General features: G+C 48.1%; 1 protein-coding gene across 1 annotated transcript; it reads left to right on the plus strand.

The window, feature by feature from the left end:
* The first annotated feature begins 9,747 nt into the window (after positions 1 to 9,747).
* On the plus strand, positions 9,748 to 54,901 carry LOC133353675 (tudor domain-containing protein 1-like). Its single transcript, XM_061570105.1, has 8 exons — positions 9,748 to 9,842; positions 20,219 to 20,375; positions 24,288 to 24,403; positions 30,235 to 30,349; positions 31,919 to 32,024; positions 42,504 to 42,725; positions 44,644 to 44,830; positions 54,657 to 54,901. Exons 1-8 carry the CDS (start codon positions 9,798 to 9,800, stop codon positions 54,777 to 54,779), a joined length of 1,071 nt encoding a protein of 356 aa, XP_061426089.1. The 5' UTR covers positions 9,748 to 9,797; the 3' UTR covers positions 54,780 to 54,901.
* Positions 54,902 to 72,089: the final 17,188 nt, after the last annotated feature.

The raw sequence follows: 72,089 nt of genomic DNA on the forward strand, positions 1-72,089 counted from the left end.
TGGTATACAGTAGGGTGGGTAGAATAATACATAGTGTAATATTGCAATGTATAGTCTAAGGCATATGGTGGTGTATAGTAATGCAGTATATAATTTAATGTTGGGTTTGTATATGGCAGTATATAGTACGGGGTAGACCCGTGTGATGTAAGAGAAAAAAGTTTAGCTGGAGGCATATTATATTTTTTGCAACATAGAATTGTAATGTATGACTTACTGTTAGTAGCTCAGCTTATTGGAGAGTATATTTAGTATATTGATGTTATTGATGTAGTTTATATTTTAGTTTTTTACGTGGTGGTTTGGCTGCTGCTTCTCCTTACTATTAAAATTCCTTCCCTTTATTACTTCTAACCCTACCTCCTCCCTTTGTTGCTGCTAATCCTACATAATGCACGGGCATAATATGACTTTGAGACCCCCCCCCCCCACCACGTCCTACGCATTCCACAAGTCGTGACTAATCCCATATCTGCATTTTCCATAAATATTCTAAATTCCTGTTGATATCCAAATTCCCTTGTCAAGGCGCCCTTCCCCTTCCAACCCAGCTTCAATATATGCTGCCAAGAATGGTGGTGCTCATTCAGACGCTGTCTTTCCGACAAACCTGTTCTTCACCTGACAGCTGCTTGCGTTGTGGCCGAAACGTCGTGAGAATTGTATTTTATTATGTTAAATTTGTATTATTTTATTATTTCCCTTCTACGTGACTTTACCGAAAGAACCAAGAAGATGAATCCCTGCAGTCACGAAAGCTTTAAATCGAAATCGAACAAAAGCTGTTTAGGCATACGGTGGCTGAGCATGCAGGCGACCTGACCAAGCCAACGCAGCCTTGCCTGCCGGAGGAGCTCACCGATGGGACTTTGCCCAGATCTTTCAAGGATTTGTGAGCTCCTCACAATCCAGCCTGGTTAAACCCAGGATGGATCGTAGGCAGGCCAGCCTAAATGTTTCCAACCGGCGAAGATGCTCCATTAGGGGGTTCACGTTTCGCAAACGTAGAGAAGGGAGGGAATGACCGTGGCCGAAAAGACCTGAAGCTTCGTGCGGAGCGACAGACCAGGTAGCTTCCACACAGCGTTACGCAACCGATGAAAAGATATTGCCGCTCGACTGATTCGGAGCGAGACCTCTGCTTTTAAACTGGAGCCGGTCATGAGCACACTGCCTCGGTATGGGAAACTCTCCACTCTCTCTACAACTGCCCCATCACCAATTGGGAGTTGTGGGGGTGGAGTGTCCGATGGTACAAAATACCCAGGTAAGTGCTTAGTTTTGGTGCGGCTGATGGTAAGGCCCCACCTCTTAGTGGTACGCTCCAGTTTCAGCAGTAGCACCAGCGTCTCCAACTCCTCCTCTGAATGAGCAGAAATTACCAAATCATCAGCATACATAACATGGTTGACCAATAGGGAGCCATCCCTTGACCGCACCCGGGCATCGATCAGCCTCCCATTATATCTGTACCAAATGGAAATTCCCCCGGTACAGCTATTGAAGGCTTCATGAACTACGTGGTAAAAATAGATGTTAAATAATGTGGGAGCCAGAGGACATCCCTGTCGCACCCCCAAGGTGTACAGGGAATGGCTCTGACTCCCGGCCACGTAGTTTTTCCCGGGCCCGCTCACCATCCTGAAGGCCCTTAATGATCGTGAGCAGACGGTCAGGGACTCCGAAAGCACGAAGAACAACCCAGAGCCCAGGCCTACTGATGGTATCATAGGCCTTCACCAGGTCAATAAAGCAGAAATGTAGGTCTTGTTGGAATTCCCTACACCGCTGCTGTAGCAGACGGACAGAAAATATGGCATCCGTGCAGGACCGCCCTTTCCTATAACCGAATTGGGGCTCCGCAAGCCTCTCCTCAGTGTGCCTAGCAAGGCGATGTTGAATAATCCTTGCCAGGACCTTTCCTGACACACTGATGAGTGAGATACCCCTGTAGTTGTTACAGTCTGTGTGATCCCCCTTCTTAAAGCGGGGGACCACCAGGGTATCCTTCCAGTCCTGCGGAACCCGTCCAGTGGTCCAGACTGTTATGATGTTATGTAGGGCAGTCTGTGCACAAATGCCACCCTCCCTCAGCATTTCGCTTGGGAGATCATCTCTGCCCGGTGCCTTTCCTGGTCTCGGACTCTGGATCGCCTTCAGTACTTCCTCAACAGATGGCACCTCAGCCTCTTCACTCACAGGGGGTGATTTCTTCCTCCAATATTTGAGGCACCGCAACCTCAGCAGGGTCATCCCCACTTTGTGCCATGATGTTTTCCTGGCTGAGGGATTTCCCCTCCCCCAGGACCTCACAGAAATGCTCAGCAAATCTGCAAACGGTGGTTTTTCCCCCTAATGATGGTAATAGGTGTGGCGCTGCAGGTTACTTTTTTGATGGAGTTAAATAGGGATTTGTGATCGCGGGCCACTGAGGCAGACTCCATCTCCTCAGCAACCCTCGACCACCACCCATCCTTGCAGCGCCTCACGGCTCTCCAACCCTCCGCGCGAAGGCTGCGGTAAGCCTCCTCATTCTCTGACGTGGGATGCTGTAGTCTGAGAGTGGACCTGTCACTTTTTTTCTCAACCAGCCTGAACACCACCTCTGTCAGCCAGGGTCTCTGGGGAGGTCTGGACCGCGTACCCAAAGCATCCATTGCAGCTGCATGAGTCACAGTGCTAAACCTTGCCCATTTACCCTCAACATCAGGAGGAGTGGGGGACGATGCCAACCCCAGCTGCAAACGATGATGAAATTCTTGCTTGCAACTTCCATCAGCTAGCTGAGACCAGGCCACCTTAGGTTGGAATGGAGTCCTGGGTGTACACCAGGGGTGGGTAAACTTTTTGACTCGCGGGCCACAATGGGTTCTAAAATTTGACTGAGGGGCCGGGCCAGGAACAGGTGGATGGAGTTTACACTGAGACATCTTCTTTACCAGTGGCAAAATATAGTACAGTAGTAGGTTTTTACCCTTTCAACTGGTACAAAAACTGACACCTTTATACAAGGCATCATGTTTGCAATAACCACAACACAAGCAGTCAAAATCTCTCAATACTCTGATAGTGCACTGTCTTTGAGTTGTACGGCTTTTGGAGTCATCTGGTCCAACACCAATGGAGACTAGGCTCTAAGAAAAGCTGTCTCGGTCGGGTGTGGACCAATCAACTTCAAGGACCGTGCATATCATTATCATCATCAGAGTTGTTTCTTTTTGTTTGCATTTTGACTGCTTGTGTTGTGGTTATTGCAAACAGGATGCCTTGTATAAAGGTGTCAGTTTTTGTACCAGTTGAAAGGGTAAAAACCTACTACTAGGTGGATGGAGTGTTTGTGTGAACTAATATAAATGACATGTAAAAATCATTACATGAAAGGATTTGGCCTTTAACAGGTAGCAAAGCATTTATTTGCAAGACAATTTAACAAATTGCACGAACATGAACAATACCAAAACATGTCGTAATGTGACTGATCAAACATCATGAAAACATCTGAGGCCTGCGCCCAAACCAATTACCTCACTTGAACTTCTTTATTATCCACATTAACAGGTTAGAGCAGCCACGCAGGCTGTGTTGCGGAGATTTGGCTCCAACCTCGCTGCAGCAACACATCATCACTTACAGTTTCAGTGGGAGCAGTGTTGTTGATCTCCCATTTTTGCCAGTGCATCCAAGTCTGGAGTTATTTTGGTTGTGGCAATTCTCAGGATAGATCTGAGGTGCTGATCCGTTAACTTTGATCTGTGACGGGCTTTGTTGGCGTTCATGACGCTGAATGTCTGCTCACACACATAAGTCGAGCCAAGCAAAGTCAGTGTCTTCTGTGCAGTCCTCCGGGGGTTTGGAAACGTGGCTCTGTTAAGTAAAGCATAAAAGTCATTCAGTTTAACTTCTCCTTTAGGATGGAGTCAGACTGAAGATCTATCAGTTCCAACTGCCAGCTCCTGTGGTGCTGTTTCAGGGTCTTGTGACAGGGGACAGGACACCAGCTGAAGTGACTGTTCAATGTTTTCTAAATCGGAGAACCTACGGCAGAATTCTCCGTGCAGGTCCTCAAGTGATTTGCTGTATTTTTTTGCGTTTCGCGGTGCCTCTTCCTGCATGGCAAATGTAGGGAAATGAGTGAAAGATTTGTTCGCAATTTGTCCGGAGAACAAGCTGAGCTTGGATTTTAAGGCTTTCACATGTTTGTACATGTCGTGAACAAACTGATCTTTCCCCTGCAGTTTCACATTCAGCTCATTCATGTGTGAAAATATGTCCACAGCAAACACAAAGTCACTAAGCCAGTTCTTGTCGCTTAGCTCAGGGAATTCGTCAGATTTCCCCATCAACTCCAAAAATGCGATGATGTCCTGTTTCAGCTCCCACACTCTTTGTAACACTTTCCCCAAACTTAACCAGCGGACACGAGAGTGGTACAGCAAGTCCTGATGATCCGCATCAGTTTCCTCCAGGAACGTAATAAACTGACGGTGCTGAAGTCCCCTTACTCGTATATAAAGTTCACAAGTTTTATGACTGGATTCACGACACGATTAAGCTGCAATACAGACTTACACAGGGATTCCTGATGGATGATGCAGTGAAGTAAAATAAGATCCTGGACAGGGTTTTCTTCTTTCACTTTATCCTGGATTCTTTTCAGCAGCCCAACATTTTTTCCAGTTAAATTTGGCGATCCATCCGTTGTGACATTGACAAGTTTACTCCAAGGTAGCGTCATTCTTTCGATGACAGCAGATACCTGGTTATACAAGTCCTTTCCCCGCATTGTTCGTTTCAGGGACTCCATGGTCAAACACTCCTCTGTTTTCGCAAAACTGTCGTCAGTGCCTCAGATAAAAATGAGGAGCTGAGCAGTGTATTTTACGTCCGTACTTTCATCCAGTGCTAGTGAATATAATTCAAAGGAATCAGACTTTTTGTTTAATTGGCTATATTTTTATCAATCAGTTCCACACGGCGAGTCACAGTCCTGCGTGATAAACTGACTTTTTCAAATTTGCTTTTGATCTCTGGACACGAGATGTCTGCTGTCTGTACCATGCATTATTTTACAAACATGCCTTCGGAGAAAGTGGTAATGAGCGGTAATGTTGGTGAAAAGAAGGTTTTGAAGAAAATTTTAATCGAAGTGAAGAAGTAAATTATTGAAAAGTTTGTATAATTAATGATTTTTCAAACTTTAATTATGTATTCTGTGCTTAAAACTCTTTAAAAAACTGTGGGGTCTAGAACGGACTCGTGAAATTCGGAGAGAACTCGGAGTTATGTTTTGTTTGTTTTGTTGAATTACACAAAGTACGCCATCTAATGGGGAAATGGGGGCATTACAGGAGAAAAGTAAAATTTAATTTAATAATAATATTTGGACAAGTTCGGCGGGCTGGATTAAAAAGCCCAATGGGCCATATACGGCCCACGGGCCGTACTTTGCCCATGTCTGGTGTACACCCACCACCGGAGTGGAAGAATGGCAGGCACATCTTACAGATGACAAGTCGATGGTCAGAGGGCAGATCAGCTCCACGGTAGGTCCTGGTGTCAAGGACATGGACTCGCATCCGTTGGTCTGTCACTACGGAGTCCTTCAGATGTTCTTGCTTGGACCCGGCATGTATCCATGATGTTGGTAATTACAAGCCCATGGGCTGCACAAAAATCTAGCAGCCTCCTACCGTTGTTATTGAGCTGATCTGGCCCATGCCTTCCAATCACTCCAGACCAGGTGCCAGCATCATGACCAACTAGGGCATTGAAATCACCCAACAGGATGACTCTATCCTGAGGGGCCACTTTAGCCAGCACCTGTGACAGGAGGTCATAGTAGGCATCTGACTCATCGGCCTTGCCTGCATCCCTCCACGGATGTTCATCTTCGGTGGGGGCATAAGTAATCACGACCACCACTCCTCACCTCCGGTTGATGGGAAGGCGAGCTCAAAGTAGCCTGGGGCTTACAGCTTCCCACACCTCACCACCACACTCCCACGCCCCCTTCATTATTTTGTTCAGAAGAAAAGCCACGCTCTGTTGTTTGGCAGTCTCCTGGCCCGAGTAGAGGACTGTCCATCCCTCATGCTGGCAAGAGCCAGAGCCGGTCCACCGGACCTCCTGAATGCCACAGAGATCCAGGCAGTACCGATAGAGCGTTCGAACATTCCACGTGGCCATTCGAAGTGGCTTTTTGTTGTTTCCGGAGGAGCCCCGAGGCTAAAGATTAAATCTCCTGGCTCCGCCAGATGGGTTTTGGCCAGGAGACGTCATAGACACTTGTCCCCCCGGGACCTCCGGCACAAGCTTAATAGTTGAATATTTAATTCGTGGTTTAGTGGTAATTTATTGAAGGTAGAGGGGTTACCAGCCCCTCGAACCAGTCCAGAGCCACCATTTAGCCACTGTGGTGGTCAGAGACGCCATGAGGGGAGAGGCCAATCGGAATTGGCCCTCCCCCCACGGCACTGCCCATTACAGTGTTGTCCGTCCGGCACCGTGAGGAGGTAGGGGGTTGCTTTGCCGGACACACACACGCACACACACACATATGGACTCACACAGACATCGACTTTAGACACACACATAAGTAGTTATACACAAATGGACACACACAGACTTACACACATATCGACTCGCACATACATACATAGACTCAACAACAACCGCCATTCGCCACTAAGTGGCGGTGACGTAACCACAACGCTTGTGGCAGGCTATGTCCACCTTGAGGCCACGTGAAGTGTCGAACGCCCGCTGGCAGGAGGTCACGGGGCAGAGCCAGATGCCACAGGTCGACTGACTGAGACGACTGGCTGATGCAGCACCTGTGCCAACTTGCTGTGCTTTAGCCACCCAGCTGTTGTTGTGAGCGTCGCGTGGAGTGTCCGATGGTACATACACTCACACACACATTGACCTACACAAACACACATATGGACTTACAAAGACACATATCGACTAATTCACACGAAGATAAAGATCCCCCATATAGCCTTAACAGACTGTAGGGGCAAGTGCTGTTAGCGAGCACCTATGAAGGCCGGCACGGTACACGAGGGGGTGGGTGACAGCACCACGCCCGGCCGCCTTTGTTTCCCCAGTGGCGATGTTCACACACCACAGCAGTTACTCGTTTTGAGGCTGAGTCGACCTCAGGGAGGCCCAGGAGCGGTTAAAATAGTCATCACCGGTGGTGTCCGTGAGCGGGAATCGAACTCGGGTCGCCGGGTTCGTAGTTCGGCGCGCTAACGACTACACTACAATGCGTTACGCTTCCACATGCGTGGGTCACATGACAGATATGACGTCACAGCTCACTTGCCGTGCAAAAAAGATATACATTTTTAAGCTCCCCCCAAAAAAAATAAACAAGTGTATTTTTATCATTTTTGCAGGGTGTACAGTCTGGAAAGTACCCACATGGCAAATTTCAAGTTTGTTGCATGTCGGGAAGTACGCTAAACATTTTGAACGGACACCCCCCCCCCCCCCCCCCCGGTCTTTGCACCTGATTAGCAGGAGGAAGATTTTTCCACAACTTTGGCTGTCGCCTGATGAGGCTGGTTGTTGTAATTACCGGCGAAACATCACGGTACCCGAATTGTAAATGTTGTGGGTTTACTCTTCAACACACAACCGGTTAGTGCTGAACTAGTAACTAATTGGTGCGTTTTATTTGCGTGACAAACCTTACTAATTGTGGCTGAGTGTCGTGTCGTGGTGGCGGGTTTAACGACATAGTCAAATTTATGCCATCTCATCCAAAACCAAAAAACCTCATCCATAATATTTGTCGCGAATGCCTACTACGTGTTAAAGAAGATTGAATGTGAGTTTTGTTATTTCTGGATTTCAAGTTTTCGTGACTGCAAGGATCCATTCTCTTTGGTTTTTTCGGTAAAGTCACGTTGTGCCGGATGGTGGCACAAAATAATTCCCTCATCAAAACACTGCCCCATAAGGGCCCACTGCATCTCTGACCAACACCACCTGGCCAGTGAATTGGAACATGTACACCTAGCCCTTAAGATGAATGGATATTCAGGCAGCACTATCCGCAAAGCTGTTTCTCCTACTGTAGAGAAACAACCGGAGACTCCGATCAAAACCATCATGTTGCCATACATAGCAGGCGTTACCAAAAATATTTCCTAAATTCTAAACAAACACAAGATCCAGGTCCGATTCACTACAGTACACAACATCCGTGATTTGATCCCATCCGTAAAGAATGTCATTCCTGACTTACAGCACCCTGGTGTCTACAAACTGAGTTGCATTTGTGGTGACTGTTATATCGGGGAAACGAAACGACATGTATCTGACCGCATTCGCGAACACAAGTCAGATTTTAAACACGGTAGGACCAATTCTTCTGCCGTAGCTGATCATTGTTACAACACGGCGGGTTCTCATGATATTGTCTTCTCCGATACCAAAGTACTCTGCAAGCCTTCTGGATACTACCAAAGATTTGTCCATGAAGCCATCCAGATATACAAACATAGACATAACTTCAACCGAGAGGATGGTTTCAAATTGAGCAATCATTGGAAGGATGTCATTAACCAAGTTAAACTTTAGCTGCTTTATAGTTTACATGTATTATCCATATTTCCAGTCTTTTACTCCCAGCTTTATACACTACCATCACTTAAAAAAAATTACGTACAGTGTTTCAATAGTGCCCCAATATTCCCCCCTCCCTCCCATAGTATTGTAATGCGAGTGTAAACCGGGTTCGCTGCTGGGCTCTGGCCCAATCATACGGCCCGGGGTATTGAGGGGCAGAGCCCAGTATGGGGGACGTGTGGGAGGGCCCGCCGTTCACCTCGGGTCCAATCGGAAGCGAGGTGAATGGGGGTGGAGCCAGCAGGGCGCTATGGGAAGGCCGGATCTGACGGTCCGGAAGGGGAGGAGACAGGATCACGTGGTAAAGGGGTTATAGGTGGGAGCCTGGAAGGGCTCCGGGTCAGTTGTTGGAATGAAGAAGCTGGACCACGTTGGGTGGCCGGAGGGGATCCGCGCCATCAGCCACGTGGCTGGAGGAGCTTCGGCACACCGTCGGCCAGCGGTGTGCCGAGTGGGGGAGCGGAAGGACTGCCGAGGAAGCGCGTGTGGGGCGCGCGTGAGGAGACGCTGGTCCGCTGTCAGGACCAGCGGAGTGCGAGCAAGAAGCTAAATAAAAGAGCAACGGAGACCAGCAGTGTGTGACAGTCTTTTATTACAGTATGCCCTGGCTACTTCACTTCTCTTACACTTACCCTTATCTGACCTATTAATCAGCTAATCCCCCCCCCCCCCCATGCCCTGGCTACTTCACTTCTCTTATACTTACCCTTATCTTAACTATGAATCAGATAACCTCCCACCCTGGCTACTTCACTTCTCTTCTCTTACACTTACCCTTATCTGAACTATTAATCGGCTAATCCCTCCCCCCACTCCTTGGCTCCCCCCCCCCCCCCCCCCTTATCCTATATAATCACGGTTCTCTAAATAGCTCTCTTTATTCACTACAGTAATTTCGCTGTGGCGGTTCCACCTTGAAGACAGGCTTGTGTTGCTTCCGAAACGTCGTGATTTAATCGAGTTGTTCTCATTTGTTTATTTAATTTATTTAATTAGCGATTTAATTTATTTCCCATTTTATTTATTAATTATTTGTTATTGTTGTGAGCAGGTTCCAGTGTGAATCCGCGCCACTCTGCGTGCCAGACCACAGGCCCGGTCGTAATCCAGCCTTCATTCCACCCAGCAATCTCCAGCCCCTCAGGTGGATCTGCCTCATGCTGAGCCACATCAACAGTCCCAGCGACTTCTACGTGCAGCAGGTAAAGCGCTCGCCGGGCCCCAGCAAGCGATTTGCGTCTCTTGCACATGTTTTGGCCCTGGGGTCGGACCGTGCTCCGTGCATGATTGTTGTACGGTGTGTGGCGATGCGTGTAACAACAAAAATAGCTTTTTGCAACAAATGCAAAATAATGCTAGAAGCATATCTTTCAATGGGCAGTGCCTTTCTCGTCGTTGCTGCGGACATGGATTTTGTTTTCAGGTAATGCCTGAAGTGGGCGTCTCTGTGGCGAGATGTTAACTACAGGAAGTCGTGGGTTCAATCCTGACCCTGACGCCTGTAGATATGTAGTTTGTATGTCTCTGTCTCAGTCGTGTCGATTTTTCTCCGGGTACTCCAGGTTTTTTTCTTCATTTAGAATAAAAATCATGCATTTAAATTATTTGGGGTGCTATACATTTCCACGTGCTAAGATACTTCGTTATCATTTGTGATAGCCTGGTCACTTATAAAAAAGAGCTAAATCGCTCATTGGGCCTTACGTGGTAAAATCCAAAATAGTGAATAGTTTAAACTAGTGACTCGAGGAGCAGTCCCAGTCACCCAACTGCGTTGCCACTCACCGCCGTCACGGAGACTGCATCGATGTGTAGCTCGACGCTGATGTACATTTTCTCATGAAAAAAACCATGGAATTTGACTAAAGGTTTTAAGCTGCTTTTGAGTTGCCAGGAGAATGAAGGTTTAAAGCTATGTGGGTAACTCTTCTGTTAGTATACATATTTAAAAATAAATCGGCGATCGTGGTGTGCTCAGTGGGCTTTACCTGGTAAAATAAAAATTTAGTCCGGCTGTTTGAACGCGATATGTTTATTGTTATTCGACCTATTGAGCATGTCCCAAGGTTACAGGTGAGAGGACACGGGGGCCAGGTCTTTATTCTTCAGTTTGTCCGCAAGCGGGCCCACAGTTGTCCTGGCAATGCAGTCTCACCATGCTTGTGCTGGCAGTGCAGTCTCACCGTGCCTGTTCTGGCAGTGCAGTCTCATCGTGCTTGTCCTGGCAGTGCAGTCTCACCGTGCTTGTCCTGGCAGTGCAGTCTCATCGTGCTTGTGCTGGCAGTGCAGTCTCACCGTGCTTGTGCTGGCAGTGCAGTCTCACCATGCTTGTCCTGGCAGTGCAGTCTCACCATGCTTGTCCTGGCAGTGCAGTCTCACCGTGCTTGTGCTGGCAGTGCAGTCTCACCATGCTTGTCCTGGCAGTGCAGTCTCATCGTGCTTGTGCTGGCAGTGCAGTCTCACCGTGCTTGTGCTGGCAGTGCAGTCTCACCGTGCCTGTCCTGGCAGTGCAGTCTCACCATGCTTGTCCTGGCAGTGCAGTCTCATCGTGCTTGTGCTGGCAGTGCAGTCTCACCATGCTTGTCCTGGCAGTGCAGTCTCATCGTGCTTGTGCTGGCAGTGCAGTCTCACCGTGCTTGTGCTGGCAGTGCAGTCTCACCGTGCCTGTTCTGGCAGTGCAGTCTCACCGTGCTTGTCCTGGCAGTGCAGTCTCATCGTGCTTGTGCTGGCAGTGCAGTCTCACCGTGCTTGTGCTGGCAGTGCAGTCTCACCATGCTTGTCCTGGCAGTGCAGTCTCACCGTGCTTGTGCTGGCAGTGCAGTCTCACCATGCTTGTCCTGGCAGTGCAGTCTCATCATGCTTGTGCTGGCAGTGCAGTCTCACCGTGCTTGTGCTGGCAGTGCAGTCTCACCGTGCCTGTTCTGGCAGTGCAGTCTCACCGTGCTTGTCCTGGCAGTGCAGTCTCATCGTGCTTGTGCTGGCAGTGCAGTCTCACCGTGCTTGTGCTGGCAGTGCAGTCTCACCATGCTTGTCCTGGCAGTGCAGTCTCACCGTGCTTGTGCTGGCAGTGCAGTCTCACCGTGCTTGTCCTGGCAGTGCAGTCTCACCGTGCTTGTCCTGGCAGTGCAGTCTCACCGTGCTTGTCCTGGCAGTGCAGTCTCACCGTGCTTGTGCTGGCAGTGCAGTCTCACCGTGCTTGTCCTGGCAGTGCAGTCTCACCGTGCTTGTCCTGGCAGTGCAGTCTCATCGTGCTTGTCCTGGCAGTGCAGTCTCACCGTGCTTGTCCTGGCAGTGCAGTCTCACCGTGCTTGTGCTGGCAGTGCAGTCTCACCGTGCTTGTCCTGGCAGTGCAGTCTCACCGTGCTTGTCCTGGCAGTGCAGTCTCACTGTGCTTGCCCTGGCAGTGCAGTCTCACCATGCTTGTGCTGGCAGTGCAGTCTCACCGTGCTTGTCCTGGCAGTGCAGTCTCACCATGCTTGTGCTGGCAGTGCAGTTTCACTGTGGTTGTCCTGGCAGTGCAGTCTCACCGTGCCTGTCCTGGCAGTGCAGTCTCACCGTGCTTGTCCTGGCAGTGCAGTCTCACCGTGCTTGTCCTGGCAGTGCAGTCTCATCGTGCTTGTCCTGGCAGTGCAGTCTCACCGTGCTTGTCCTGGCAGTGCAGTCTCATCGTGCTTGTCCTGGCAGTGCAGTCTCACCGTGCTTGTCCTGGCAGTGCAGTCTCACTGTGGTTGTCCTGGCAGTGCAGTCTCACCGTGCTTGTGCTGGCAGTGCAGTCTCACCGTGCTTGTCCTGGCAGTGCAGTCTCACCGTGCTTGTCCTGGCAGTGCAGTCTCACCGTGCTTGTCCTGGCAGTGCAGTCTCACCGTGCTTGTCCTGGCAGTGCAGTCTCACCGTGCTTGTCCTGGCAGTGCAGTCTCACCGTGCTTGTGCTGGCAGTGCAGTCTCACCGTGCTTGTCCTGGCAGTGCAGTCTCATCGTGCTTGTCCTGGCAGTGCAGTCTCATCGTGCTTGTGCTGGCTGTGCAGTCTCATCGTGCTTGTGCTGGCTGTGCAGTCTCATCGTGCTTGTGCTGGCTGTGCAGTCTCACCGTGCTTGTCCTGGCAGTGCAGTCTCACCGTGCTTGTGCTGGCAGTGCAGTCTCACCGTGCTTGTGCTGGCAGTGCAGTCTCACCGTGCTTGTGCTGGCAGTGCAGTCTCACCGTGCTTGTGCTGGCAGTGCAGTCTCACCGTGCTTGTCCTGGCAGTGCAGTCTCATCGTGCTTGTGCTGGCAGTGCAGTCTCACCGTGCTTGTGCTGGCAGTGCAGTTTCACCGTGCTTGTGCTGGCAGTGCAGTCTCACCGTGCTTGTGCTGGCAGTGCAGTCTTACCGTGCTTGTCCTGGCAGTGCAGTCTCACCGTGCTTATGCTGGCAGTGCAGTCTCACCGTGCTTGTCCTGGCAGTGCAGTCTCACCGTGCTTGTGCTGGCAGTGCAGTCTCACCGTGCTTGTGCTGGCAGTGCAGTCTCACCGTGCTTGTGCTGGCAGTGCAGTCTCACCGTGCTTGTCCTGGCAGTGCAGTCTCACCGTGCTTGTGCTGGCAGTGCAGTCTCACCGTGCTTGTCCTGGCAGTGCAGTCTCATCGTGCTTGTCCTGGCAGTGCAGTCTCACCGTGCTTGTCCTGGCAGTGCAGTCTCACCGTGCTTGTGCTGGCAGTGCAGTCTCACCGTGCTTGTGCTGGCAGTGCAGTCTCACCGTGCTTGTGCTGGCAGTGCAGTCTCACCGTGCTTGTCCTGGCAGTGCAGTCTCACCGTGCTTGTGCTGGCAGTGCAGTCTCACCGTGCTTGTGCTGGCAGTGCAGTCTCACGGTGCTTGTGCTGGCAGTGCAGTCTCATCGTGCTTGTGCTGGCAGTGCAGTCTCATCGTGCTTGTCCTGGCAGTGCAGTCTCATCGTGCTTGTGCTGGCAGTGCAGTCTCACCGTGCTTGTCCTGGCAGTGCAGTCTCACCGTGCTTGTGCTGGCAGTGCAGTCTCACCGTGCTTGTCCTGGCAGTGCAGTCTCACCGTGCTTGTGCTGGCAGTGCAGTCTCAACGTGCTTGTGCTGGCAGTGCAGTCTCATCGTGCTTGTCCTGGCAGTGCAGTCTCACCGTGCTTGTGCTGGCAGTGCAGTCTCACCGTGCTTGTCCTGGCAGTGCAGTCTCATCGTGCTTGTCCTGGCAGTGCAGTCTCATCGTGCTTGGGCTGGCAGTGCAGTTTCACCGTGCTTGTGCTGGCAGTGCAGTCTCACCGTGCTTGTCATGGCAGTGCAGTCTCATCGTGCTTGTGCTGGCAGTGCAGTCTCATCGTGCTTGTCCTGGCAGTGCAGTCTCATCCTGCTTGTGCTGGCAGTGCAGTCTCATCGTGCTTGTCCTGGCAGTGCAGTCTCATCGTGCTTGTCCTGGCAGTGCAGTTTCATCGTGCTTGTCCTGGCAATGCAGTCTCACCGTGCTTGTCCTGGCAGTGCAGTCTCATCGTGCTTGTCCTGGCAGTGCAGTCTCACTGTGCTTGTCCTGGCAGTGCAGTCTCATCGTGCTTGTGCTGGCAGTGCAGTCTCATCGTGCTTGTCCTGGCAGTGCAGTCTCATCGTGCTTGTGCTGGCAGTGCAGTCTCACCGTGCTTGTCCTGGCAGTGCAGTCTCACCGTGCTTGTCCTGGCAGTGCAGTCTCATCGTGCTTGCCCTGGCAGTGCAGTCTCACCGTGCTTGTCCTGGCAGTGCAGTCTCATCGTGCTTGTGCTGGCAGTGCAGTCTCACCGTGCTTGTCCTGGCAGTGCAGTCTCACCGTGCTTGTGCTGGCAGTGCAGTCTCACCGTGCTTGTCCTGGCAGTGCAGTCTCACCGTGCTTGTCCTGGCAGTGCAGTCTCATCGTGCTTGTCCTGGCAGTGCAGTCTCATCGTGCTTGTGCTGGCAGTGCAGTCTCACCGTGCTTGTGCTGGCAGTGCAGTCTCACCGTGCTTGTCCTGGCAGTGCAGTCTCACCGTGCTTGTCCTGGTAGTGCAGTCTCATCGTGCTTGTCCTGGCAGTGCAGTCTCACCGTGCTTGTGCTGGCAGTGCAGTCTTATCGTGCTTGTCCTGGCAGTGCAGTCTCATCGTGCTTGTCCTGGCAGTGCAGTCTCATCGTGCTTGTCCTGGCAGTGCAGTCTCATCGTGCTTGTCCTGGCAGTGCAGTCTCATCGTGCTTGTGCTGGCAGTGCAGTCTCACCGTGCTTGTCCTGGCAGTGCAGTCTCACCGTGCTTGTCCTGGCAGTGCAGTCTCATCGTGCTTGTTCTGGCAGTGCAGTCTCACCGTGCTTGTGCTGGCAGTGCAGTCTCATCGTGCTTGTCCTGGCAGTGCAGTCTCATCGTGCTTGTCCTGGCAGTGCAGTCCAGAGGTGTGGACTCGAGTCATGTGACTTGGACTCGAGTCAGACTCGAGTCATGAATTTGATGACTTCAGACTCGACTTGGACTTGCATAACAATGACTTTGTCCCACCTCTGAGGTGTGGACTCGAGTCATGTGACTTGGACTCGAGTCAGACTCGAGTCATGAATTTGATGACTTCAGACTCGACTTGGACTTGCATAACAATGACTTTGTCCCACCTCTGGTGCAGTCTCATCGTGCTTGTGCTGGCAGTGCAGTCTCACCGTGCTTGTGCTGGCAGTGCAGTCTCATCGTGCTTGTCCTGGCAGTGCAGTCTCACCGTGCTTGTGCTGGCAGTGCAGTCTCATCGTGCTTGTCCTGGCAGTGCAGTCTCACCGTGCTTGTGCTGGCAGTGCAGTCTCACCGTGCTTGTGCTGGCAGTGCGGTCTCACCGTGCCTGTCCTGGCAGTGCGGTCTCACCGTGCTTGTCCTGGCAGTGCAGTCTCATCGTGCTTGTCCTGGCAGTGCGGTCTCACCGTGCTTGTGCTGGCAGTGCGGTCTCACCGTGCCTGTCCTGGCAGTGCGGTCTCACCGTGCTTGTCCTGGCAGTGCAGTCTCATCGTGCTTGTGCTGGCAGTGCAGTTTCACCGTGCTTGTGCTGGCAGTGCAGTCTCACCGTGCTTGTGCTGGCAGTGCAGTCTCACCGTGCTTGTCCTGGCAGTGCAGTCTCATCGTGCTTGTCCTGGCAGTGCAGTCTCATCGTGCTTGTGCTGGCAGTGCAGTCTCACCGTGCTTGTCCTGGCAGTGCAGTCTCACCGTGCTTGTCCTGGCAGTGCAGTCTCACCGTGCTTGTCCTGGCAGTGCAGTCTCACCGTGCTTGTGCTGGCAGTGCAGTCTCACCGTGCCTGTGCTGGCAGTGCAGTCTCACCGTGCCTGTCCTGGCCGTGCAGTCTCACCGTGCTTGTCCTGGCAGTGCAGTCTCACCGTGCTTGTCCTGGCAGTGCAGTCTCACCGTGCTTGTCCTGGCAGTGCAGTCTCACCGTGCTTGTCCTGGCACTGCAGTCTCACCGTGCTTGTCCTGGCAGTGCAGTCTCACCGTGCTTGTCCTGGCAGTGCAGTCTCACCGTGCTTGTCCTGGCAGTGCAGTCTCACCGTGCTTGTCCTGGCAGTGCAGTCTCATCGTGCCTGTCCTGGCAGTGCGGTCTCATCGTGCTTGTCCTGGCAGTGCGGTCCACAAGGAAGTGTGTAGGGTGGATGCCTGGATGGCAGTTCAGTGCAGACCATTGGCTACAACTGGAGATGAGGGAGAACCTATTGGGGTACCTTCAACTTGTTTGTAGAATATTCCATTCCAGGTGAAGTAAGTGTTGGTGAGGCAGTCTAACCAAGGCCGGTACATCAGTATTCAGTCCTTGTTGGACCAAATCTTCAATGATTGCAATGGTGTCATGTTAACAAAGATACTACATCGAAACTGACAAGCAAATCACCTGGAGATAGTGAGATGTCCTTAATTATAGATACCAAGTGAGCTGAGTTAAGTACATCTAAGGTGGTCTTGCCAGTGAATGGAAGCAAGGTCTCGGACAGAAATCGGACCAGTTTTGTAGGTACGGTGAGTCAATGGTAGAGACGATAGAACGGAGCGGTGTACCTTTTAACGGATTTTTGGTAAGCCTTAAAATCTGGGTGGTTTAGCAGCAGAGGGTTTTAGAGAGAGCCGCTTGTTTGGTTCCATTAAAGATGTCGAATCATTGATGATATTGTTGGTGTTCGTAACCAGGCGGTTGGTAGGATCTCTATTGATTTTGGTATAGCTGTCATCATTAAGTAGGTCGTGAATTGTATTTTTGTATGTAGTTTTGTCTATGATGACAGTGACATTGCCCTTGTTGGCTGAGAGGATGAATCTCATCTCTCTTTTTGAGTTGAGAAAGCTCAAAGCGTTCATCCTTGCTGATGTTGCTAATAGGTGTCTTAGCTTTTTTGAGGATTGCAGCGATTTCCGATCTTGCCACGTCTGCAGGAATGTGTCCCAAACCCTTAAAGGCTACGTCGACCTGGGCAATGATATCATCAACTGGGATGTGTTTAGGGGTGTCTGCGAAATGTAACGCTTTAGCTAGAACCGATTTTAGGCTGTCGGAAATTGGGCTGTTACTCTGATTGATAACAATCTTGTCACCGTCTAACTTTTTAATGTGTGGATCTGGCTTCTTCTTGGACAGGAGGTTGAACTTGGAAATCTTTGCATTTAGCTGACATTGAGGCAGCTGAAGAGGCTGTCATGTTATCAATCAGATGTCGACATTTTTTCCGTCAATGTTAAGTGGGATTGCAAGAGTGTCTTGTCTAAATTGTCTCGTTCAAATCGGAGCAATCTTATTTTCTCGAGATCAGGGCTAGGCCGGCCCTGAACAAGATCCGTTTAGCATTAGAAAAAGTAACAGCAGCAGATTTGTGTAAAGGTGATCGGTATTACCTTAGTGTCGCGGCATCTCTTCAGAAAAGTGAGCGACTTGATCAGATGAGTCTTCTTGTCTCGAAGTTTGTTAAAAGATCTAATAGTTGTGTGGAAACCCTCCCCATAGAGGCGGTTAAATCTTGACTTAAAGATTTCATGACTGCAGGAATAAAAAAAAACCAGCGGATGAGCTGCTGATTGACATGCTAATCTTACATTATGGTCCTGGGAGCCTACGGTGGAGTCTGGAAGATTCTATAGAGGCTAACCAGGATTGGTGGAAACGTACCACGTGACCCGGGTATTAAACAGGGGTGGAGACGAAAAACACGTGGTCAGAACTGGAATGAACGAAGGGAAGAGGCCACGCGAGAGCGGGGGGTCCAGGCTGCCACGTGGCTGCACGTATCTCTCTCTTCCTATCCCTCTCACGCTGTCTGTCAGCAGCGTGAACGAGTGTTGTAATGAAAGACGAATAAAGACCGGATTCCAGAAGTCGCTTCAACGACCTTTATTACATATTTATACGCAGATTCCATCCCCGCCCACTTACCCTTGGGCTACACCCATCTCAAACCTATATAACATCCTGCTTCAGGAGCTGTTGTGTATGTCGGATATTGAAAAATTAATAAAAACAATAACAATAAAATGAAGAAAAAAAAGCGTATATTTATCGAAAGTTATGCTAATTTATGTAATTATGCTAATTAGGGATATCATCGTGTTTGGTTATGCAAATGTATGCGATTATACAAATATATTTGGTTATTATAATTAGGCTTAGCTTCGTTATCGAGGGTCATATTATCAATCGGAAAAATACAACTAGTATGAAGTTATCCAAGTGTGATGTAATTATGCTAAATTAAGCCCGGCTTCGTTGTCTAGGGTTGTATTATCAATCGGGATAATACAATTATTTTCGCTTTAACATTTAATGATTATGTCTTGGTGTGTATGTCAGGTCTCCAAATTCAAATCTCAACGCAGGATACAGTTCTTTTAAATAAGATTATTACGCATGAACTCAGGCAGAAACCACTCAGACTCTTTAAGCAATTTTAATTCTAAGCAAAAACATAACACTCTAATACGCGAACTCTCATGCTTGGAATTATCCACAGTATCACTGGGGAAATTCCCGTGATTGATCCGTACATTTAACCATCAATACGTTGTTGAAATGGGCAACCGAACAATTGATTAATTCCACCGAGTAACACGAGCATATACAGCGATAGGAAAAGTCCTTAACACGCATGCTACGATATTCATACGAAAGGCAATAAAAAGATTATCAGTATATCCCGAAGGCAAAAGTATACGTCAACAGATTCATCGGCACGATTATATAATTAACTAAATGTCTTGGGACAATGTGTGCGACCATGTATGCCTGCTTATGTGAGATGCTTATCTTGCGCTAAGGCTTCAATTAATTCGTGGGCAAGATTCTGAGATCAAAAGAAAGGTTTAACACCATATTCTCCCGGTGAGCGTGTAGATTCGTAACGAAGGTTTCAAACGTTTAGCTTATGAAGTACCGTTGAGGACGCTTGGACACCGTTGTAAGGCACACGTATTTATTTGTACAAGTAGTCACACTGCGGACATACAATACTAGAGGGGTGTATCGGCCCCCTCACCCGGATAGCTGGGAATGCTCTACTAGCTACCCCTGACCTATCCCTAGTCCTCCACTAACGGGGAGGCTATCTGGCCCGACACTGGTCAGTCGGGCTACGGTACCCGGAGTCCCAGAGTACTAACTCTGGTTCACGGGACCACGCCACTGGCTCGGTCCTGCGCGGCCCTGACAAGGGCGGCGTCCCAGGGGAGTCCAGGGCTTAGCTAGTCGATCTTCCGTCTTCCCCCTTTTACTCTAAGACTGAACCCCGAGCTCTCCGGCTCATCCCCTTTTATACCCCCCAGAGGATCACAACCCCCCCCGGGCAGCCCCCCAAGCCGCCCGGTGCGGACGTCGTTGCGGGCACCTCCCCGTGTACTGACGGAGCCCCGCCCACTGTGTTTGTTACCCGTTTGATCCTATGCATACAGCCCTACACAAACAGCCCCTCTGTAACAGCCCTACACTTACATCGATGAATCTATTGGTAATTTTGATACGATTAAAAAGAAGAATAACGACTGAAGTACTTATAAACGACCGTATTCATATCACTCGATGAGAACCAATGTCTTCACGATCAGCTAATGGTTCATGCACTCTTATAATGGTACGGGTTCGGGAACCCATTTGTGACCCTGGTGCGGCCGGGTACGGGTAAGGAATCAAAACTCGTTTGCGACCTCTGCTTTAGACCGGTGCTCTGGTGAATGACGAATTACACAACGCACTTTTTGCCAGATCGCACTGTGTATATTTTTTATTTTTATTGCTGTAGTTATTAGTCATGAAAAATGTATATACGTCCAGTATATTCATTATTTAAGTTGTATGCAGTGTATAATGTACTGTATAAATATTTGACACTGAAATCAAGCATAGCTACTTTTTTGTCACGCACACGGTGCTGATTGCCGGACTGGTTACAACCATTGGAGTGGTTTTGCCGGTCTTGCCCGATCGGCCTGGGACTGCAGGATGATGTTGGAAGCTGGATAATCATGCTGGGGATAATCGATGATCAGCTGTAGTTGGTATAAGGAGTGGGTTTTTCACTAGAGCCCTGTGCTCTAGCTTTAACTCGCTTTGCATTGTAAAACAATACTTTGCCTTTTGTGGTTTCCAGGTGAGCACGACGAAGTGCGTGCTGGAGCTGAAGGGCGCTCTGCAGCGCTTCTACCGGGACGACCGCAATGATTGGACGGTCGTGCATCCCATTGTGGGGCAGCTTTGTGTTGCCCAGTTCAGCGCAGACCAGCAGTGGTACCGTGCCCAGGTCATCGGTATGTGCGGAACCGGTAGTCGCTAATGCCACGGATTGGCTTGGTACATGGGGTTAATATTAAGCATGTTAGCATGTAAGCTATAAAACTTATAAGCCCCCACACTGAGCTATATAGCTCTTTTTTCAATAGCAACCTGGCTATCATAAATTATAGCTCATCATGTCTAAATGTATATCAGCCAAACACTCTTAAATCCGTGATGTTGATTGTAAATGTGGAGAGGAAAAACCGGAGGACCCGGAGAAAAATCCATGCAACCACGGGGAGAACATACAAACTCCAAATATACAGCAGGTGTCAGGGTCAGGATCGAACCCACGACTTCCTGTATACAAGGTAAGGTAGTTAACATCTCGCCACCTTGTATCCTAATACAGTAAAACCTTGGATTGCGAGCATAATTCGTTCCGGAAACGTGTTCGTAATCCAAAGCACTCGTATATCAAAGCGAATTTCCCCATAAGAAATAATGGAAATTCAGATGATTTGTTCCACAACCCAAAAAGATTAATATAAAAATGATTAATACAAACTACCTTTTTATATTTTTATTATTAAAATTTTATATAAAGTAATCAAATTTATTCATTAAATTTAATCCTAGCTGGTGTGAGGGAGACGAGAGAGAGAGGAGAGGAGGGTTATTGTGTAGGACAACCTTCACTTGCAGCACAGTTACTAAAGGAACAGTTACTACACTTGGACACAATATACGCTCGCATGAATGTTGACTATGAGTGGGGCACGCCGACTGAGACCGAGCATGGGAGACGATTACCCACAATCCTGCAGCGAGAGAGAAGAACCATCGGCTCAGTTGTGATCACGTGACGCTCGGCAGACAAAGCGTATACTGTACGTACTACAGTACTCGTATTGCAAGACCTCGCTCATTTATCAAATTAATATTTATTTAAAAATTTTGCTCGACTTGAAAAACACTCGCAGACCAAGTTACACGCAATCCAAGGTTTTGCTGTATCTTTCATTTACATTTTGCTGTATTCTGTAAGCAACCATATAATATTTTACATGCTTTTGTTAATCTGTTAGCGTATCAGCCTTGTCGCGCCATTTTAGGCCAAGGGGTTTGTTCGTCCATACTTTACCACTCTGGGGAATGGAGGTTGGTGCAGTGGGACCGGACCGGATACGTTACTCGCCACTGACAGACATGGCCATGGCTCGAGACGCAGGTCCGCTGGGTTTACTACCCGTAGCTCCGTGCATTAACAGCTCCTCCCCAAGATGCTTCACGTGCAAATATGCTGACAAGCGTGATAATTCGATATACTTGTGTGTTTTAAAGAATATTTTGAAGACAACTCAACTGCTAAATAAATTGATTATCTTAAACTCCTGTAAAAAAAACTGGCTTGGCGGTGCTGTCTGGACAAGGCTTTGCGGCTGTTTGGCCCATCGGTGCTCTGGGGTTGATAAACAAATGTGTTCCATGTGTTCGTGGAAACTCAACAGCGGTTCTTCCTCTCTCCACTTTGAGAATTAAAATGTCGCCACCGTCTCAGAGACACTGATGGATGTTGGGTGGCAGGGTGGCGCAGCGCTATCACTCACTCGTGCCTTTGCAGCAAAGAGGCACCTGGCCTCCGTTACCGACTAGGGTGCCTTTCGATGTGAAGTTTGTATGTTTTCCCCCTTGTTATGGACGGGGCTTTCCTCAGGTTTTCTCGTTTCTTCAGTAGCCGAAATAAAACACGCACGGTGAATAGTATTGGCCAAACATTTCACGCTCACAAAAATACCTGCAAACATTGGTCAGTTGGGATTATTACTACTGCAAGATCTTGGCCAGTACCGACCTGGAAAATTATCTTGACTTGCCGAGGTGTTCCTGTTAAACAAGCTGTAGTAGTAATCCATGTTATAATGGATGTGCTATTTTTGTGAAAATCCATTTGGTGACAGAGACTTGGGCTGAGCACAGTTTTTGAACTCGGCACGTCGGGGTTTGCCAGTTTTCGTAGCAGATTACAGGACACGCCCTCAACTGTTGCTTTAAAATTACATTTGAGAGAGTACGGTAATTTAGAACGTGCGTAATGCTTTTCTATGAACTTTTAATGATCCAAGTACATTTTCTGGAGATGGATTTAACACCAGGGCCTGAACTGGTCCCAAACCCACCCTTCAACAGCGAACCCTGATCAGCGTGGTAGGCTATTGGTCAAACAACCCCAGTGATTGACGAAGAGTTGGGGAAGCTTTCATCCAGCAGTGTAAATATAAAAGGGGGCTGTACATTAACTATAATATTTGGGTCTTTCGGTAAAGTCACGTAGGTACAAAAATAATAGATCACGACGTTTCGATCGCAACACAAGCAATCGTCATCAGGTGCGACAAGCACAGCAAGAGAAAACTGCTCAAGTAGGCGAGAGATCTGCTGTGGCACGAGGTTATATAGGCCTCGGCAGTAGGGGGGGAAGGAAGCGGGGCAGAAAGTGGACCTCGCAGCAGCCCCCGGGTCACTGGAGTAAAGTGGACCACCGCGGCAGCACTGGAGAGATCGGCTGCAGGGGCCTCTATATGACCTCGTGCCACGGCAGCTCTCCCCCACGTGATGACGATTGCTTGTGTTGTGATCAAAACGTCGTGATTTATTTTATTTTATTTCTAACTACGTGACTTTACCGAAAGAACCAAAGAGTATTTTTTTTCTTTACTTGATGAGATCTCACATTGTGCATCGTAATCAACGTTTTTGGGTTTAGATCGCGTTATTTATAAATGTGTCGTAACCCTCCACCACCCGACACGGCCAATCAGTAAAAAGTGTCACGTTGACAAAAGACAAATAGTTCACTGCTTTAGCCCACCAGTGTGTTGAAGCGTGAAACCACAACATTTACAATTTGAGTACGACGTTTCGCTGGTGGTTTCACGCTTCAACACACCAGTGGGCTAAAGCAGTGAACTATTTGTCTTTTGTCAACGTGACACTTTTTTACTGATTGGCCGTGTCGGGTGGTGGAGGGTTACGACACATTTATAAATAATGCGATCTAAACCCAAAAACGTTGATTATGAATAATATTGGTCGCGAAAGCCTACGTGTTAAATTGTGCATCGTTACTGCCAGAGCAGTGGTTCTTAACCTTTACCGCAACCTGCACCCCTTTGGTTCTCAATCGTTAAAAAAATATATGTTAATAAACACATAGGGTTTGATGAAACAGTAGTTGTACTTACGTACCCGTGCTTAATTTGTTATTTACCTTCTAAAATGATCTGGCCATATCTCGCAGACCCAGAAAGGGCATCTCGCACCCCCATGTTAAGAACCACTGACGTAGATAGACATAGCTGGCTCGTATAGAGGCCGACGGAAATTTGGTTTCGGTTTCGGCGACGAAAGTTGGCAAATGGCCTCTTTCGGCATAATTTCTGTTTCGGCCGAAGCCAATAAGTTAACTTTCAGTTTACTTTAGGTTTCGGCCGATACTGATATTGACTTTCGGTCATCATTCGTCAACCAAAGATCTATTTTTAGAATATAATGCGAGTGCTACGTCTCACTCTGCTTATCGGACGGCGCTAGGCAATCCGATGCGATAGGCTGCAAACACACACACACACACGTCAGCAGCAGCAGCTTGGGAGCGAGGTAACAGCCGCAACCATGGTCTGCTAATTAGAGGCCGACCGAAATTCGGTTTCGGTTTCGGCGCTGAAAGTTGGCAAATGGCCTCTTTCGCCATATTTTCTGTTTCGGCCGAAGCCAAAAAGTTAACTTTCGGTTTCGGCCAAAAGTAATTTTTTTACTTACTGTCTGGTTTTGTTTTCGGCCGAAACCAGAAATTCAGTTTCGGTCGGCCTCTAGGCTCGTGACTGGAAAGTTGTTGGCGATCGTCTTTGTGGTGCTGCTGTGCATAACTTCTCCCCCTGTAGGTTTACCAGGAAAGGGAGATGTGGAGGTGAGATACGTTGACTACGGGAACACAGAACGCACCTCGGTGTCCTGCATACGCAAACTGGGCAACTCGTTTCTACAACTGCCAGAGCTGGTAATGAAAAAAGCTTGCATTGACCCAAGTTATGACCCACCACACATGGCCCCATGGTACAAGAGGACTGTACCTAAAATCCGACGATGATGATGATGGCTGAATTTAACTACCGGCAAAACATAACAGTACTCACATTGTAAACGTTGTGGCGGGTTTACTCTGCACACGCAGTGTGCTGTACTAGTAACGGATTGGCACGTTTTGTTTACGTGACAAACATTACCAATTATTGGATGTGTCAGGTGGTGACGGGTTAACCACACATTTATATTTACGTGACCTAACCCCAAAAATCCTCTTATGAATGATATTGGTCGCGATGCCTCCTACGTATTAAACTGACCTCCCTGTTTATTTGGATATATATCACACACACACTTAGTTTTTTTCGGTCAAGTCACGTAGGTAAAAAATAATAATAAAATAAAATAATAATAAATGAAAATAACTAAATTAAATCGCGACGTTTCGGAGGTAACACAAGTCTCCGTCTTCAGGTGAGACCGTCACAGCCAGATTTGCTGTATCAAGTGAAGGGAAATCCAAGAGACAAGATCTTATATACTGGTTAAGGGGAGGGGGGAGGAGATAATCTAAATGTAAGCACCTCCGCAAGAATTACGGCTGGTATTGGCTTCCAAAACCAAAAAATAGCAGCACTGTTAAACGCTGGGGATGTCAACAACTCGGTAAAATAGACTAGTACCTCGACTAGTACCTCTACGGGGAGGAATTTTACCTATCTGTTAGAGTTTTTAACAGACGAGACAGGAAGTCACAGCTTCTCAAGACGCTAGCCTTCCTCAAGAGATGCCGCGATAACAAGATAATACCCATCACTTTCACACTCACATCTGTTGCTGTATCTTCACCGAACTCAAAACAGATTTTATTTAAAGCTAGCCTATCACTAATCTCAGAGAGAATAAGGTTACTCCGATTTGAACTCGATAGTTTAGATGACTCTTACAAACACATTTAATGCTAACACAAAAAATGTCCCCTTCTGATTGGAATCACGTTGACAGCATGATTGCTGCCTCTGCTGATTCACTGTCAGCCAAATGCAAAGCTAACCTGATCTCTAAATTCAACCTCCTATCAAAGAAGAAGCCAGAACCACACATCACAAAGCTGGATGTTAACAACACCGTTATTAATCAGAGTAACATCCCGATTTCGGACAATCTGAAAACGGTACTGGCTAAAGGACTAAATTTCGCTGTCACCCCTAAACATATACCAGTCGAGGATGTGATTTCTCAGGTCGATGTATTCCTCAGAGGCATAGGACACATCCAAGCGGACGTAGCAAGAGCTGAAATAGCCACCATTCTCAAGAATGCTAAGAAACCCACTAGCAACATTAGCAAAAGTGAATGCTCTAAACTTGCAAATTTAAAAAAGAGAGATGATATAGTCATCCTCTCGGCCGACAAGGGCAATGCTACGTTTATCATGGATAAAGACTCGTACAACAACAAAATCCAGGACCTACTCAATGATGGTAGTTACTCCAAAATTAAAAGTGATCCCACTAACAGCCTAACGACAAAAACCAACGAGATCATCACCAGTTCGACTTCCCTAATCGAACCAACCAAACGTCCCTCCCTAAAACCCTCGGCGGCAAGACCTCCCAGATTCTATGGTCTTCCCAAGATCCATAAAGAAGGCACCCCACTACGGCCCATCGTATCCACGATCAACTCTCCTACCTACAAACTAGCCCGTTTTCTATCAGATACTCTGCTTCCCTTCACTGGCAAGACCTCTTCAGTAGTACTTAACTCAACCCAATTGGTTTCTTTGATCAAGGACATGGTACTGTTTCCTGACTATATCCTCATCAGTTTTGATGTGGTCTCTCTGTTTACCAAAGTCCCAGTGCCTGACACCTTAACAATAATTGAAGACTTGGTCCAACATGGACTGAATTCGGATGTACCTGCATTGGTTAGGCATTGCCTCACCAACACTTACTTTACCTGGAATGGCACCTTCTACAAACAGAATGAGGGTACCCCTATGGGCCCCCCCTTGTTACCAGTGCTAGCTAATGTTTTCATGGAGAAGTTTGAATCAGACGCCATCCAGACGTCTACCCTGCGTCCTTCCCTATGGAAGAGATGTGGATGACACTTTCGTTATTTGGCCACATGGCCTCCCAGCATTGAACCATTTTCTGGACCACATAAATTCCAGACACCCATCCATCAGATTCACCATGGAAGTGGAGAAAGATGGCAAACTACCAATCTTTGATGTTCTGTTTGAGATGAGACCTGATGGCTCCTTGGGACATTGTTTACAGAAAGGCCACCCACACAGATTCCTACTTGAAACATGATTCCCATTACCACCCGGCTCAAGAATTATCTCATCAAAACACTACCACAGAGCTCATTGCATCTCTGACCAACACCACCTGACCAGTGAATTGAAACATGTACATCTTGCCCTCAAGATGAACGGATACTCTGACCGTACTATCCGCCAAGCTGTTTCTCCCACCATACAGAAACAACCACCTGAAACTCCGATCAAAACCATCACGTTGCCATACATAGCAGGCGTGACCAAAATGATCTCCAAAATTCTAAACAAACATAAGATCCAGGTCCAATTCAGTACAGTACATAAAATCCGTGATCTAATCCCATCTGTGAAAGATGTAATTCCTGACTTGCAATACCCTGGAGTCTATAAACTGAGTTGCATCTGTGGTGATTGTTTCATTGGGGAAACGAAACGTCATGTCTCTGATCGAGTCCGCGAGCACAAGTCAGATCTGAAACACGGCAAAACTGATTCTTCCACCGTTGCTGATCATTGTTACAACGCTGTGGGCTCTAATGATATAGTCTTTTCCGAGACCAAGGTGCTCTGCAAACCTTCTGGCTACCATCAAAGATTTGTGCATGAAGCCATCCAGATATACAAACATAGACGTAACTTCAACCGTGATGATGGGTACAAATTGAGCAATCATTGGAAAGATGTTATTAACCATGTAAAAAAGATTTAACTACGCATATTTGTACCATCTTATTTGACTGGCACTAGTCTATTTTACCGAGTTGTTGACATCCCCAGTGTTTAACAGTGCTGCTATTTTTTGGTTTTGGAAGTCAACACCAGCTGTAATTCTTGTGGAGGTGCGTAACAGGTACTTTCCCCTTCTAGACCCTCCCCCCTCTCCCCCACCCTCTCAGTCCCTGACTGCCACATTTAGATAAGCTCCTCCCGCCTCCCCTTAACCAGTATATAAGATCTTGTCTCTTGGATTTCCCTTCACTTGATGCAGTAAATTTGGCTGTGACTGTCCCACCTGAAGACGGAGACTTGTATTGCCTCGGAAACGTCGTGATTTAATTTAGTTATTTTCATTTATTATTATTTTATTATTATTTTATTTTTACCTACGTGACCTTACCGACAAAACCTAAGATTATGAATCCTTGCAGTCACGAAAGCTTCAAATCTATATCACACACGGTGGTATTCCAAGAGTGTGATTAGGTTTTCAGCATTTGACGCTCGTGAGGAAAGAATGAACATTTACAGGGTCAAGATCTCTGCTTGGCTCTCCTGCAGTGTCTAGAGCAGCGTTGAGGAATGTGCTCACCCTTGCATTGCGTAACTTCCCTCAAACACACCTCACATTGTCGAGGATGACCACGTGGCTAAGGAAATGAGGGCCCCAGTAGTACATGGCTCTTTTAAGACTGTGATCCTAAAGGTCAAGGGTGCCACAGTGGTCAGGATATGGTTAACTGCCTCACCTGGTATACAGCAGGTTGTGGGTTCGATCTCGACCCTGACAATGCCTGTTGTATATTTGGAGTTTGCGTGTTTCTCTCTCTTCATGGTCGTGTGGAATTTTCTCCGGGTCCCTCCGTTTTTACACGCTTTCTATTTACCCACTCTGTTGTTGTCGTATCCTCAAATCTTGAAACTCAATTTTAACCCACTTCCCAATGTGGTATCGACTGCAAACTTTTGGTATACTTACGTCATACCGATGACAATACTATATTCTATCATTAAAAATTGTAATATATATAATTTTAAACATTATTACATGCTTTCTATTAACTCAGTGTTGTTGTTATCGTATCCTCAAATCTTGTAACTAAATTTTAACCCACTTCCCAATGTGGTATCGACTGCAAACTTCGTATAATTATGTCATACTGATGACAATACTATATTCTATCATTAAAAAATAAAAATAAATATTTTTTTAAACATTTTTTTTTATTTGTTGCTAGCGCGAAGTACCCGGCATTGCCCCGGGGGAAAAATACATTTTAAAACTTAAAAACATAACATATACAAATGTAAAGAAAACTTAGATCATTACCTCAATAATTAAAATAAATTTCGATTTAAAGCTTTCGTGACTGCAGGGATTCATCTTCTTGGTTCTTTCGGTAAAGTCACGTAGAAGGGAAGTAATACAGTAATAAAAATAAAACATAATAAAATAATTCTCACGACGTTTCGGCCACAACGCAAGCAGCCGTCCTCAGGTGAAGAAACAGGTCTGTCGAGAAGACAGACCTTGCGTTGTGGCCGAAACGTCGTGAGAATTATTTTATTATGTTTTATTTTCATTATTTTATTACTTCCCTTCTACGTGACTTTACCGAAAGAACCAAGAAGATGAATTAAAATAAAACCCAACACGCGGTGGAAATAAAAACTTACGCTCGTGCGCCAATATTCGATTCTTTAAATCGAGAAAAGGAATCGAAGGTTGTAGATTTCTTTAGAATCGACCTATTCCCGTTTAATCGATACCACAAACGCTCACAAGATATTGATTCTCGCCAGTCCTGTAAGCGGGTTGACGCCACACACTTCATGGTGATTCCCCCCCCCCCCCCCCCCAATACAAAAGTCTTATTTTTAAACGTTTTACTTTGTGTACAGTATGAGAGCTAGCCACATGGCAAATTAAAGCTTGTAGCCGAGTATATTATATCCATTATTTCCCCCCCCCCCCCAGCCGCACATTTGTGCGGGATACAGGGCCTACGTGGAGGGTTTGGGGGGGGGGGTGCGTGACGTCAGCAGGCACACTGCGTAACGCTGCCGCATGCGGGTGACATAACAGAGATGTGACATCACAGCTCACTTGCCGTTCAAAATATATCCATTATTGCGCCCCCCCCCCCCCCCCCAAAAAAAAAGACAAGTCTCTTTTTATAGTTTTTGCATGGTGTGCAGTCTGGAAAGTACCCACACGGCAAATTTCAAGTTTGTTGCATGTCGGGAAGTACGCTAAACATTTTGAATATACACACATTCACAAATTTCCCTTTTATATATAGATGTTTCGGCTTGGGTTTAAGTGTCCACGCTCAACTGACTTGGCTGTAAATCACCACGGCCCCTTACGTTATGACTAGCTTTGCGGCCACTTTCTGGAGTCATGGAGTTGTGCCATTATGAGTACGGTACATTTAATTAAAGGGAGTTTTTTCAAAGTATTTTGAAATCATTGGGCTGCTATACATTTCCATGTGATAAGTCAGCCACTTTGTTGAGCTATAATTTGTGATAGCCAGGTCCCTTCTGAATAGGAGTTATATAGCACAGTGGGCCTTAACTGGTAAAATTATAAATCTTTCAATTTTATTTATCAGAGAAGTTTTAAATACTTGCAGAGGGCATTTTGCCAATACCCAACTATTCCTGCATTGCCTCTGCCAGCTCCCCCCCCCCCCCCCCCCGTTGTTGATGCGGTGTCCGTTGTGACAACCGCCTGCGTGCGTGTGTGACTGTGTGGCGATGCCCCACGCGGCCGCTGCGCTATCCAGGCGGTGCCGTGCACGCTGGCAGACATCCGCGCAGACGGAGAGTGCTGGACGGTGGCGGCCATGGAACGCTTCCACCAGATAGTGGACAACAAGCACCTGTGGTCCTTTGTTACCGGTCTGTAATGCATGGCAATGTATTGCTTGGCTCGCCACATGAACCTGACATGCACTGCGCTCACCACTTGAACACGACATGCAGTGTGCTCACCACTTGAATGTGACATGCAGTGACCTCACCACTTGAATGTGACATGCAGTGAACTCACCACTTGAATGTGACATGCAGTGAACTCACCACTTGAATGTGACATGCAGAGAACTCACCACTTGAATGTGACATGCACTGAACTCGCCACTTGAACGTGAAAGGGGCGGGGGGCGTGGGGGAGAGGGGTGGGGGGCGCGGGGGGGAGAGGGGCGGGGGGCGTGGGGGAGAGGGGTAAGGGAGAGGGGTGGGGGGCGCGGGGGGGGAGAGGGGTGGGGGGCGCGGGGGGGAGAGGGGCGGGGGGCGTGGGGGAGAGGGGTGGGGGAGAGGGGCGGGGGGCGTGGGGGAGAGGGGTGGGGGGCGCGGGGGGGAGGGGCGGGGGGCGTGGGGGGCTGCCCCCATGGAGGGTGGAGCCCCAGGTCAAGCGCGCGCGACGTGCGGGGTTGAAGCACGCCACGTGACCAGCGCAGCTGGCAGCAGCGTGCGGTCACGTGGCTTCTGTATGCATTTTAATCATAATTAGTGTCTAAATTATTTTATACAACCCCATTAATGTATAATATGCCATGTAAAATATTATTTATTTTCCTCTGGAACGGATTCTTTCCTTTCCCTTTATTTCTTATGGGACAAATTCGTTTGGTATACGTCATTTTCAGTTTAAGTCCTACCTTCTGGAACGAATTAACGACGTATACCATGGTTCTACTGTAACTGGTACATTTATAATCTGACGGTGCCAGATCAATTCTGGGAATGAAGACAATATCTCCATGATTGGATTCTGAAATTGTCATCCATAACAAAATGACGGTGCATTTCACGAATCACCAGACAGTGTGCCATTGCATAATCCTTTTTTGGGGGTTGAGATTTCGAATTTGACATTACAATGGTTACTTTTTTCAAAACCAATTAATGAGGCTGCATTCCAGATGGTGTTAGCGACGTGTGCAGAAATTCTAATGGATAATTTGTGGCGTCACTTGGATCCACATAGCCTACCCAGCGTTACGTAAAGTGTACAGTGCCAGGCGTTAGGCACTTATAACCAGAACTATATGTATAATGATCATGTAGATTTATCTTAAGACTTTCCCTGTCCTGCAGTTTTTCTCCTGCCTGCTTTTTGCCAATAACTGACTTCTTAAACCAATCTAATGTCTTTCCTTATTCCTGTCAATTTAGACTGCATCGTCTCCTGCTTTTCTTTGTTATACGTCCGAATCATTGAGTTTTTCTAGCTTACCTGTCAGACCGAGAAACTGTAGCTGTCATCTCAACCCCAGTAAATATTAAATCTGTTACATCCTTGACCTTGGAATATTCATTACATTCCTTAGTTGGATCCAGGATACTTCTCTTGTTTACCCCTGTTCCATCTTTGCTACGCGGTTGCAGTCCTGCGGTGTGACCAGATGTTTTTAAACCCCTGTCTTCTTCCCCATTGTGTGATGTGTGTGTGGTTTTGTCGTCCAGATAACAAAAGTGGCAATCACGTGTCTGTGCACCTCTTTGTGGAACCGGCCCAGTTGTTGAGCAAGATGCTGGTGGATGAGGGCTTTGCGCAACGTGTTGGACTCCGGTATGGACTTGGTGCAAGTGCAATCACCCAACGCGGACGCGAAGCCTCGCAGCAGCACCTCAGCCCCCACCAGCCGACAGTGCTGGCTTTTCTGTTCATCGCCTCTTGGCAAGATTAGTGTTACACGATCTATCATCAAATGATGGCTCTGATGAAAATGGTAGAAACATCACATTTGGGGAAACCTCCTAAGCCGCACTCGAGTGAGCTGAAACTTTGGGTAAGCTGGGAGGTTGCTCTAAATGTATTAATAAATACGTATCTCGAGCACAAATCTCGGACAAGAACATTTTTTGCACACTAATCTTATCATAAAGGAATCTATATAGTGCCTTAACCAAGGCACTTTACAAAGAAATAACGGTACAACAACATATGAATGTAATTGTGGAGATGAAGTTAATTAAATTGATGAGAGGAAGCAATGGCGAGCTAATCTGTGATGATGCGGGGATTTGGTAAAAGCAAAATTAATGAAAGTTCAAGTTCATTTATTAGGTACAGCCCTGTGAGCCATTCGGCTCTTGAATCGGGTGCAACCGCAACAAACAAAAAACAAAAACATGAACAAGAAAACATCTTAAAGTGACTATGTGCAAACAGAAAATCCAAGAAAAGACAGCAAAATATTGCAGAAAAGCACTGTACACCAACACTGTGCAAAAATCCCAGTGGGATGCAAGTCAAACAACAACAACAACCACAAGACAACTTAGATTTAGGCCATCAGTCTAACTCTGTACGACAACAAACAAACATGGCCAAACCAAAAAACTTTTCGTAAATTACCAAAATAAAGCCATAAAAGCAATGAAATAGTGGTCATAGGAACTGTGACCGAATTTTCACAATAAACGACGTAAACAAATGTACTACCAAACTCTGCAGCCATAGCTGGCTGCATGAGTCACTCCACAACAGTAGGAGCATCAGTCGGAGTATCAACATTTTTCAATGCATTCTTTGGTTCTTTCGGTAAAGTCACGTATAAAGATAAATAATAAATTAAATAATAGCATACTACGACGTTTCGATTGCAACACAAGCAATCATCATCAGGTATAAAAGAAATAGCAACAAAAATCTAACCAGAAAACTATAGACAGACATATAAGCAGACAGATATCACAAAGATACACAGAGAGAGAACACGTATCGGCACAAAGAGAGAGGGATCGTCTCTGTGACGAGACCTTAAATATAAAGAGGGGGCGGGGGCGGAGAGAGGGAGGGGGCAGAGAAAAAATTAGCATGTCAATGAGTGGACGACGCCGTGGTACGGTACACGCAAGCTTGAAAATTAAGAGAAAGACACAGTAAAATTAAATAACCTAGCAAAATATCGAAATGTAATGTAATGCAACACAGAGAGTCGGTCAACACACAATTAACGCATAGCCTGGTTGATTACGTATTTCAAAGATTGCTAAGTTAGTATTTAAGTGTGAAAATTCCAAACAGAGGACACAGGCAGAGAGAGAAAACAAAAAACCAGAGAGAGAGGAAAAAAGATAAGCTTAAAACTTCCCCGTAGAAGTGGTTCAATCTTAATTTTGGAGCTTTCGTGACTGCAGGAATTATTCTTTGGTTCTTTCGGTAAAGTCACGTATAAAGATAAAATAATAAATTAAATAATAGCATACTACGACGTTTTGATTGCAACACAAGCATTCATCATCAGGTACAACCAGGCTATGCGTTAATTGTGTGTTGACCGACTCTCTGTGTTGCATTACATTACATTTCGATATTTTGCTAGGTTATTTAATTTTACTGTGTCTTTCTCTTAATTTTCAAGCTTGCGTGTACCGTACCACGGCGTCGTCCACTCATTGACATGCTAATTTTTTCTCTGCCCCCTCCCTCTCTCCGCCCCCGCCCCCTCTTTATATTTAAGGTCTCGTCACAGAGACGATCCCTCTCTCTTTGTGCCGATACGTGTTCTCTCTCTGTGTATCTTTGTGATATCTGTCTGCTTATATGTCTGTCTATAGTTTTCTGGTTAGATTTTTGTTGCTATTTCTTTTATACCTGATGATGATTGCTTGTGTTGCAATCGAAACGTCGTAGTATGATATTGTTTAATTGATTATTTTATCTTTATACGTGACTTTACTGAAAGAACCAAAGAATAATTCCTGCAGTCACGTAAGCTCCAAGATTAAGATTTTTCAATGCACTTTTAAGATCCGCACACTAAATCAAAACACAGATCATACTTTGCAGCGATCATCCTGAGCGAAACATTGTATTTTAGGCCACTAAATAGCAGTGACAGCTAGGTGTGTACAACTCCTCTAGAGCAGTTTTGAGTGAAGATCTCATAGGTAGTGATTCAAATTGCAGTTTATTGGCAATAGCATTCCAGACCCTGGGGGCATCAATAGCAAAGGCCCTTCCTCCAGTATTTGTAGGGCAATAGGGAATGTGAAGCTGGTAAATGAGCGAAGACCTTAGGTCAAATTTGTTCTTTGAAACAGAGAGGAGATCCAGCAGGTAATCTGCTGATTTTTTTGTAAGTACATCATGAATAAATACTATCTGATGCACAAGCCGTCAAACATTGAGAGATGTTAAGTTTGACCCAATGTAGAGATCACAGTGGTGAGTCCTATATGGGCAGTTCAATGCAAATCTTAAGGCTGAGTGATACATTGAGTCAAGCTTCTTCAGTACAGTACTTGGAGCTGATTTATACACGATGTCACATTAATCAAGTAGAGGCAGTATGGTAGCTTTTATCAATTCCAATTGGAACATAGGGGGGAAGCAGTGCTTGTGTCGATACAGAAAACCAATTTTTATTTTTGTCTTTTTACCAATATAATCAATGTGATCTTCAAAATTCTGTTTTGAATCAAGAATGACCCCAAAATACTTATAGATCTTAACTTGCTCTATTTGATAATTATTTAAGGAATGTAATTGGGGAAAAATAACTTCCTGCTTTAGTCCTGGTGAGAAGCATAGCACCTTGGTTTTGGAGGTATTCAGGACTAGTTTAAGAGCAACTAGCTGATGTTGTAGTTTGTTGAAATCACCCTGAAGCTTAGCAATCACGTCATCCGGAGAGCGGCCAGCAGTAATCAGTATCGTGTCATCTGCAAAAAGATTTACCCTGGAATGATCCAGGTCAGTGCCAAATTCATTGACATAAAGAGAGAACAAGAGGGGGCCAAGGATTGAACCCTGTGGAACCCCTTTTGTTATCTTAACACTGTTTGACCTCCAACCATCTGTGAGTACAGTTTTGGTGCGAAAAGAGAGGTAATTTTTTAACCAGTCTACTGCGTATTTGGAGAAAACGAAGGCAACTTAGTTTACTAAGCAGGGTGTTGTGGTCGACTGTATCAAAGGCTTTGGACAAGTCAAGAAAAAGACTGGCGCATTACTGCTTATTATCAAGGCTACTGTAAATGTAATTCAGAGAGTCTAATGCAGCAGATGTGGTGCTGTATTTTTTTCGGAACCCAGATTGTTTTCGATGTAAAAGATTGTTGTCGAACAGGAAACTGCTAATTTGGTAGTTCAGTCATTTTTCTAAAATTTCATCAACGGGGACAAAATTGAGATAGGTCGGTAGTTATTTGGATCATCTTTAGGGCCCCCTTTGTGAAGTGGACGAACATATGAATGTTTCCATTCCAGAGGTGTTGATGCTTCTTTGATGGACAGGTTGAAAATATGGGCTATAGGTTTGTATATTAGGTGACCAACAGTTAGCAGAGCAAAGACGGGAATAATATCTGCTCCGGTAGAGGAGGACCGTTTGAGGTAGGACAGTTGTTTCAGAACATTACTTTTGTGGATTGGCTGGAAACTAAATTCGTTTAATGTTTGGACAGGGGTGTAGGAATTTGCATGCGCTGGGGTGACTCCCAATACATTATCAAAAAAGGTCACAAGCTTCAGAAAAACGAAGGTTAAAATTGTCAACTATTTTTTGGGGCTCTGAAAAATATTCCCCATTTCGGTTAAGCTCAACGGGCAGATTATCTGTGTTAGATGCCTTTTCAATACTTTTGATTGTTTTCCAGAAGATCCTGGCATTTTCATGTGATTCCAGGAGAGTGGAGGAAAAGTATGCATTTTTTGCATGCCGTATTTTTTTGACACATCTATTCCTTAAAATCCTGTATCCGAGCCAGTCATGGACCAAATTACTTTTCTGAGCACATGCCCAAGCCTTGTCCCTAGTTTTCATGAGATTTGTAATCAAGGGATCAAACCATGGTGGGCGGTTGCCTTTAGTTTTAAATCTAACCAACGGAGCATGTTTGTTAAGAATTTGGAGAAACGTGTACCTGAAGGTCTCCCAAGCCGTAGTCAGGTTGGGGATATCACAGACCTTGTCAATATCCGAGTGAAGCACATCATTAGTAAATGCCTGAAGGCCGAAGTGTCTCATGGAGTGCTTCTCAACCAATTTAGGGGGGGCTTTGGGTCTGGCTGATGATCTCACCCCAAATATAAAGGAGTGATCACTAAGGTTATTACCCAGAACACCAGTCAGCGCGAAATTGTGAGGGGCATTTGTTAATAGGACGTCAAGCAGAGATGACTGTCCCGGGTTTTTTAGGTTGGGTCTTGTGGGGACATTTATTAATTGAAATAGGGTAAATTGATCTCTAAAATTTGTGGCCACGGCCGGTGGGTTTAGCCAATTCCAATTGAGATCACCCATTAAAATGATTTCACCTTTAGGAAGGCCCCCAAGAAGCTCCCTCAGTGCATTCCCATCTTCAACATCCTTACCACTAGGCGGTCTATAGCAGCACACTACCAATATCTGTTGATTTTTAGAGAGTGATTCTGAGAGCCAGACCTTCAAAGCAATATTTCTTGAACAAGGAATGAGCTGGTGAACATGCAGTAGTACTACGAACATATATGGCAATTCCACCTCCTTTAGACCCTCAGTCAAGTCGTAAAAGGTTGTAGTTGTCAATCGTAATCTGCAAGTCATTGACGGCCGGAGTGAGAAATGTTTCTGTAAGGCAGAAAATGTCCGGGTCCAGATCTGCCACTTCTAGTTTTAGTTGACTTAATTTAATCACAAGCCCTCTGATGTTGACGTGTAGAACACCAACACCTTTTCTGCCAGAAAAATATACAGAATTAAATGAATTATTTACATTTGGGCCAGGGTGAAGCTCAATACCTCCCAGAAATAAGAAAAGTAGAATGAATAGTTTGCACAAGTATTTTCTGTGAAAGGATGAAGAGCGACGAACCTTGGACGAATAGCAGCTGCTTACATATGGTGACATTTTTATGAGCAGAATGAAGTTAGGAAGGAGTGCTGGTGAAGTAATAGGACAGAGATAGGGTTTAAAAGGATACAATAATGGAGTGTAGAAGTGGCTATAAGCTGTTTCACTAGCAGGTGTAGTGGCAAATGTAGCATCAACTATGGACGAGAAATAACGAGGGCTGCCAGTGTTGGAGTTGTGTTTGGCACTAGATATGGCCGGGAGGGACAGCAGTAGAATACACAGCAGAATTGCCATCTTTAAAATAACAAAGAACCACAACAGATAAACACACACGTGAAAACGTACAGGTAGGCCGAGCGCGAGTAATGTCTTGCCGCACTTGTCGCACATGTACGGCTTCTCACCCGTTTGACGAGCGCCCTCTACGTAGACCTCGACGTAGACCTCGACGTAGGCCTCGACGTAGGCCTCGACGTAGGCCTCGACGTAGGCCTGGGCTGTGGGGGGGGGGGGGGGGTAGCCAGGCTGGCTACCACACTAACTAACTACCACATTAACTACCACATTAACTACAACAATAACTACCACACTAACCACAACAACCACACTGGCAATCACCGCACTACCACACCAACCACCACACTACTACACTAACTACCACACCAACCACAACACCACCACACTAACTACCACACTAACTACCACACTAACTACCACACTAACTACCACACTAACTACCACACTAACTACCACACTAACTACCACACTAACTACCACACTAACGAATACACTAACTACTACACTAACTACCACGCTAACAAGCAGCACTCTTCTCTACTCTCGCCAGCCACACAGCGCCCGCTCTGTAACCCCCTGCACCCGCGAATCTCAATTTAAACACACACACAGCTTACTCACACACACAGCTCACTCACACACACAGCTCACTCACACACAAGCAGCTCATTCTCACACATTCTCACGCACAGCTCACACTCACACAGCTCACACTCACAAGCTTACTCACACGCCGCCATCTTGTGATGACAGACAATGATGAAGCATGGATTGAATGAATGAGGAATGGGTGAAAGCCATATCATGAGAATATGAAGAGGAAAACTAATGTTGGCAGTTATGAGGGGGAGATTAAAGGGGCCGTGGGGTAAGTTAGGGAACGATTTATTGTGAGTTTTGAGTGTGGAGCAGAGGAGAGTATGCAATTGCAATTTTTTAACTTTACTTACCCGTTGGGTGGAATTCTGTGAACCTGTTTTCTTGGATGCCACGTCTTCTGCTAAGGCGCTTCTCATTTTTCACATTTTACTGTTCCGGCAGAATTCCATTCATTTGAATACCTGGATTGTCTGGACACAATCCCCATTCATGTCAATGCTAAATGAGCACCAAATAGTTGAGATTAGAAGACATGGCGGAATATTTTGCAGGGGAGTTGAGAGGAGGTTGACAACGGGAGAGGAGGAGATGCACGTGCAGCGTGGAGACGGTGGCAGGCTTCTGTGACTTGCATTGTTATGTTGGGTGGCTGTCGGAGGTCGCGGACCGAGGGAAAGCCCAAGAACCAAATGATGGTGGTGATGGTGTGAGGGGAAATCCTTAAAGGTGGGAGTGCCAGGTATGTCGTGGTTGTTAGGGTCTGGTAGCATGAAGGAAGCCATGGCCTTGTATAGAGGCAATAACTATATCCACTTATCGGTTAGTCCAATTCCCAAGGCCTGCGGAGTTATAAACAATTTCAATGCTTTGTAAAGCGCAGTCCATTCAAAGTGTGTTATAGGCGACATCTGAGGTCATAAATGCACGATTACGACATTGCCTGTCTTGCACCTTTGTTCATTAATAGCTTACATCATTTTTAAAAATTCAAATCAAGATTTTAATTTGAGCTTTGAGTTCCTCAGGAAGCTCTCTTGTACTCAAGAGTGTCTGTTTGTGTGCCTCAAGCAACACCAACAACACCAACAACGGCAACAAACAGCGATCCACCGAGACTCAAGACGTTGGAAATCTCGAGGAAACAAATTCATACAGTCGTATTCTCCTATAAAGCTGTGGTAGTTGCGTTCCTGAAGAACATCGTGTCATGGAAAAATCGTGTTATAACAACTGTTGATTCAATGGGAATTAGGGGTTGTATTTATAACAGTGTTACAATTTTTTTTCTTCCTGGGTAGTAAGTATTATTTCCTAATTGCTTATGCCTCAAAATTACAGAAAATGGTTATTATTCCCCACAAACTTTGCTTTTGTGACCAGAACAGTGATATTGAGAAATTTACCTATTTTCCAGAACATTCCAGATAGATTCAGTGCTGAGTAAACTTCTCGAACATTCTAGAACTTTCCAATAATATAAATAGGAGTATAAATACTTTAAGCCCACCAGTAAAGTTTAGTTCCAGCTGCCTAAGTGGCTACATATCTGCATTTTTCTGAGATGACATCAAGAGGCTGCAAGCATCCGGCAAATGCATTTTGCTATGTCTGCGGCCAATTTATGAAGACGAGCGAAAAAGTACTCGGTAGAAGCATCTGCTAAGATGTGTGAGGCCTACAAGACATACTTTCGGCATGCCTGTCGGGGATCAAGACAGCCTGGGCACCTCATTTCGCCTGTGAGCAATGCAAAAAAAACGTCTGGAAGGTAAGATGGACAATTGTTGCTTGGAATTTAACGTAATAAAATGTAAAAAATTGTAAGTTTTTTTTACAATATCAATATCATATATGAAAATTTAGCGAGAATCTCTTACACATTACATGTGTTGCACACTCGAAATGAAGGACGTGGGCAGGTGCTCCAAATCGAGGGCAAGCACATTTATTTATTGTGGTTAATATTAATCTTGTGAAGAACAGCACCGTCACTCTGTAAAATGCAACAGCACGTGTTACACGCAGCAATTCTTCCGAGTCGCCATTAACCATGTGGCTGGTTTACACGTGCGGTTATTCAGTAACCCTGCCAGCCACCTACAGGCCCAACTCAGTCATCACATGCTGCTGTACACACATGCATTGATGCACTGCACAGCACATCAGGACTTTCACAGAACCACACTTTACTCCCTTGCTGCACAAGGACATAATTAAGAGTGATCTATTCCTAATGTGCCACACATGGGTGAAATAAATGTATTCTTGTAGGATGGTTACAGAGGGGATAAGAGAGCCATGAAGTTTGCTATCCGAAGAATTTGGTGGCAACCCACTGACCACTCAAGCAACTGATATACTTCTGCATGGTGGACCCTTCCAAACGTCGGACTGGCAAGAATGCACCTGCTATCACGTATCCGGACCTTCCTTCATTCATCGCCCCGGTGCCACACTGCCATGAGCTCCCCCTACCCACTCCTCCGGAGAGAGAGCAGCCGTCTTTAGAAGAGAGCAGCAAGTCAGAGCGAGGAAGACGTAGATCCAGATGAAAATTTCAGAGGTGGAGCTGAGGCGAGAAATGCATATTACCCCAACCAAAAAGACCTAAACGACTTGATCAGAGATCTTGGTCTCAATGCCGAGCTTTTGACGTCTAGGCTCAAGCAGTGGAACGTGTTGGATGAAAGTGTGCAAGTCGCAGATCAGAAGAAGCGTCACCAACCTTTTTGCAGCTTCTTCACCCGTCAAGATGGGCTCTGCTTCTGCCACAATGTGACCAGTCTGTTGAAGGCAATCGGAATCGCCTGTAACCAGAATGAGTGGTGCCTCTTAATTGACAGCTCATCCAGGAGCCTCAAAGCCGTGCTGCTCCATAATGATAACAAGTACCCGTCTCTTCCCCTGGCTCACTCAGTGCACTTCAAAGAGGATTACAACAGCATCATGACCTTGCTTGGACGCCTTGAAGTATGATGTGTATGGCTGGGAGGTCATCGGAGACTTCAAAATGGTGTCATTCCTGATGGGTCTCCAATGCGGTTTTACCAAGTTTCCATGCTATCTTTGCCTTTGGGACGGCAGGGACACCAAGGCGCACTACCACAGGCGGGACTGGCCACAGCGGACCGAGTTCTCTGTGGGTAGGAACAACGTCAAGTGGGAGCCACTGGTGGACTCCCGGAAGACGCTGATGCCACCACTGCACATCAAATTGGGCCTTAAACATTTCTAAGAGTAGTAGATAAGGAGTCTGCAGCCTTCAAGTACCTTCAAGACTTCTTCCCTAAGCTGTCTGAGGCCGGTGTCTTCATCGGACCAGAAGATAAAGAAGATCCTGGAGTGCAATGAATTCCCCAAGAAGCTCACTAGTAAGGAGAAAGCGGCTTGGAACAGCTTTGTCGGAGTGGTTCATGGCTTCCTGGGCAATCACAAGGTCAGATACTACATGGAGCTGGTTGAGATTCTTGTGAAGAACTACGGCACAATGGGCTGTAGGATGTCCCCCAAAGTCCATATCCTTGATGCTCATCTTGATAAATTCAAGGAGAACATGGGAGCGTACTCGGAGGAGCAAGGCGAGAGCTTCCACCAGGATATACTGGACTTTGAACGCCGCTACCAAGGACAGTATAACAAGAACATGATATGAGACTATATTTGGGGGCTGATTCGTGAAAGTGATTTACAGTATAATCAGGAATCTCGAAAAACTACTCGCTTCTAAATGTTTTGTAGTATTTTTTGTATTACTTTAGTATAAATACATGTTAATTTTGATTCATATGTTGTTTTTTTCTGACTTTGTGAACGGAAAGACAAATTCGCCCGTTTTCTCATGAAAATAGGTACATTTCTAAATATCACTGTCCTGATCACAAAAGCAACGTTTTTGGGGAATAATAGCCATTTTCTATACTTGTTAGGTATAAGCAATTATGAAATAATACTTATTACCCAGGAACAACAATTTTGTTACGTAGTGTAATCAACAAAGTTGTGTGCAAAGCGAGACTAATTATATTTGGTAAAGCAACAGTCTGCGATCACACGTGAGAGGCGTACGCAAGCTGAACAAAGACTGAGGCGCGTGGGTAGCATCTGGAAGCATCCAGCTGCATCCCGATGCCTTGTTCGATGATGCTACGCAGAGGCAGCTGCACAATTGCGTATTCCTACTCGGGCGACGTAGTTCACTCTGATTGCGTTATATCCAATTCGCATCTGCGTTATAAAAAATGCGTCCTCTCATACATTCATCGCGTTGTATCCAATATACGTTATGAAGAGAACACGGACCGTTACCGGCGTATTTTAGTAGCTACTTGTAGAGCATGGGGCGTTTATCTCTTTGGTGTTACCGCAGCTCGTTGTCCATGGAGGAGTTGAAGTTGGCGAAAGAAAGAGCGGCGGTGCAGGCGGACATGCCGGAGGGGCCATGTGGCGTAGAGGCTGCGGCTGTGTGGTGGTCGGGCCGAGCTCGCCGCGGCACGACGACGATGCCGACTCATGCCTTCGTCTCCTTCGTCAGGTCCCCCGCCTCCTTCTACCTGCAGCCCGACGAAGCGCTCGGAAATTTTCTACCCACGTGAGCATCACCGCTCTCCCCCTCGCCTCTGCGGTCGCTCAGCTCGTCTCCGTATGCGCGATGTTGCGTGGTCTCGTGTTTATTGTGTTTCTCTTTTTCCGAAACTAACGTCTATAAACTAAACTTTTCTTTTACAGGTAAGTACCCACTGAGCTATATATATAGCTCTTTTTCAGAAGTAAACTTGCTACAAATAATAGCTCAACAAAGGGGCTTATCATGTAGAAATTTATAGTAGCCAAATATTCTTAAGGCATCTTGAATCTAAATGTGGCTGGAAAAACCAGAGGACCCAGAGAAAAATCAACATGACCACGGAGGGAACATGCAAACTCCAAATATACAGCAGGCATCAGTATCGGGATGGAACCCACGACCTCCTGTATACCAAGCGAGCTAGTTAACATCTCGCAACCGTGGAACTATCCTGCCGACCACCGTCCAACATTCACAAGGTTCAGCAATTCCCTTCGTGGCCGCGCGGAACACGCTGCTGCAGATAATGTTTTAGAGGGCGTGCACACAGTACCCACAGTTCCCACAGTGTCCACCCCCTACCCACAAGCCTCATCCTTCCCTACTTCCTATCCACAAGCCTCACGCCTCACCACCCCCTACCCACAAGCCTCACATCTCACCACCCCCTACCCACAATCCTCACCCTTCCCTATCCCCTAACCACAGCCTCACTCATCCCCTACCCACAAGCATACAAGTGCCACTCGCGCAGGCGCCACGTGCACGGATGCCATGCAGGCAGGCCAAATACATAGCTGCAGTACTCAGGATTGCTTTATCAGATCCCCAGTAAGTCTGCGCTACGGCTAACATTGTAGATCGAGGCGCAGACAGCCGAGTTAAACGTTTGCTCTACATGGAGCGTTAATGGCCTGCCGCCATTCCGAACAAGTGGAAGCGTGCCGAGCAGCGTGGAAGCGTGCCGAGCAGCGTCAAAGCGAGCCGCCTTGAGTTGGGCGAGAACGTAGACAGCCCTGACCACGGAGACGTGGCTCGTTTGGATAACGCGACGACTCTCGGTCGCGAGATTTTACTTGATCGGCGTTGCGACTCGTTGGGGCCGCTCCGTGTCAATGACCCGCGGCGGTCTCGACTGTTGCCCAGCCCAGGACTCTGGGCCTCGATCTGCCATGCAGAGCCAACACCCTCCAAAACGTTGACCTGCAGCACGTTGTGTGGCCGCAAGGGAATTGCTGAATGTTACGAGTAACGTTGGACTGGTGGCCCGCGGAATGGACTAGAGAAACAAATTTTCTATTCATAAAAAAATTAATGGTATCTATTTGGTGTTTGAACATCTTAACACCTGTTTTATTGCCAGAAAGGGTTAAACCTATTCTTATTTTTTACACGCTTTTTATTAACTCACTCTATCGTTGTTGTTGTATCCTCAAATCTTTTAACTCAATTTTAACCCACTTCCCAATGTGGTATCGACTGCAAACTTGGTATACTTATGTCATACTGATGACAATACTATATTCTACCATAAAAAAATAAACATTATTTTTTATACATTATGTTTTGGCTTGGGTCTAATTGTCCACGGTAAACTGACGTTGGCTGTAATTGACCATGGTCCCTTACGTTATGGCAAGCTTTGGGGCCACTTCTTGGAGTCGTGGAGTTCTGCCATTACTCGTACATTTCATAAAAGCGTGTTTAAAAAAAAAATATTACTTAATATACTTCGATGCTGGAAAATAGGTCCCATGATAATTTTTTATTTTTGTTTCCACAAATGACCAAACTCCTCCCGAAGTCTTCGTAATAGCCGTGCTTCATTGCTTTGTGTAGCAGCGCCACCGTGTGGATGGAGCCTCGTAGCACTTGGACTGTGGCGTTTTTTAAATTGTGTGTGGACATTGCGTTGCGCCCTGTGTGTGTGCGAGGCGCGCAGGCTGAAGGAAGTGCTGGAGGAGCGATTTGGTGGGAAGCCGCGGCCGCTCGCTCAGGGCAGAGCGGCCGCTGCGCCGGCGTCTGGCGCCGATTTTGCCGAGGGCTCGCTGTGCGCTCTGTACAGCACAAACCACCACACCTGGGCCAGGGCCCGGATCCAAAGCCTCCGTCCTGATGGTCAGATTCAGGTCTGTTCCCATGGCCGAGTTGATGTTTACATTCACGCTGAGCAATGAGTTGATTGCAACCTAGAGATGTAAAGTAGCAGACAGGCCACTTCTGTCACCAGGTCTTTTAGCTGCGTTCCAACCAAGGTTTTTTCTATATTCTTTGGTTCTTCTGGTAAAGTCATGTAGGAAAAAATAAATCGCGACGTTTCGATTGCAACACAAGCAATCATTATCAGGTGGGAAAACCACAGCAAGAATTTTTTTGTTGAATTGGGAGAGAGATGCCGTGGCAAGAGGTGTTATATAGGTAAGAAAGGGGGAGGGGCAACGGGGGAGAGAGGGGGAGTTTGGGGTAGGGGGAGGGGAGCGCTGCGTGGATGCTAGGAGAGGGACGTGAAGCTGGACGGGGGAAATTGGGCGGGGTTGGAAGTGGGAGGCCGAGAGAGCTGGGGATGCGCGGGGGGGGGGGGGTTTAACTCGGAAAAAATTACCCCTAAAAACAAAGTTTTTCACTATAAATCCTTTATATGCGTGGCGGCTAGAGTCCTCTCGTCCTCTGGCTTGAGATGGCTGCCACCTATGGGTCAGATGATTGGCAGCATTAAGCAATTGGTAATTAAATATTTTACAAAAATTCCCTAAACAGTGTAAAAATTTGGAACAAAAATTTTCACGAAAATTAATTGTCACGCACAACGAGTCTGTGTGCAAAATGTCAGCTCGATTGGATCACGGGAAGTGGGTTAAAAAAACGACCGAAAGATTTGCACGGTCGTAAGCACGCAAGCACACAAGCAAGCAAGCGAACTTAATATAAAGGATTTAAAAATAGACTAGTACCCGGCAGATATAATAAAGACAACAACCATAAAGCAGTTAGGGTTTTACCTGGTTAATAACACCCAATGATTGCTCAATTTATAGCCATCTTCTTGGTTGAAGTTATGTCTGTTTATATATCTGGATGGCTTCATGAACAAACCTTTGATAGTAGCCCGAAGGTTTGCAGAGTACCTTGGTCTCGGAAAAAAACAATATCATGCGAGCCCACAGCGTTATAACAATGGTCAGCTATGGCAGAGGTATTGGTTCTGCCGTGTTTCAGATCTGCCTTGTGTTCGCAGACACGGTCCGAGACATGTTATGTTTCCCCGATGTAACTGCTGCCGCAGGTACAACTCAGTTTGTAAACTCCAGGATATTGCATGTCAGAAATGACATCCTTCACAGATGGGATTAGATCACAGATTTTGTGTACTGTATTGAATCGAACCTGGATCTTGTGTTTGTTTAAGATTTTGGATAAAAAATTTGTAACACCTGCTATGTATGGTTACATGATGGTTTTGATTGGCTTCTTAGGGGGTTGTTTCTCTATGGTTGGAGAAACAGCTTTGCAAATTATGCGGTCCCAGTACCAATTCATCTTGAGGGCTTGGTGTACGTGTTCCAGTTCACTGCCTAGGTGGTGTTGGTCGGAAATGCAGTGGGCCCTATGGTGTAGTGCTTTGATGAGGGAATTCTTCTGTGCCGGATGGTGGTGGGAATCAGGTTTCAGATAGGAATCTTGTGGGTGGATATCCTGTAGACAGTGTCCCAACGAGCCGTCAGGTCTCTTTAACAAAACATCCAGGAAAGGTAGCTTACCATCCACAAAAGTGTAATCTACATATCTCTTCCACAAGGAAGGACGTAGGGTGGATGTCTGGATGGCATCTGTTTCAAATTTATCCATGTAAACATTTGCTATCTCCGGTGATAAGGGGGAACCCATGGGGGTACCTTCATTTTGTTTGTAGAAAGTACCATTCCAGGTACAGTAAGTGTTGGTAAGGCAGTGCCTAACCAGAGTAGGTCAATCAGGATTCAGTCCATGTTGGACTAAGTTTTCTATTATTGCTAAGGTGTCAGGTACAGGAACCTTGGTGAACAGAGAAACTACATCAAAGCTGACAAACAAAGCATCTGGTGACAGTGAAATGCCCTTGATTAGAGAGATGAAGTGAGCTGAGTTACATACTGCTGAGGTAGTCCTGCCCGTGAATGGAAGCAAGGTGTCAGACAGAAACCAGGCCAGTTTGTAGGTAGGTGAGTGGATAGTGGAAACGATGGGCTGAAGTGGAGAGTACCTTCTTTATGGAGTTTAGGAAGACCATAGAATCTGGGTGGTCTAGTAGCAGAAGGTTTTAGGGAGAGCCGTTTGAATGGTTCGATTAGAGAAGTCGAACTGGTAGTGATATTGTTGGTTTTTGTAGCCAGGCGGTTAGTAGGATCTTTGTTGATTTTGGTGTAACTGCCATCATTAAGAAGGTCCTGTATTTTGTTGTTGTATGTGCTTTTATCCATGATGACAGTAGCATTGTCCTTGTCGGCCGAGAGGATGACTGTCATCTCTCTTTTTCAATTTTGCGAATTCAGAGCGCTCGTCTTTGCTGATGTTACTAATGGGTTTCTTAGCATTTTTAAGGATGATGGCAATTTCAGATCTAGCAACGTCTGTCACGATGTGTCCCCAAGCCTTTTGAGGGCGACGTCGACCTGGGCGATTATATCATCCACTGGGATATATTTAGGGGTGACTGCGAAATTCAACCATTTAGCTAGTACCGATTTTAGGCTGTCGGAAATTGGGAACATCTAACTTTTTAACGTGTGGCTCTGGATTCTTTTTGACAGGAGGTTGAATTTAGCTATCAAATTAATTTTACATTTGGTTGACATTGAATTAGCAGAGGAGACTGTCATGTTATCTACATGGTCCTAATCAGAAGTCGACATTTTATCTGTTAAATTTAAGTGTGATTGTAAGAGAGTCTTGTCTAAATGATCAAGTTCAAATCGGAGCAATCTTATTCTCTCTGAGATTAGCGATAGGCTGGCTTTAAACAAGATCCGTTTAGCGTTGGGAGAAGTGACAGCAGCAGATGTCAGTGTAAATGCGATCGGTATTACCTTAGTGTTGCGGCATCTCTTGAGAAAGGTTAGCGACTCGATCAGGTGAGCCTTCTTGTTTCGTAGTCTGTTAATAGCTCTAACAGATGTGTGAAAACCCTCCCCGTAGAGGCGGTCCAATATAGATTTGAAGCTTTCGTGACTGCAGGAATCCATACTCTTTGGTTCTTTCGGTAAAGTCATGTAGGTATAATATAAAATAAATCACGACGTTTCGATTGCTTGTGTTGCTTGTGTTGCAATCGAAACGTAGTGATTTATTTTATTTTATACCTACGTGACTTTACCGAAAGAACCAAAGAGTATGGATTCCTGCAGTCATGAAAGCTTCAAATCAAGGTTTTTTTCTGTTCCCGCACCTCCAATTAGCACAGTTGGCTACGTACGTTGCGAAAGAAGTTCAACATATATATTTGTAAGCTTGTTTACCCCAGGAAGGCCTGAGTTGAGTCAAGACTCAGTATAACACATAGGCTTTCACAACCATTATCCATATTAGAGGTTTTTGATTTAGATCACGTAAATAAAAATGTGTTAAATCTGCCACCACGTGACATAGCTAATCAGTAAGGTTTGTCACGTAATCAAACGTGCAAATTCATTACTAGTTCAGCACATTGGTGTGTTTTGAGAGTAAACCCCCAACATTTACAATTTGAGTACAACGTTTTGTCAGTTATTTCAACTCACAGCAACAGGCGATAGCTGGGGTTGTTGAGAAATCTACCTGCTTCGCTCTTAGATAAATGTGATGTCGTCACTTGAGGCAATCAGGCACGAAGGCCAGAGGGGGGGGGGGGTTAATAAAAATTACAATGGATATCCAATACCGGTTGGGTTATTCATAGGATAATCAACGTACATTATATGTTCACATTATGCATGCACACCTTGCATGTCCATCCTGCCGTTTTTGGGTGCAAGAAATACTTTTTTTTATGATTCCAGCGTTCAGATAGTTGGCCAGTACCAGTTACGTTGCCATGGCGTGTTGTAGGCTGAAGCATTCACGCATCACCTCTGTGCGACCAACTGTCCGTCTGCCCTTCTCGCTATGGTGGGGATCATATTCTTAGGTTTTTTTGGTAAAGTCACGTAGGTAAAAAATTAAAATTAATAAAAGTAAAATAAAAATAAAAATCACGACGTTTCGGAGGCAACACAAGCTTCCGTCTTCAGGTGGAACCGTCACAGCACGATAGCTGTATCAAGTAAATGAGAGATTACAAGAGATACCACTCCGTATATATAATGGTTGAGGGGGGGGGGATGGGCCAGGAACGGCCCACTTTTTATTATTATGGTAAGGTGCGGCTTGAGACTACGACTAGACTACATAACAAATGACTGAGCCTTTATTATGGTGAGGTGCGGCCTGAGACTACGGCTAGCCTACATAACAAAATGCTGCAAATGAGACCGAGCCTCTGCCATGTAGATGGTAAAAGCACAAAAGCAGGTCAGGAAGAAACAGCCTCCTGCTATGTTGTTTGGTGGGTAAAACTTATAGCAGGAAACCAGTGTGAAAAAAGAAGTGAAACCTGGTGAAACAAAACTGGCTGTCTATCAGTAACCTGTACAGTAACTCAAGAATAGTTGTCTGTCAAATAAGATGTTCCAAATAAGTGTAGTTAAATCTTTTTTGCATGGTTAATCACATCTTTCCAATGATTACTCAGTTTGTAACCATCATCACGGTTGAAATTATGTCTGTGTTTGTATATTTGTATGGCTTAGTGTACAAACCTTTGATGGTAGCCAGGAGGTTTGCAGAGCACCTTGGTCTCGGAAAAGACAATTTCATGAGAGTCCACAGAGTTGTAGCAATGCTCGGCAACGGCCGAAGAATCAGTTCTGCCGTGTTTCAGATCTGATTTGTGCTCGCCGACACGATCAGAGACATGACGTTTCGTTTATCCAATGTAGCAATCACCACAACTGCAACTCAGTTTGTAGACTCCAGGATACTGTAAGTCAGGAACGACATCCTTCACAGATGGAATCAGATCACAGATTTTATGCACTGTACTGAATTGGACTTGGATCTTATGTTTGTTTAGAATTTTGGAGATCTTTTTGGTCACGCCTGCTATGTATGGTAACGTGATAGTTTTGGTTGGAGTTTCATGTGGCTGTTTCTGTATGGTGGGAGAAACAGCTTGGCGGATGGTGCGGTCAGAGTATCCTTTCATCCTGAGGGCCCGATGTACATGTCTTAATTCACCGGCCAGGTGGTGTTGGTCAGAAATGCCATGAGCTCTGTGGTATAGCGTTTTGATGAGAGCATTCTTTTGAGATGGGTGGTGGTGGGAATCCGGTTTCAAGTAGGAATCTGTGTGGTTGGCTTTCCTGTAGACAGAATGTCCCAAGGATCCGTCAGGTCTCCTCTCAAACAGAATATCTAAGAATGGTAGTTTACCATCTTTCTCCGCTTCCATGGTGAATCTGATGGATGGGTGTCTGGAATTGATGTGGTCCAGGAAGTGGTTCAATGCTGGGAGGCCATGTGGCCAAATGACGAAAGTGTCATCCACATACCTCTTCCACAGGGAATGGCGCAGGGTGGATGTCTGGATGGCGTCTGATTCAAACTTTTCCATGAACATGTTGGCTATCACTGGTGACAAGGGGGATCCCATAGAGGTACCCTCATTCTATTTGTAGAAGGTGCCATTCCAGGTAAAATAGGTGTTGGTGAGGCAATGCCTAACCAGCGCAGGTACATCAGAATTCAATCCATGTTGGACCAAGTCCTCAATTATTGTTAGGGTGTCCGGTACTGGGACTTTGGTAAACAGAGATACTACATCAAAACTGACGAGGATGTCATCCGGAGATAGTACCATGTCCTTAACCATAGAGACTAATTGGGTTGAGTTGAGTACTGCCGAAGAGGTCTTGCCTGTGAAGGGGAGCAGAGTATCTGATAGAAACGGGCTAGTTTGTAGGTAGGAGAGTTTATCGTCGACACGATGGGTCGTAGCGGGGTGCCTTCTTTATGGATCTTGGGAAGACCATAGAGTCTGGGAGGTCTTGCCGCCGATGGTTTTAGAGAGGGACGTTTGGTTGGTTCGATTAGGGAAGTTGAACTCGTGATGATTTTGTTGGTTTTTGTCGTTAGGTTATTAGTGACGGTTCCACCTGAAAACGGAAGCTTGTGTTGCCTCCGAAACGTCGTGATTTTTATTTTATTTTTATTTTACTTTTATTAATTTTAATTTTTTACCTACGTGACTTTACCGAAAAAACCTAAGAATATGAATCCTTGCAGTCACGAAAGCTTCAAATCTAGAATTAATGCCCTCTATGGGGAGGAATTCCACCTATCTGTTAGTTTTTAACAGACAACGAGACAAGAAGTCACAGCTTAATTTCAAAATCGTGGATAATCCAAAATATTAATCTTCCATGGATCTCTATGCCAAAACCCACTAAAGTATAGGGGTATAAGTTATGTTTAAGTTAAGAAAATGTAGTTTGTTAATGAATAAAACTAAATTTGTAGAACTCACAATCGATCGATGCGCGTGCTCAATGATAACAATTACCTGCTCCTGCGCAGACGACACGGCCCACAAAGGGGCCAGCAGCAGAGCCACGTCAATCAATATCGATCAGTGCAATGGACAGTTTTAGGTAGTTGCATTTACTGAGCTGACCATGGTGGAGGCACGTGCCTGTAAACTCATGGGGTTGAGAGGTGGTAGTATGGAAAGTTGGGGCACGTGATTTGTTAGTGTGGCCCTGTAAATGTTGTCCCCTTGTGCTCGTGGGCTTTCGCTCATTACTCAGTGCTGCAAAGCAGTGGCAATGGGAGCCAAGTGCAGTAGACTTGATTATCCGCGCTAATCAGGGGAGGACTTCTGCAGATAATTCAAAATCGCGGATATCCAAAAATCTCCATTTTCTGTGGATTTCTATGCCACAAAATAAATTAGTGGGTAAATCACTCAATCAAGCACAATTGACAATTTCAATTGCTACTCTTTCGATTTAAAATGAATACTAACGATCGACCGACCGATGATGCTGCGTGCTCAGTAACAACTTTCCTGCTTCTGCGCAGAAGACTCGGCCTACTAAGTGGACAGCAGCAGAGCCATGCCAATCACCATCAATCACACTCCACCCACTGTTGTAAAGATCTGCAACTACTGTACTGTAGAGGCGATCACGTGGGTTTTGGATTAACCGGAGCAACATATTTGCACGGTTTAAGCACGTGACTTATAATTAACATTTCCAAGAATAACAATGTAGAAATGTTTTTAGATTATTTATTTGGGTTTCAGGGAAAATCAAAATCTCAGGTGCGTGGTTAATCCGTAAATCGGATAATCGACAACTGTATATTAGCCTCCTTTTAGCCATTGTGTGACTTAACATACTTGGCAGATGACGTTGCGTGGAGACATCGGGCGACACCAGGGCAGGACCCAAGTCACTCATCCATCATCTTCATCAGCCATGATCTATCCGCTGATGGATAATAACCAAAAAACGACACCTCTCTAATGTGGGTTTGTCATCTAATCCACACTTTCCTCTTCTGCATCTTTCCCAGCAGGCATTTCTCTCTGCGCTTTCACAATCTGCGCTCTGCTCTATCCCCAGCTGCATTAGAGCTCAATGCGATTTGTCCAACTTGCGTTCCCCCCTCCAATCCACACCTTTTCCTCTCTCTGTCTTATCCTTGTTCCGAGCGTGCATCTCTGTTTTTATCATCATGATTATCATCACTGCTGCGTAAAGCTCAAATTTGTGTCTCTAATTTGCCCGTGTTGTGTAATCTACTCTGTACCTTTGTCTGTGTCTCAGTGTAATTTCCAGCATCCCATCTCTCCACGCCACTGTGAACAGCTGTCTCTTTTCTTGCACTCTCCGTTTTCATTTGTTGTCCACGTTTCTGATTTCCATGTGTCATTGCGACAGTGGGTACCCATCACAGTGCATAGTCTGCCTGGGTGAGGTATGGTGCAGGGTTTATAACGTAGGAGGCTTTCGCTCCAATGTTGTCCATAAGAGAAGTTGATTTATTATTTTGGGTTGGATCGCGTAGATCTAAATGTGTCGTTAAACCTGCCATCCCACACAACACTGCCAATTAGTCAGGTTTGTTACGTTAACAAAATGTGCCAAATTCAGTACACACGGTGTGTATTTGTAATGCGAGCAAGGATTGAGGGGGGGCGGAGTCTGGGTCACGTGGGGAGTGGGTGGAGTTAGGGTCACGTGGGAGAGAGGATTTAGGGGGAGAACCGGAAGGGAAAAGGGGAGTTGAGACGGAGTGAAACAGGAGGAGACCACGCTGGGCAGGACGGAGAGAGTGGCGCGGTCGCCACGCGGTGGGAGACGTCGACACCGTCAGCCATCGGTGTCAGACGCAGAGAGCTCGCAGCTGTGGGAGGCTAGCTGTGTACGGGGCAGCAGTGAAGCTAGAGAGCGGAGCAGCGTTGTGGCTGCAAGGTGGAGCAGCAGGGAGACTGCATATCGGAGCAGCAGGGAGACTGCATATCGGCGCAGGAGGGAGACTGCATATCGGCGCAGGAGGGAGACTGCATATCGGAGCAGCCGAGTGGCTGTGGAGAGATCGTCGGGAGGGACGCGGGCCTGAGCGAGGACGCCGTGGTAACGAGATTCTACGAACCCAATAAAGGACAACGGAGATCGACATCTGAGAGAGAGTCCTTTATTACATATTGGAGAGAAAACCGACAACATTTACAAATCAAGTACCGTGACGTACCGACAGTAATTACACATCAACCTTCATCAAGTTGTTTACGTAACAAACCTTACTAATTGGCTGTGTCGGGTGGTGGCGGGTTTGATGACACATTAATTTTCACGCGATCCAACCCAACAAAAACCTCTTTTGGATGGTATTGCGTCATGAAACTACTACTACGTGTTAAAAGGCGCTAGGCCACTACCGTACGACACAGTCTCAGCAGCTGTGACGCCATTTACAATGCATTACCCAGGGTCGCAGCTCGAGACTGACGCAGAGTCACAGGAGGTGAGAGTCTTGGCTGGCTTTCTCCGAGTCCCCAGCTTCCTCACCAGTGCCCGTGTCTGCTGCTCGGTCTCAGGGCAGCTTGGTCTGCGTGCTGCTGTTCTGACCCGGGATCGCAGCGGCACACAACGTGAGGCAGGCACGGGGCCACACCCCAGTCTCTGATGTGCAGGGTATTCACTAAACTCTGAAGAGAATATTTAGTGAAGTAAATAAATTCTGTGCTGGCATCTTAGAGATCCTCCTTCACTCACTGCTGCTGTTTCGGCTCCTGCTCGCTCCTCATCTGAGCTGCCTTTTCATCGGGGTTGCCTCACACCCCTTTGTCTTCGCTCTGGACTAGGCGGGGCCTCCTGACACTCGGCCAAAACCTAAAATGACCACTTGTGGTTCTTGGGCAAATACAGAGAGGGTGTTTTTCGTTGTTTGTGTCTCTCTACAGTAAGTGTGGCTTTACTATTGAGTAGTGAGGCTTATGGGTAGAGAGGGAATTGCTACATGTTGAGCTTAATGTCGGAGCAGTGGGGGGTGGGCATGGACGAGAGAAACAACTTTACCAGGTTCAAAACTTTATTTCATGATAACATTACATTTGGGAGCAGAAACCGAAAGAGACTGCAAACGAGACGGTCAAAGCAAGATGAGAGACTGCATTATTTTCCATCGACGCATGACCCACTTGTTGTGATCATTCCTAAAATCGGGGAGGGTGGGGTGGATGGATGGAGGCGCCCGTTGCGAATTGTGAATCGCCACGCTTCTTGCCGACACTCCACCTGGGCTCCTCGCTCAAACGACTGACTAATTAACTAACTTGACTGACTAACTTGACACACCTGCGTGTGGTTTGTCACACCGCCCGGTCTCCGTGTGCAGGTGCTGCTGCTCGACTACGGAGACGCGGCGGTGGTGGCGCCGAGCGAGCTGCGCCCCATAGACGCGGCGTGCAGCCGCTACCCCGCCATGGCGGTGCACTGCTGCCTCGCTCGCTTGACGTAAGCGCTCCCACACAACCCGCGTTCACACTGCCGCGGCAGAAGTGCGCGCGTGTGTGAACGATGTAACATGTTATAACCCTTTCCTTTCACACGTTGGCAATTTGCCTGAAGCCGGCCTGTCCGCATGGCCAGAAACATGGTCTTGTGATTTTCCTGAAGGTTTCATGAATCTCATCTCCATCCAATCATCTCCCCCCGTGGATTTGCTTGATTCATGTGTAGAGGAGTAGTGGAGAGTGGTGGCGTCGTGTGCGCTGTCAGGTGCGGTGACCTCACGGGACGTGGGGTCGCACGCGCTGGGCAGTGCACGCGACATCACCCCTCCGAGGGTATATAAGGGAGACCCCGTAACGTAAGCGGGGTCACTATAGGAACGGGGATAGTAAACAGGGTGAAGAGGGAACCAGGGATAGTGAGAGGGATCAAATAGGGAGTCTGGGGAGAAGCCGGTGGTAGCCGAAGAGGTGCTTCTCTCTCCGGTCGGTGGAGTCGGCAGACTCCACGATCCGACACGAGAGAGAGACCGGAGCTAGCCGGCAGGGACCCAGACTCAGAGTAGGACCCCTAGCCCCTGGGAGTTGTGTACCCTGTGTAGTTTTGACCAAGAGTAATAAACCCTGGCGGAAGCCCCTAACCATACCTCCGTCTCCGAGTACGTCCGTCGGTAGCTTCTCTACAACTGGTGTCAGAGTGTCTGCACTGCTGCTACAATGTTTACATCGGGAGCGGAGCGCAAGAACCCAGCGACGGGACGATCGGAGGATGAAGACGGCGGGGAGGAGGCTTCGGCAGTGACCCCGGAGTCCGGGGCTCCGGTGACAGGCCCCGAGAAGACGACGGGCGGGGGTGCCAGCTCGCCGCCACCACCGCTGGAGACAGGGAGCACCCCTGCAGACCTGCTGAGGCAGCTCCTGCAGGCGATCGCGCAGCTCTGCGCCCGTCTCGACATCGCGGAGGCGAAGTTGGGTCCTCCCGGTCCGCACTCGGGATGGGAGCAACTGTCAACTGCCGGGACGCCGCGAGAGGCGGCCGCCATCTTCGCCGCGACGCCCCAGCTGGCTATTTTGCCTGCGACGTCGCCAGCGGCGGCCATGTTGGTTGGGGCGCCTCAGGCGGCCGCCATTTTAACTGCGACGCTGCAGGTGGCGGCCATTGTTCATGCGACGCCGCACGTCGGCGCCATGGCTGCCATGGCAACTGCGACGCCGTTGTCCACCGTGGGTGCCGCCGCGACTTCGTGCCACACCGCGCGCGCGGGGTCTGCCAGCGGCGATGCCACAGCTCCGCACCATGCTGCGCCCGCCGGGGGAGCCCCAGGTACGTCCGGGGCTCCACACCTCGCCGCACCACGGGAGTTGCCGAGGGTGCCGCCGTGGTTCCGGCCATCGCCGCGCTGGCGGGGTACGCTGCGGGTGTCGCCGTGGCCCCGTGCATCGCTGCCGCGGCTCCTCACGATGCCGCGCCGCGGAAGTTGCCGCGGTTCCGAGCATCGCCGTGCCTGCGGGGTTTGGCGCGCCCGCCACCGCGGCTGCTATAGTTGCCGCGGCCGCGGGGTGGGCCGAGGGTCACGCCGGGGCACCGCACCTCGCTGTGCATGCGGGGTTTGCCGCCGGCGACGCCGCACCAGGCTGCTATTTTACCTGCAGCGATCGCGGTGGGGGCCGCCGGCGACGACGCGGCCCCGCACCTCGCGGTGCCTGGGCGTTGCCATGCCGACGCCGCGGCTCTGCATCTTGCCGCGGCATGGGCAGCAGGAGCCGCCGCTCGGGCCGGCGCGCGCCTGGCAGGAGCTGCGTTGGGCTGCTGGGCTGCTGCGGCTCTCCCGGGGCCTGTCACTAGCTGGCACGGTGCCTGCCCTGGCGATTCGTGCCACATGGGGAGGCGTGCGCTCTGTTGATGGCCTGTGGAAACGCTGCCGTCGGCCTCCAGCCCTCATCGCTCAATTGTGTTATGTTGGCGTGTTTTGTCTAAGACTGCCCAATTGTCCGTTTTGGTGTGTTTTGTCTGGGCTGCTCAATTGTTCAATTGTTGTTTGTTGGTGTGTGTTGTCTGGGCCATCGGGATTCCGCCTTTGTATTGATGGCAGCGCGTGATGAGAGTTTCAAAGTTTTGAAATTTGATTGATTGTTGTCATGCTGCCTGGATGTTGTCGGTTGGTTGTGAATATGTTGGTTTGTGGTTCTGGGACTCCTCTACTTTTATATTGTTTACAGCCGAGTCGGCTGAATTTTTTTCACAGGGGGGGGTGATGTAGAGGAGTAGTGGAGAGTGGTGGCGTCGTGTGCGCTGTCAGGTGCGGTGACCTCACGGGACGTGGGGTCGCACGCGCTGGGCAGTGCACGCGACATCACCCCTCCGAGGGTATATAAGGGAGACCCCGTAACGTAAGCGGGGTCACTATAGGAACGGGGATAGTAAACAGGGTGAAGAGGGAACCAGGGATAGTGAGAGGGATCAAATAGGGAGTCTGGGGAGAAGCCGGTGGTAGCCGAAGAGGTGCTTCTCTCTCCGGTCGGTGGAGTCGGCAGACTCCACGATCCGACACGAGAGAGAGACCGGAGCTAGCCGGCAGGGACCCAGACTCAGAGTAGGACCCCTAGCCCCTGGGAGTTGTGTACCCTGTGTAGTTTTGACCAAGAGTAATAAACCCTGGCGGAAGCCCCTAACCATACCTCCGTCTCCGAGTACGTCCGTCGGTAGCTTCTCTACACATGGATGTCGTCTTTAAACGCTTTACGTTGGTCCTTCTCCCTCGAGTGCCAGTCGTCGGCTCGTTACGAGAATGTAGCATGGGGGGGTGGCATGCAGTCTCAGTCTCTATCCTCCCTGGGAGTGCTGCACTTAATTATTTCATCCAGAGTGCTGGACAAATCAGAAGCAGTCTATTTTTATTGACTTTTTAAACTCAGCCTTTAAAAAATGAAAGTATTCAAATTTTGACTTAAAACTTTCGTGACTGCAGGAATTCATATTCTATGGTTCTTTTGGTTAAGTCATGTAGATAGAAAAAATAATAACAATAAAATAATAAAAATGAAAATAAAGTGAATAAAAAAATAAAAAAAATATCACGAGTTTATGATCGCAACACAAAGCAATCCTCATCAGGAGAAAAAGAGGGGGAAAGCTGCTGATGCAGGCTGTTTATAAAGGTTTAGAGATGGGAGGGGCAGCTAATGTTAATATAGGAGAGGTCTCCGACACGGGCAGTAGGTCTACCCCAACAAAGCATTGCACCTCGCTCCACACACCCACACTGCTGGCGGTGGAGGTGGACAAAAAAACACAAATCAAGTCATGACCCAAAGTGGTTGATGACATCTTTCCAATGATTGCTGAGTTTAAAACCGTTGTCTCGGTTGAAATTGTGTCTGTGTCTATATATATGGATGGCTTCGTGAACGCATCTTTGTTGATTATCTGTTTTGCGGATTAACTGCGCATCTGAGATTTTTACATTAATTAATAACTCGTGGATTTTCTTATTCTATGGTTCTTTCGGTAAAGTCATGTAGATAGAAAAAATAACAAAAGAATAACAATAAAATAAGAAATGTTTTTTTCTTTTATTGATATTTTTTCTATCTATGTGACTTTACCGAAAGAACCATAGAATATAAAGTATTTAACGTTGCGTTTTTGTAATACATAGTAGTGTATGCCACGGTAAAAAAAAGTCTCTTTTCTGTAGTGTTTTTTTGTAAACTGTGAATTTAAGTATGAATTATTGCAGTCACAAAAGCTTTAAGTCAAGATTTAATTTATGTACTGTTTACATACCTGCAAGTGTGTCTTGTAATCAATGAGTGGTAGTTTCAGGTGATTGCGTTTACGAAGTTGACCTCCGTGGTGGTAGTGCGTGCCTGTAAACTCACGGGGCTGAGAGGTGGCAGTATGGCAAGTTGGTGTACGTCACTTGTCTACGGCCCTGTGAATGTCGTCCCCTTGTGCTCGTGGGCTTTCGCTCGTTTCTCAGTGCCACGAAGCAGTGGCAACGGTGGGAGTGTCAGGTGCAGTCGACTCTCCATTACCCTCGCTATTGATGAGGAGGACGGCCGCGGACAATTCAAAATTGCAGATGATTCCAAAATAAAAATTTTCAGTGCATCTGTGCCACAAACTAAATTATCGGATAAATCACTCAAAATGAAGCACAACTTACGATTTCGATTATTATTCTTGCGATTTAGAACGAATCCTAATGCTCGATCATTAGTATTCGACGGCCTTGCTCAGTGATAGCACTTCGCTGCCCCCACACAGAAGACTCAGCTCACGAAGTGGACAGCTGCAGAGCCACGCCAATCAACGTCAATTAAACTCCCACCCACTGTTGTAAACGTCTGCAACTACCGTATTTTTCCGCATATAACCCGCGGGGTATACCACAAGACCCTGCAGGGTATATGGAGGTGCGGGCTATCCCAAAAATAGTTTACAAAACTTTGTACAGTAAAACACACGCGTGGGGAGAGGTGGGGGGTGGGGCAGCTGGGGGGGGAGAGGTGGGGGGTGGGGCAGCTGGGGGAGAGAGAGGTGGGGGGTGGGGCAGCTGGGGGGAGAGAGGTGGGGGGGTGGGGCAGCTGGGGGGGGGAGAGGTGGGGAGTGGGGCAGCTGGGGGGGAGAGAGGTGGGGGGTGGGGCAGCTGGGGGGGGGAGAGGTGGGGGGTGGGGCAGCTGGGGGGAGAGAGGTGGGGGGTGGGGCAGCTGGGGGGAGAGAGGTGGGGGGTGGGGCAGCTGGGGGGGGGAGAGGTGGGGGGTGGGGCAGCTGGGGGGGGGAGAGGTGGGGGGTGGGGCAGCTGGGGGGAGAGAGGTGGGGGGTGGGGCAGCTGGGGGGGGGAGAGGTGGGGGGTGGGGCAGCTGGGGGGAGAGAGGTGGGGGGTGGGGCAGCTGGGGGGGAGAGAGGTGGGGGGTGGGGCAGCTGGGGGGGGAGAGGTGGGGGGTGGGGCAGCTGGGGGGGGGGGGAGGTGGGGGGTGGGGCAGCTGGGGGGGGGGAGAGGTGGGGGGAGAGGTGGGGGGTGGGGCAGCTGGGGGGGGGGGGAGGTGGGGGGTGGGGCAGCTGGGGGGGGGGGAGAGGTGGGGGGAGAGGTGGGGGGGTGGGGCAGCTGGGGGGGGGGGAGAGGTGGGGGGTGGGGCAGCTGGGGGGGGGAGAGGTGGGGGGTGGGGCAGCTGGGGGGGGGAGAGGTGGGGGGTGGGGCAGCTGGGGGGGGGAGAGGTGGGGGGTGGGGCAGCTGGGGGGGGGAGAGGTGGGGGGTGGGGCAGCTGGGGGGGGGAGAGGTGGGGGGTGGGGCAGCTGGGGGGGGAGAGGTGGGGGGGGGAGAGGTGGGGGTGGGGCAGCTGGGGGGGGGAGAGGTGGGGGGTGGGGCAGCTGGGGGGGGAGAGGTGGGGGGTGGGGCAGCTGGGGGGGGAGAGGTGGGGGGTGGGGCAGCTGGGGGGGGGAGAGGTGGGGGGTGGGGCAGCTGGGGGGGGGAGAGGTGGGGGGTGGGGCAGCTGGGGGGGGGAGAGGTGGGGGGTGGGGCAGCTGGGGGGGGGAGAGGTGGGGGGTGGGCAGCTGGGGGGGGGAGAGGTGGGGGGTGGGGCAGCTGGGGGGTGGAGAGGTGGGGGGTGGGGCAGCTGGGGGGGGGAGAGGTGGGGGGTGGGGCAGCTGGGGGGGGGAGAGGTGGGGGGTGGGGCAGCTGGGGGGGGGAGAGGTGGGGGGTGGGGCAGCTGGGGGGGGGAGAGGTGGGGGGTGGGGCAGCTGGGGGGGGGGAGAGGTGGGGGGTGGGGCAGCTGGGGGGGGAGAGGTGGGGGGGGGAGAGGTGGGGGTGGGGCAGCTGGGGGGGGGAGAGGTGGGGGGTGGGGCAGCTGGGGGGGGGAGAGGTGGGGGGTGGGGCAGCTGGGGGGGGGAGAGGTGGGGGGTGGGGCAGCTGGGGGGGGGAGAGGTGGGGGGTGGGGCAGCTGGGGGGGGGGAGAGGTGGGGGGTGGGGCAGCTGGGGGGGGAGAGGTGGGGGGGGAGAGGTGGGGGTGGGGCAGCTGGGGGGGGGAGAGGTGGGGGGTGGGGCAGCTGGGGGGGGGAGAGGTGGGGGGTGGGGCAGCTGGGGGTGGGAGAGGTGGGGGGTGGGGCAGCTGGGGGGGGGAGAGGTGGGGGGTGGGGCAGCTGGGGGGGGGAGAGGTGGGGGGTGGGGCAGCTGGGGGGGGGAGGGGTGGGGCAGCTGGGGGGGGGAGAGGTGGGGGGTGGGGCAGCTGGGGGGGGGAGAGGTGGGGGGTGGGGCAGCTGGGGGGGGGAGAGGTGGGGGGTGGGGCAGCTGGGGGGGGAGAGGTGGGGGGGGAGAGGTGGGGGGTGGGGCAGCTGGGGGGGAGAGAGGTGGGGGGTGGGGCAGCTGGGGGGGGAGAGAGGTGGTGGGTGGGCAGCTGGGGGGGAGAGAGGTGGGGGGTGGGCAGCTGGGGGGGAGAGAGGTGGGGGGTGGGCAGCTGGGGGGGGGAGAGGTGGGGGGAGTTGGGGGCGAGGCAACTGTGTTACCGTAGTGCCGCTATTGTCTGCGCTGTGCGAAATCTACCAGTGCTAAAACTGTACTTATCTACCAGTTATGTTACTTATTTATTGGATATTTACTTTTGTTACTTATTTACTGTTTTAGGTTCACTCGTTTCCGGTTAGTTTGTTTTCTTTGTGCACGTTATGATTTTAATGTTAACAAATAATAGTGGAATGTATTACAAAAGTAAACTTCGTATTAATATGATGGAATTAAGCTGTGGTAACGACATTAAATATATGAATGCATGCGGGGTATATGGAGGTGCGGGTTATCTAAATTTTTTTGGACACAAAACGCTATTTTTGCGGGGTATATGCGTCTGCGGGAAAAAACGGTACTATTGCAGAGCGATACGCGCGGATTTCAGATGAACCAGAGCATATGCAGGTAGTCCCCGACTTACGATGGTCCGACTTACGATATTTTGATCCTACGATGGCGATAGCGATATGACAAAATTGTAAAATATTTTACATTTCGTGCGGCAGGCAAACGCAGCAGCGTACGAGGTACGACACTTTACGTTGGGACGCTGCCGGGATGTACTGTAGGCATCTCCCGCCTTGTGTGGTGATGCCTCACTCTCACCAGCGGTCGACAGAGTTAAGTTGTCTCGGTGTTCAATGCATGTGAAAAGTTTTGATAGCAGATAGGATTGTTTCCTGAAAAAACTTTACATGAAATTGCAGTTCATAATAGGTAGGCTAAGAATTTACCTTGTTTTTTTTACTTTACATTTTACTGTACAATACAGTATTGTAATTAATAAATACATACAGTATATCGTTTATACAGTACGGTACTGTAAATTGCTCTGTTTTGCTAAATTATCACCATTCTTTAAGACTCCTGGGTAGGCTGGGCCATTTTCAACTTACGATATTTTCGACTTACGATGGGGTCGTCGTAACGCATCGCCATCGTAAGTCGGGGACTACCTGTATTTGTTCAGTTTAAACACGTTACTGTTAATAGATATTTCCAAGAATAACAATATATAACTGTAGATTTGAAGCTTCCGTGACGGCAAGGATTCATACTCTGTAAGTGACTTTGGCTGTTACGGTTCCACCTGAAGACGGAAGCTTGTGTTGCCTCCGAAACGTCGTGATTTAATTTAGTTGTTTTCATTTATTACATTTTTACCTATGTGATTTTACCGAAAAAACCAAAGAGTAATATATAACTGTTTTAACATGATTAATTTGGGCTTCAGGGGAAAATCCACGAGTTATTAATTTGTCAATCTCAGGTGCGCGCAGTTAATCTTCAAATTGGAGAAACCGCACGCGGACAATCGAGAGGCCACTGTAGTAGAGTGCATGTGTGTGTGCATACCTCTGACCGTCTCCTTTTCCAGGCCAACAGGCGGCAGCGCGGAATGGTCGGCCGGAGCATGCGACTTCTTGTCGGATGCCATTTCTGAGAAATACTGCTACGTCAAGGAAATGGTAGTGTTGCGCGTTTATTAGACATTTCTTTGTTGTAAACTGTGAATTTGTTTTTTGTATCTGTACTGTTTACATACCTACGTGTGTCTTGGCTTGCATGTGTTATACATGGTGTATACATTCCTTATAACGGGGAGTGGGTAGTATAGCAGTTAGCGTGCTACGCTCCGAACCTGGCAGATAGGGAGAGGATCACTCTGGGCGAGTGAGTCCAGAGGTCAGTAATATCTCGATGTACGAAGCAGATGCCTTCCTTGAGCTTCGTTCGTATGTATCAAAACTTTGTACAGTAAAACCTTGGATTGAAAGTAACTTGGTCTGCGAGTGTTTTGCAAGACGAGCAAATTTTTTTAAATAAATATTAATTTGATAAACAAGCAAGGTCTTGCAATACGAGTAGTACGTGTATACGCTTTGTCTGCCGAGCGTCACGTGATCACAACTGATATACAAGTGCTTTGATATACTAGTGCTTTGGATTACAAACACGTTTCCGGGAACGAATTATGCTCGCAATCCAAGGTTTTACTGTATATTGAATAACAGTATTAAAATGTAAAACTAACATAAATGTAAGAAACCGTGCACTGTAAAATATATTCACACTCACCAGTGTAGTCTTGGGTGCAGTCGTAAGGTTGCATTGCCCACCAAATACCACAGCTCCATTGCGTAGTGCGTTGCTGCGTGCTGATTGGCCGAGACGAATGTTAACAAACGTTCTGTGACTCATCGCGATGCGCAACGTTCAGGAAACATAAATACAATTGTTTTTATTTATTTCTGTATATTTCTTAATTATTTTACCTTTTATAAATCCCTTAATATAATGAGAATAAATCCAAAGCTCATTGCAGGGACTCCTCTACTTACGAACGAGTTAGGTTCCAGAGGTCTTCGTAATTCGATTTGTTCGTGAGTCCAACTTTACTCCTGTCGATTTCAAACATGTTGTACGGCATGTCCACTAAACATGGGGAATGGCTTTAAAAGTTGTATAATCTCCTGTAGCTGTAGATGCCACAGGTTCTTCACGTTCTGCAGATATAGATGCCACCCACTGCCATCTATTGCGCAGCGGTGAACTTACGACTCGGTCCAAACAGGCAACTGGACATACGGAAAGGTGTGTTCATATTTCGTAAGTCAAACGTTTGTTAGTCGGAGTCTCTGTATATTGAAACTTCCTATATCCAGTATTCGCATATTGAGGTATTACTATATTAATGAGGCCTGGGTACGAGCTGCAATTCACTGGGTCTACTCTGGGGCGTCTCTGTCTATGAAAGCAATTCCCTTCATATACCCATGGCAAGGGAGCCTTATGGACATGAAACATCCGGACTCTCGGAGATGGCGGCTGTACGAGAGGTCTCGAGAGTGCAGCGCAAGTTGGGTTCCTGCTCGTGATTCATTTGGATCCAAAGCATCTGGGGGGTTACAGAGCCATCCTGGATCCAATGAGGCTCAGCAGATTCGCCAGATATTGCCGTTGCAAACCCCATTTATTGACATCATTAGAAAGGCACGAGCCTGTATGTGTCGATTTTCAAAAGCGACCGCAATTTTTGCGCTACAGAATCGCAGGGTGAGCTGGGACTTCCTGGTCCTTCCACTCGGACTCATTCTCCTCGAGGGTATTTAAAACTAAACCATTTTTTACTTTACCAGGTAAGGCCCACTGAGTTACTGTAGCTCTTTTTCAGAAGCGACCTGGCCACAAATGATAGATCAACAAAGTAGCCTATCATGTGGAAATTTATAGCAGCCAAATACTCTAAACACATTTTTCTAAATGTGGAGGGAAAAACTGGAGGACCCGCAGAAAAATCAGCGCGATCACGGAAGAGAGACATGCCAACTCCAAATATACAGCAAGCGTCAGGATCGGGATTGAACCCACGACCTCCTGAATACCAGGCCATGGAGTTAACATCTATCCACCACGAAGGTGTTGGTCGTGTTCATCGCTCACCTGTGAAAGGACGGCATCGACGTGTACCCAAGTCCAGGCCTCTTGGAGGACACGATGGGCACTGCAGTGACCACTCGCCGACAGTGTGAAAAGGTCAGATGCCTCCGAGCGGAGACAGCCAAAGTGCAAGGCACACCTTGTGACGGCGATGGTAGACGTGGTCCCCTTGTGCCAGGCTACCTATAAGGGGCCAGGCAGTGGTGCTTCCTGACAGCATGGGTAGAGACCCCTTGCAGGGGTGACCTTGAGGCACTTTGTGAAGCTCTCCCAGCCGGTGAGACCAGAACCTCTTACGGTGGCTTGAGTCGTCCCTCTCTTGCAGGAGGGAGGGCATTCCCCCGCGGCTTCTTGAAGGAGCAACAGGCAGTGGTGGAGACAGGCGAGCACGTTCAGAATGGAGAGCGTGCTAACAAAGCACAGAGCTTTCACAGGGCAGATGGTCGCCAGAAGAACAGAAGGAGCAGTATCCATATACAATAAAACCTTGGAATGCGAGTAACTTGGTCTGCGAGTGTTTTGCAAGATGAGCAATTTTTTTTTATTAATAATAATTTGATGAACGAGCGAGGTCTTGCAATACGACTACTGTAGTACATACAGTATACGTGATCACAACTGAGCCAATGGTTCTTCTCTCTTTCACTGCGGGATTGTGGTTAATCGTCTCCAATGCTCGGTCTCAGTCGGCGTGCCTCACTCGTATAGTCAATATCCGTGCGAGCATACAGTATACTGTTTACTATAGTGTTGTGACCACGTGTGTGCGTGAAGCATTTTTTATTTTGTGTCCAAGTGTAGTGACTGTTCTTTAGTAACTGTACTGCAACAATGGCCCCCATGAAGAAAAAGGTTGAAAAGGAAGGCGGTAAGAAGAAGGAGATGATTACTGTGGAAGTTAAGAAGGAAATCATCGAAGCACGAATAAGGTATGCGAGTGGCCGACATCGCAAGATTTTATAACAAGTCTACGTGGACGATTTGCACAGTATTAAAGAAGAAATAAGGGGGCTAGATGCAGCAAAATGAGTCACGAGAGTATCAAAGCAACGGCCACGTGTTCTGGAAGATGTAGAAAAGTTGCTTCTCGTGTGGATAAACGGAATCAACTAGCAGGTGATACTGAGACCGAGAACTTCATCTGTGAGAAGGCAAAGCACTTGTACGCTGACCTTAAAAAGTCTTAAGTCTTAAAGTCACTTTATTGTCAAGTGTGTTACATGCATGACATACAACACAGATGAAATTACAGTCCTCTCTCTTGGTCCCACGGTGCAACCAAGCAATTAAAAAATTAATCACAATTAACAGACATAAATAAACAATAAACAATCGGCGATCAACACAAGATAAATAATCAAAAATGTAATAGACTTAAAATAAACAACAGTCAAGAATGTTTTAAATGTAAAATATTATTTAAAAAAAGTATTTAAAGAAATAAGATATTTAAACCAGTGTGATAGTGAGATGTAGTGCAATGTGCAGTCCAGAGATCAGGATGTACGAGTGAATGTGTGTGTGGGGGATAGGGTCAGGGGGCAAAGGGGGGTGGGTGGGCAGAGGGGGGGAGTGATGGTAGAGCAGGGAGGGAGTTGAGTCTCCTGACAGCCTGGTGAAAGAAACTGTCTTTGAGCCTGCTGGTCCTGGCTGGAAGACTCCGCAGTCTCCTCCCTGACGGCAGCAGGCTGAAGAGGCTGTGAGATGGGTGGGTGGGATCACCTGCAATCTTGATTGCTTTGCTGGTGATGCGGGTGTTATAAATGTCCAGTAGAGGCGGGAGAGAGACACCAATGATCCTCTCAGCTGCTCTCACTATGCGCTGTAGAGTCTTGCGGCAGGACACGGTGCAGGTGCCGTACCACACGGTGATGCAGCTCGTCAAGATGCTCTCAACAGTGCCTCTGTAGAAGGTGTGCATGATGGGGGGCGGGGCTCCTGCTCTTCTCAGTTTGCGGAGAAAATACAGGCGCTGTTGGGCTTTTTTGGCCAGTGATGCAGTGTTGTGGCTCCACGACAGGTCTTCAGAGATGTGCACACCCAGGAACTTGGTGCATCTCACCCTCTCCACTGCAGCACCGTTGATGGTTAGCGGAGTATGCTGGGTGTGCACTCTCCTGAAGTCCACGACAATCTCCTTCGTCTTCTCAACATTCAGGTGGAGATTGTTGTCCTTGCACCACATGGCCAGCCTGCTCACCTCACTCCTGTAGTTTGTCTCATCACCGTTTTTGATGGCACCCACCACAGTTGTGTCATCCGCAAACTTAATGAAGAGGTTGGAGCTGAATGATGGTGTGCAGTCGTGGGTCAGCAAAGTGAAGAGGAGGGGACTCAGCACACATCCTTGGGGGACCCCTGTGTTCAGTGTGATGGTGCTGGAGGTGTTGCTGCCAACTCGAACTGCCTGTGGTCTCCCTATCAGGAAGTCCAATAGCCAGTTACACAGGGAGGTGTTGAGCCCCAGGTGGTCTAGTTTGTGGATGAGCTGCTGGGGAATGATTGTGTTGAATGCTGAGCTAAAGTCGATGAACAGCATTCTGACGTAGGAGTCTTTAGTCTCCAGATGGGTGAGAGCTGAGTGAAGGGTAGCGGCGATGGCGTCATCGGTTGAGCGGTTAGACCGATACGCAAACTGGAAAGGGTCCAGGGCAGGGGGAAGGACAGACTTGATGTGTTGTAGGACTAGCCGCTCGAAGCACTTCATAAGGATGGGAGTGAGTGCGACCGGGCGGTAGTCATTGTGGCAGGAGGGAGATGACTTCTTCAGGACCGGGATGATGGTGGTAGCTTTGAGGCACGTGGGTACAACAGCCTGTCTCAGCGAGGTGTTAAAGATGTCGGTGAAGACATCTGTGAGCTCCTCCGCACAGTCTCTCAGGACACGACCCGGAATGTTGTCAGGGCCCTGGGCTTTCCTTGGGTTCGTCCTTCTGAGGGATCTCCTCACGCTATCTGGGGATAGCGTCAGCACCTGATCACCGGGAGGTGGTGGAGTCTTCTGTGCTGGGGTGCTGTTGTCTGCCTCAAAGCGAGCGAAGAAGTCCTTCAGCTGGTTCAGCAGAGAGATGGAGCTGTCACAGGTCTGCGGAGAGGGTTTATAGTCCGTGATGGTCTGCATCCCTCGCCACAGGTTCCTGGTGTCTCTGCTGTCATTGAAGCGGTCGGCGATCCTCCTGGAGTACTGCCTCTTGGCCAATCTGATGCCTCGCGACAGGTTGGCCCTGGCTGTCTTCAGGCCCATCTCCTCGCCAGCTTTGAAGGCGGCGTTCCGAGCCCTCAGGAGCCTGTGGACTTCCCCTGTCAGCCATGGCTTCTGGTTGGCCCGAATGGAGATGGTTCTGGTGACCGTGACATCCTCCATACACTTCCTCATGTAGGAAGTGACGGTCTCCGTGTACTCCTGGAGGTCTACGGTGTTGTTGTAGGTGGCTGCCTTTCTGAACATGTTCCAGTCGGTGGTGGAGAAGCAGTCCTGGAGTGCCTCTGAAGACCCCTCAGGCCACACGCATATCCGCTTTATAACTAGTTTGGTGACTTTAACCAGCGGCCTGTACGCTGACGTTAGCAGAACAGTGGTGTGATCTGAGGCCCCAAGGTGGGGGAGGGGACGGGCTTTGTAGGCACCTTTGTGTGTAGTGTAGACATGTAGTGTAGACATAGACATAAGTAACCTGCCAGGTACGTCGACAGCAAACGAAGAAGGCATCGGGGCGAGCAGGCGATGGTTTGATAAGTTTAGGAGGAGAAGTGGCACCCATAGTGTTGTGAGGCACGGAGAGGCTGCGAGTTCGGACGCTAAGGCAGCTGAGGCGTTCGCTGCCGAGCTCCAGAAGCTCATGGTTTCCGAGTGTTACCTGCCGCAGCAAGTTTTTAACTGCGATGAGACGGGGCTCTTTTGGAAAAAGATGCCAAAGAGGACCTACATTACAGCAGAAGAGAATGCAATGCCCGGTCACCAGCCCATGAAAGACCGTCTCACCCTCTTGTTGTGTGCTAATGCAAGCGGTGATTTCAAAGTCAAGCCCCTGCTCGTGCATCATTCCGAGAACCCACGAGGCCTTCAAGAAATGCAAGGTGCAGAAGAGCCAGTTAAACGTTGTGGAGGTCCAACAGCAAGGCTTGGGTCACTCGTATCTTGTTTGTTGAGTGGATCAACGGGGTCTTCGGTCCTGCAGTGAAGAAATATCTTTTTGAAAATATTTTGCGACTCAAAAGTCTTGCTGGTTATGGATAATGCTCCTGCTCGCCCTCCAGGCCTTGAGGACGACTTGCTGGAGGAATTCGAGTCTATTAAGGTCAAGTTCCTTCCTCCCAACACCACTCCATTACTCCAGCCCATGGATCAGCTGGTCATTTCAAACTTTAAAAAGCTTTACACCAAAGCACTATTTCAGCGATGCTTCGAGGTGACCGAAGGAACAAACCTTACCCTCCGAGAGTTTTGGAAAAATCATTTCCACATCGTAAACTGCCTCGATCATCGATAACGCCTGGGGTGGGGTCACCAAGAGAACCCTCAATTCTGCTTGGAGAAAACTGTGATCTGATTGCGTTGAGGGGTTTGCTCATGAACAGGAGCCGCCAATTGTCGATGAAATTGTGTCCTTGGGGAAAGACCATGTGACTGGAGGTGAATGAGGACGACATTCAAGAGCTGGTGGAGGAACATGGCCAGGAGCTGACCACCGACGAACTGATGGATCTGCATTGCGAGCAACAGCAAGAGGTTATGGAGGAGATCTCATCTGAGGAGGAGGAGAAATAGACGGAGGAACCCCTCACTTCAAATGAGATTAGGGAGATGTGTAAAATGTGGGAACCAGTGCAAAATTTAGTAGAAAATCACCCGAATAAGGCTGTAGCAGTGCGAGCGATGAATCTGTTTAACGACAATGCAATGTCACATTTCCACGAAATCCTCAAAAGGAGGCAAAAGCAAGTGTCATTGGATAGGTTCCTTCTTAAAGTCGCACAAAAAGAAAAAGATTCCAGTGAGCCAACAGATGGCAGTGATTCCGTTAGTGACAGTGAAAGTTGTTCTACACAATAACCCTCCTCTCCTCTCTTTAGTCTCCCTCACACCAACCTCGATTAAATTTGATTAATAAATTTGATTACTTTATATTAAATTTAAATAATAAAAGTATAAAAAGGTATTTTGTATTAGTAATTTTTACATTAATATTTTTGGGATGTGGAACGAATCATCTGAGTTTCCATTATTTCTTATGGGGATATTCACTTTGATATACGAGTGCTTTGGATTACAAGCACGTTTCCGGAACGAATTATGCTCGCAATCCAAGGTTTTACTGTATTCAAATTCAGGGCTGTAGGGATATCGCTGTAGCCTCTAGGAGCAGTGGCAATGGACGAAGGATTGTCTTGTTGAAGTGCTGCGACAACCTGATGGCATGGCCCTCCACGGTTCCAAAAAATGACACACGAGTTTGCTTGCCTATTTATCCTGGGCAGAGAGAGCCAGGGTGTGCCCTTGCTGGGCTTGCCAGCTTGCTGGGACCGACAATTCAGACAGCCGGTTTGGTTAAGCTGAGAAAGCCTGGATCTGGGCGAGCGGTAACTGCTTCCAATGGTTTTTCAGCCGGTCGCCAGGAAGATTGGGATTGCCTGGGATGGACTGGGTTTTGCCTCCACGAAGAAAATGCAAAAGTTAAGGAGCTTTGTCTCGAGAGAGCCCCAGCAACGGAGTTGTGGTCAGAGGCGGGTTTTCAGAGTGCTGGACCTTTAGTTTATCAAAAGCAACAAGTATGACCAAATTACTTTGCATAGATTACTAAAAAAATTATATTACGTAACAAATCATTTTCATTAGAAAATATTTGCTTTTGATGGTTTCAGTTGGTGACACTGCAGGTGTCATTGCTGGTTGTGCTCAGTGTGACACTGCAGGTGTCATTGCTGGTTGTGCTCAGTGTGACACTGCAGGTGTCATTGCTGGTTGTGGCTCAGTGTGACACTGCGGGTGTCATTGCTGGCTGTGCTCAGTGTGACACTGCAGGTGTCATTGCTGGCTGTGGCTCAGTGTGACACTGCGGGTGTCATTGCTGGTTGTGCTCAGTGTGACACTGCAGGTGTCATTGCTGGCTGTGCTCAGTGTGGCACTGCAGGTGTCATTGCTGGTTGTGCTCAGTGTGACACTGCGGGTGTCATTGCTGGTTGTGGCTCAGTGTGACACTGCAGGTGTCATTGCTGGTTGTGCTCAGTGTGACACTGCAGGTGTCATTGCTGGTTGTGCTCAGTGTGACACTGCAGGTGTCGTTGCTGGTTGTGGCTCAGTGTGACACTGCAGGTGTCATTGCTGGTTGTGCTCAGTGTGACACTGCAGGTGTCATTGCTGGTTGTGCTCAGTGTGACACTGCAGGTGTCATTGCTGGCTGTGCTCAGTGTGGCACTGCAGGTGTCATTGCTGGTTGTGGCTCAGTGTGACACTGCAGGTGTCATTGCTGGCTGTGCTCAGTGTGACACTGCAGGTGTCATTGCTGGTTGTGCTCAGTGTGGCACTGCAGGTGTCATTGCTGGTTGTGGCTCAGTGTGACACTGCAGGTGTCATTGCTTGCTGTGCTCAGTGTGACGCTGCAGGTGTCATTGCTGGTTGTGGCTCAGTGTGACACTGCAGGTGTCATTGCTGGTTGTGCTCAGTGTGACACTGCAGGTGTCGTTGCTGGTTGTGGCTCAGTGTGACACTGCAGGTGTCATTGCTGGTTGTGGCTCAGTGTGACACTGCGAGTTTCATTGCTGGCTGTGCTCAGTGTGACACTGCAGGTGTCATTGCTGGTTGTGGCTCAGTGTGACACTGCAGGTGTCATTGCTGGTTGTGGCTCAGTGTGACACTGCAGGTGTCATTGCTGGTTGTGGCTCAGTGTGACACTGCGGGTGTCGTTGCTCGGTGTGGCTCGCTGTGCAGGGGGAGCTGGAGAATGACGAGAACCCGCTGCCTGTGCAGCTCTCCTGCCGAATGGAGGGAGATGAAGACCACCTGCAAGACATCGGCAACTTGCTGGTACTTGAGGGGCTGGCCTTCCATGCTAAAAGGTAGTACAACTCGCAGGGATTTTACCACCTTTATTTGCCACTTAGTTATCTCCCTTGAGTGATGGTGAGGAAGAGGATAGCGAGTTGTCCTTTCCATCGTGGGTTTTCCCGCTTTTGTGCAGGCCGAACGCGGATCCAGGAGTGGCGCACAGCAGAATGGGCGAGGTTCTCGTCGCAGCGTGCGTCAGGGAGTTGTCCCGCACGGTGGTTCCACCCCAGCGGTGGGCCGGTGTCCCCTACCTAGCGCCCGACCTCCCGGCCAGCGACACGTTCAGCCTGGTGGTGTCGCACGTGAGCGCCAGCGGTCGCATCTAC

Source organism: Lethenteron reissneri, chromosome 44, assembly GCF_015708825.2.
Source record: "Lethenteron reissneri isolate LAM-NWPU_2019-01 chromosome 44, ASM1570882v1, whole genome shotgun sequence".
NCBI classification, from domain to species: domain Eukaryota; kingdom Metazoa; phylum Chordata; class Hyperoartia; order Petromyzontiformes; family Petromyzontidae; genus Lethenteron; species Lethenteron reissneri.

Excerpts from the sequence above, each read along its gene's own strand:
- LOC133353675 (XM_061570105.1), top strand. The coding sequence starts at position 9,798 with ATGCTGAGCCACATCAACAGTCCCAGCGACTTCTACGTGCAGCAG. Across the intron at positions 9,843-20,218 it reads GCGACTTCTACGTGCAGCAG|GTGAGCACGACGAAGTGCGT; the intron begins GTAAAGCGCTCG and ends TGTGGTTTCCAG. Across the intron at positions 24,404-30,234 it reads TTCTACAACTGCCAGAGCTG|GCGGTGCCGTGCACGCTGGC; the intron begins GTAATGAAAAAA and ends TGCGCTATCCAG.